At 39.4% G+C, this 72,089-nt stretch overlaps 3 protein-coding genes and 1 pseudogene across 3 annotated transcripts; 2 read left to right on the forward strand and 2 right to left on the reverse strand.

Moving 5' to 3' along the window:
• The first annotated feature begins 1,879 nt into the window (after nt 1-1,879).
• On the forward strand, nt 1,880-2,814 carry LOC139705639 (olfactory receptor 2L2-like; annotated as a pseudogene).
• Nucleotides 2,815-15,676: 12,862 nt separating this feature from the next.
• LOC139705863 (olfactory receptor 2L13-like) lies at nt 15,677-16,615 on the reverse strand. Its single transcript, XM_071612762.1, has one exon. The coding sequence runs from the start codon at nt 16,613-16,615 to the stop codon at nt 15,677-15,679; it is 939 nt and encodes a 312-aa protein (XP_071468863.1).
• A 14,134-nt stretch (nt 16,616-30,749) lies between these two features.
• Nucleotides 30,750-31,793, forward strand: LOC139705640 (olfactory receptor 2W3). The gene has a single exon (XM_071611793.1). It carries the CDS (start codon nt 30,750-30,752, stop codon nt 31,692-31,694), a length of 945 nt encoding a protein of 314 aa, XP_071467894.1. The 3' UTR covers nt 31,695-31,793.
• A 31,788-nt stretch (nt 31,794-63,581) lies between these two features.
• On the reverse strand, nt 63,582-64,457 carry LOC139705864 (olfactory receptor 2L13-like). The gene has a single exon (XM_071612763.1). The coding sequence runs from the start codon at nt 64,455-64,457 to the stop codon at nt 63,582-63,584; it is 876 nt and encodes a 291-aa protein (XP_071468864.1).
• Between the last annotated feature and the right edge of the window lie 7,632 nt (nt 64,458-72,089).

Below are 72,089 nucleotides of genomic sequence, written 5' to 3' on the forward strand. Positions count from 1 at the left end.
ATCTCAAATTCCCATACTTATTTTGAAATAAAAATAGACATAAATACAAGAAATAGAAGAGCAAACAAAGAAGGAGCAAGGAAAGGCATTGGAAGGCAAGGTGTAATATCATGTGAGCTGTAGGGAAGGGGAGACAGCATAACCACCAGCAGATGATTGTGGTGTTCAGATGTTCAGGGAAGGGGTCTACCACAGCGTTCTGAGTGTGGGTGAGAAAGCGAGGAGAAGGACCTTTGGTAATTTACACTGGGCCATAAGAATACATCATAGATTTTTGAAGACATGAACTAAAAGATGGCACCTGATTTGAAGGGAATCTGATTCTGCATTATTGAAAGAAAAGTGGTGCAGGGCTGATCAAACACACACGTGGGATAAGAAGTGGGTTTATTGTCAGGAGCCTGACAAGGCTGATCTGCAGAGAGAGGGACAGCAGCAGCAAGGAGGAAATGTTGGAATGACTTTCAGTTTACAGCTAGCAGCTAGCAGCTGTAAGCAGCTCGGAGTGCTTGAAGAATCTACACTTGTTCAGGCCTGATAGGAGCACTGCAGGATGGGATGCTCTGCTCTAGTGAGCCATTAGTGAAACCACATCCTTAGCACTTGTTGCCAAGCTGCCAGGTCAGGAAACTGAGGACCAGGAGCTTCAGGAATGGAACTTCTAACTTAGAAATCCCCTCCCCTAGGGACCTAGACCCTTCCTGATGATAGCAATATTTAGAACATCCTCATAGTGTGGTTACATTAGGAAGAAGATGATTGGCTTATGGACACTATCTTGCTCATGTATGATTGACGGGCATGCCCACTCGAACCCTATAACAGTTGTATGCATTCCAAAAATAAACTGAGCTACTGGACGACAACCTGAGGTGGGTCTCCAGCCAGTTCTCTCACCAGCTCCCGGAGTCTCTGTGTTGATTCTACCCCCCGCGACAAGGTAGCCGAGCAACTAGTTGACCAGAACCACAGCAAGGGAGGGCAGCAGCGACCCCCTTGAATGTCACCTTTGACAATCTAGAATCATGGCCACAGGCTAGGGGAGGGTTTAGTCTTGATTGACACAGAAAACACCCTCTGATCTTGTGGAAGGCAAGTTTGTTTCTCAGGAACAAAACAGGCAGTTTTTCTATCTCTCAGGAGGAACAGGGAAACTGGCATGTCCCTTTATCTTCACAAGGAGAGAACAGGGAAGCCAGTATGTACCCATCTCAGGGGCTGGTAAGCTGTGTCTATCTCTCAATGAGAGAACAGGGAGACACTGGCACCTCTCCAGACCAGTACGTTTTATCTCAGGCTAGTTTCTATTTCTAGTTTCTATTTCTTGGGAATAAGAACAGTATTCGTAAAGTGGGGGTGGGGAAAGGAAGATGGCTGCAATCATGCCAACAGTCTTGTGTAATGATCGCTCACAAAATGAACTAACTGTTTAAACTTGAATTGGTAAATGAGTTCATTTTTGGAGGTAAAGCTAAGACTGAAATATGGAAGAAAAGTCACCCCCGCCCCTGGGATGAGAAAAATGTATCCAAATATGAGCTATACTTTAGACATTTACATTGATTTCTATGCACTTACCCATAAGAGCTCATCTTGATGACAGCTGATTCTGTAGGGGAATAAATACCCATATTCTAATAAAATCATTGCAGAAATATGCTATTTTCATGACTGCACAGGTTTTATAAAAATGTCGGCCATGTTTGCTACCTTAAGATATATTTATGAAGAAGGAAAATGAGATTCCATTTTCAGAATAGTTTATTCTTTATCTAAGAACTTTAATAATTCACAGTCAAAATAAATGAATGATTCTAAAATACCTTACTGTCTATGTAACTTTTTGTTTCATGTGTTTGTAGGAAAACCTAAATGAATGATGGAAAATTATAATCAAACGTCAACTGATTTCATCTTGCTGGGATTGTTCCCACCATCGAGAACTGGCCTTGTCCTCTTGGCACTCACTATGCTTATCTTCCTACTGGCTTCCATTGGCAACCTGTCCATGATCCTGCTTATCCTCATGGATGCCCATCTCCACACCCCCATGTACCTCCTCCTCAGTCAGCTCTCCCTCATGGACCTCACTTACATCTCCACCATTGTCCCGAAGATGGCTTCCACTTTCATCCTGGGAAACAAGTCTATCTCCTTCACTGGATGTGGGGTTCAGAACTTCCTCTTCCTCACTCTAGCAGGTGCAGAGGGACTGCTGCTGGCATCTATGGCCTATGACCGTTATGTGGCGATTTGCTTTCCTCTCCACTATCCCATCCGCATGAACAAAACAGTGTGTACGTCCATGATATTGGGGTCTTGGATGATGGGCTCTGTCAACTCCTGTGCTCACACTGTATATACTCTGCATATCCCTATTGCAGATCCAGAGCCATCAATCATTTCTTCTGTGATGTCCCCGCCATGCTGCGTCTGGCCTGCATGGACACTTGGGTCTATGAGTACACAGTGTTTGTGAGCACCACCTTCTTTCTCATGGTTCCATTCAAGGGTATTGCATGTTCTTATGGCCGGGTTCTCCTTGCAGTCTGCCGCATGCACTCAGGGGAAGGGAAGAAGGCCTACTCCACCTGCAGCACCCACCTCACTGTGGTGACCTTCTACTACATACCCTTTGCTTACACTTATTTACACCCAACATCCCTCCGCTCCCCAGCAGAGGACAAGGTTCTGGCTGTCTTCTACACCATCCTCACCCCAATGCTCAACCCCATCATCTACAGCCTGAGGAACAAGGAGGTGTTCGGAGCCCTGAGAAGAGTCCTTCACAGAATTTGGTCCATGAAAATGTAGTCAAAGTTTTCTGCTTTAATCCTTATAACCCAGATAACGTTTATTCAACAGTGTAAAACGGCAAGAATAACCTTATCCAGTGACTACAGCCAAGGAACTAAAATTAATCTACAAGATGTGGAAACACTAAGATTAGACAGAATAATTGTATTTTTTCTCATCAAAATAATGGACATGTATTATCCAATAACATGAAGGCACTAGGATCTGGTTGATTTGCTGAAATGAAAAAGTAAAAAGTAGAAACTATTGAAATTATTCCACCTAATGGTTGTACCATATTTTATTTTTTTCCTGTGTTTAGTAAATTATCACAAAATTACATTGAAATTTTAATGTCCATAAGTAACTGAAAATAATTTCTTTTTAATTTTTAAATAATTTACATGTAAGGCAGACTACACAGTTTACAAAACTTTTGCTTGGTATATAAAAATTTACTTCAAATAAATGCTTCAAACTTTTTCTTACACTAATGGTAATTTATAGTTGTATGAAGTATAAATAAATTTTCTTGAGATTTAGTAGTTCTTTTATCACTAATTGGGACATGGGGTAAGTTCATATTTTCCATGAGAGAGGCCCTGCATTTATCTGATTGAATTACATGTTTGTAGTGTATTTAAAGATCTAAGGATCAGTAATTATATCTGGAAAAATATAAATTTGAATTAGAAGATTCAGATGCATTTTTAAATATTAATAAAAAAATTGTCTCTAACAGATGAACAAAGGTTAGACCGTTGGAGCAATTATGCAATTTCTACAATCACACTACTACAACTTTGCATCCTGAGTATCAATCAGTAACCTTGGATCCATATTCTCTTTTATGGACAACATAATTTTTTACTTCCTGTTCTCATACATTTACAATACCAGTTTGTGTTGAGAGAGTCATCTTCTCTGTACCAGTGCTTTTTTATCAAGATTATAGTTTTTGTTCTTTTAACAACTGTTGATGGAACTGCCACCATGACATTAAGACCAGCTTTGCAAAATAACTGCTAAACCCTCCTTTCAGAGCTTGCCTGCTTGCTGAATGACCTGTGCAGATTTCTCTTTGTAATGAACTCAACCTTCACTGCATTCTTGGCATGCCCAATTCTGCACCAGCCTGTGTGCGGGCATCCTGCAGTGAAGCCCTTTAATGTATTGCCAGATAAATTTTTTTATTGGTGCTTCATCTCCCTATTTTTGTTTTTTTAATTGGTTTTTCCAGTGACATTCTTACAAAGAATGTCAGAGACAATCTAATATTTCGTGCCAGTTATCTCTTTACTACCAGCATATATGGAGAACTCAAAGTCGATTAGAAATGATTTTGTGAAATCCTCCTAGATCCTCTGGCTCAGGGGAATTATAAAGTTTGCCTACTATCATGGGACTGCACCCAGGGGCTCTCCTTCCTCTGACATCACAAGGTGTGCAGTAGAGAGAAGCAGCATTGCTCAAGTTTGTGCCATCTGCTCTCGGGGAGACTGACCTAATCCCTCTCTTCCTACAGGGTCCCTCGATCCATGTTCATTGTGCACTTTTTGGCCATGTTTCACACAGTTTTAAATCTATAGTCATTATTTCCACTTCTTCACATTCATTATTTTCCCTCCAACTGTGAGGTGCACATTTATAACACATGGTATCTCCTTGAGTAGATTTATAAGGCATAGGTTGCACACTTACAGTTATCTTAAATAACATTTTAGGCAAGTTTGCTTTAGGGAAAGGGAAATGAATATTTTATCCTTTTAGTCTTTTTGTTTGTTTGCTTTTTGTATCAGGGATTGAATCCAGGTGTGCTTTACAATCAAGCCAAATCCCCAGCCTGTTTTAAACTATTATTGTTTTTTTTTTATTTTGAGAAAGGTTCTCACCAAGTTACTTAGGGCCTCACTAAGGTGCTGAATTTGGCTTTGAATGTGCAATCCTCCTGCCCCAGCCTCCCAAGCCACTTGGAGTAGAGGCATGTGCCACCACTCCTGCTTTTACCTCATATTTTGAAGAATGAGTGTATTTCTCATCACAGTTGTGGTTCACTAGTGTGATAATGTGCAAATTATAAAGGATTAACTTTCTGTTGTAATATTTACCTCAACCCCACTATTAATTTTTTTAATAGTCTTAACATTGTGAGCAAGTATTACTTGTTGTTGTTTGTTTTGGTACTGGGGATTGAACTCAGGGCACTAGACCACTGAGCCACGTCCCCAGCACTATTCTTGATTTTATTTAGAGAGAGGGTCTCATTGAATTGCTTAGGGCCTCACCATTGCTGAGGCTGGCTTTGAACTTGCAATTTTCCTGTCTCAGCCTCCAGAGCTGCTGGGATTACAAAAGTGCTGAGCAAACATTTTATCAGTCCCTAAACACTGTGAACTTACAGAAATTCAGTGGATATAGAGGTGCACAGAAACCTCCAACAAATTGGAAGACCCATTTGGTATTGGGTCCTTAAACACAACCCTTTCATCCCATTGCCACACTCTAAACACTCATAAAATATTCTTGTTTCTTGCTCTAAATATTTAAAAATATATAACCCATCAATAAATGGGCCAAGAACTGAACAAACACTTCTCAGAAGATGATATAAAATCAACAAATGTATGAAAAAATGTTCATCATCTCTAGCAATTAGAGAAATGCAAATCAAAACCACTTTAAGATATCATCTAACTCCAGTCAGAATGGCAGCTACTATGAAGACAAACAACCAATAAGTGTTGGAGAGGGTGTGGGGGAAAAGGCACACTCATGCATTGCTGGTGGGTCTGCAAATTGGTGTAGCTAATATGGAGAGCAGTATGGAGATTCCTTGGAAATCTGAGAATGGAACCACCATTTGACCCTGCTATCCCTCTCCTTGCTCTATACCCAAAAGACTTAAAAACAGCATACTACAGGGACACAGCCACATCAATGTTTATAGCAGCACAATTCACAATAGCTAAACTATGGAACCAATCTAGATGCCTTTCAGTGGATGAAAGGAAAAAATGTGGCATATATATATATATATATATATATATATATATATATATATATATATATAGAATTTTACTCAGCAATAAAAGAGAACAAAATCATGGCATTTGCAGGTAAATGGATGGCATTGGAGAAGATAATGGTAAGTGAAGTTAGCAAATCCCAAAAAATCAAATGCCGAATGTTTTCTCTGATATAAGGAGACTGACTCATAGTGGGGTAAGGAGGGGAAACATGGGAGGAATAGATGAATTCTAGGTAGGGCAGAGGGGTCAAGGGAAAGGGAGGGTGCAGGGGATTAGCAAGGATGGTGGAATGTGATAGACATCATCATCCAAAGTACATGTATGAAGACACAAATTGGTATGAACATAGTTTATATGCAACCAGAGATTTGAAAATTGCACTGTATATGTGTAATAAGAATTGTAATGCATTCTGCTGTCATTTATTTTTTAAAATAAAATCAATAAAAAAATAAAATCCACCCTAATTATAATTATGTTCTTTGGATATTGTGTCCTTCCTAAAGAGGTTTTTATTTTCTGAAGTCCTACAAACTCAAACTCAAACACATAGATTTTTTATATCCTTTTTTTGTGTGTGTAAGCAAATAACAACATTAAAACAATATGCAAGAACTTCATTCTATTTTTACATTTCACTGCATTTCAGGAGGGTGAAAGTATTTTCTGTGCTCATGCTGTTAGGTTTGACACCTCTTGGTTGTTCATATCTACAAGAAAAGTTTACTCATGTAAATAACATGATAATAATATAAGGGTATCATGCAATTACAACATCAGAGGAAATCATAAACAAAGAAAGTACTGCCAGATTAAAAACCTATGAAATTGTAAAAAGTTGGTTTGAATTAAAAATTTAACAATATGATTGTTTGTATTCCTATTGCGAGTCAGTTCTACTTGTAAACTTTTTATGTAATTAATATTTTCTAAGTAATTTTTTTATTTCTTATTACATAAATGATAGAAGAATTTGTAGATTAGTATTCAAAAATACTTTTCTTTATAAATTGATTGAACTCGGAATTTTAAGTTTGAAAGAAAAATATAAACTATTGAAAAATGAGAGAAAACATACAATATGTTTTCAACATTTACAATATAAAGATTTTATAATAACTGAATTTGCAGAGTGAAATTTGCATAAATTCAAATATAAAATACATGGAAGAGCCCTACAATTATGAGGTAAATAATGGATTATTCATTCATTATTAAAATATAAAAAACAGTTAAATGTGTAAAAAATTATGACTATCAGTGCAAATATGTAGACAAGAAATGTTACTAATAAATAAAATATTAGTAAAATAAGCATGCTAAACAGCACAGAGATGTGAGAAATGACCTTCCTATTGACTGCCATCAAATATTGGTTACAAAACCAAAGAATCTCTTGTTTTACTCACTAATCTATATGTAAATGATGTTAATTTAAGAAATAAGTGAAGATAATAAAATTCTCTTAATCCCAATATTTTGCTTTTGACAACTTGTCAAGAAAAAAAAATCATAGAAAAGGTAGTGCTACTAAAAGCATAAAGTGGATGGATCAATAAGATAATATTTAAATAGATAATTAGGGTTAATTAGGTCAAACTTGTATAGATAATATTGTAAATATTTATCAAAGTTTAAATTTATGTTTAAAGCAATCAGTTAAAAGCATATTATCTATAAATAAATAATTTAAAAGAAAAAAACATGCACTTGTGTTTATATGTTCAAATATTTTGTCTTAAGAAGCAGAAAATGAATTTTGGGCAATGTATTCAAGTGTTTACTTTTCAAAATGTTGCTGTAATATTCTACTATTAAAAATAGTATAAAATTCTGTATACTGTCAACATTGAATATGTTCACATTTAAAATTAAACAAAAGAGTTGTGGTTTATTTTGATCAAATATGCTGGTATATTTCTTATTTTCAGTATTATGCTTAGTAGAAGCTCACAAGAAGCAGGGCTCTGCCCCATCAGCAGTCTGCTTGGGCAGGTGGAATGGTTTGTCTGCAGAGAAGTGCCCTTTGCCTGCTGAGTATTGGCATCTCTGTTCTGATAATTCCCTTCTGCAGCAGAGGTCCATCCTTCCCCAACATGTTCACAATAAAAGCCAACTTCTGGTAATTCATCATGCCAGAACTTTCCTGCAGCCACCTCCTTGTTCCTCAAGCTGTAGATGAGTGTGTTGAGCATGGGTGAGAGGATGGTGTAGAAGATGAAGACCCTTCATCCTGCTCAGTTGTGTGATAGGCTCTGGGCAGGAAGTACTTGCTGATGGCTGATCCATAGAGGAGGGACACCACAATCACATGAGAAGAGCAGGTTGCCAGAGCCATGTTGATCTCCATGTTGGATCCTGACTTCAAAATAGTGGAGAGGAGGCCACTCTTGGATACACACACACTAGGACATTGTGATAGTTTGGCTTACTTCTAATTGACTGTTCACCAAATGCATGGTATGTGATTATCTAGAAACCCATCTTTACAGGACTGAGCATTTGTTTCTCTGGGTCCTTTACAAAGATCAAATATATAAATAAGAGAGACAGCATCAGATAGACATTTTAGAATTATTATATAATTTTAACTTATGTTGTTAAATGATTTGCACCTATAATGTCTCCCATATGAGTCCATTAGGGCAGATATTGGAATGAGCAGGAACACAATGCTACTGACACAGAGACTGTTTTCATAAAGAGAGGTGTCAGAACAGATGAGTTTCAGCAGAGCGCAGATCTCATAAAAGAAGTGGTGAATTTCCCTGGATGCACAGAGGGGAGAGCCATGGTGTAAACAACCTAGACGAAGGCATTGAGGAACACCCCCAGCCAGGTTCCAGCCACAAGGACAATACAGATAATGGGGCACATGAGGACCAAATAGTGCAGTGGGTGGCAGATAGCCATGTAGCAGTCGTAAGTAAGCCATGACCGCCAGGAGGAGGCACTCAGCACCCACTAGAGTCATGAAAAAGAAGATCTGAAATCCACAGGTAGCAGAGGAGATGCTGCTTCTTCCAGCCAAAAAGTCAATGCCTATCTTGGGGGTAAAGGTGGAGCTGTCCAAGAGGAACAGATGGCCGAGAAGGAAGTACATAGGGGTGTGGAGGTACATGTCCAGCCCAATTAGAGTCAACATCATGCCATAGCCCCCAGGGGCCACAAGGAAAGCCAGGAAGAAAGGGCAAAGAGAAGCCTGGGGGCTTGGGTGTGGTAGAACAGGTCCAGGAGAACAAAGTCAGCTCCCATGGTCCCTTTTGTTCCTCTCCATACCACTCTGCAGCTCTGCCCTGGAGAGGGTTACAGGAACTTCATTGCCACTCTCCACCCAGAATCCCGCTGCACTCTGAAATGGGCCGGTTTCATCTTCTCCATCAACACTGTGTGTTCTTGCTATTGCATGACAGAGTCACCATTCTAAAGCACTGGTCTGTGTCAAACAGGAGTACAGATGTCACCTAGGTGGGATATGTGGTAAACAGGCTCAATAAAAGTTCTATTTCTACAGCCTCAGTCATCTGCTGGAACAATGTTCTCCCTCCAACAAACAGTAGTGTTAGTGAGACATTAAGACTTTAGACACACTAGGACATTGTGACAGTTTGGTTTACTTCTAGTTGGCTGTTCACCAAATACATGGTATGTGATTATCTAGAAATCCATAATTCCAGGGCTGAGCATTTCGTTTTCAACCTATAAATAAGAGGGACATAGCATCAAACAGTTATTTTAGAATTATTATATAATTTTAACTTCTGTTGTTAAATGACTTGCACCTATAATGCTTAACATACTGCCCCATAATGTGGCAGTTCTTTCGTGCTCAACAGTTTTATGCAGAAGGAACAGTTTGTACACAGAGAGAGATATGGCAGACCCTTCTCTAGACTCTCTGGGTTGTGATTACTCAAGTTATTCTATTAAAATATTCTTCAGTATCTGAGAATCTGAAGTGCTCCCATTCCTTTTTTTTAATTGCAACTTCTTACCTAACTTTGGTTTTACTTTTCTGTTTTGGGTCCTGGGGATGATGAACACAGGGCCTTGTTCATGCTTGGCAGGTGTTCTAACACTGAGCTGGATCCCCAGCATTTAATTTTTTTTGAGATGGCATCTCCCTAAGTTGCCTGGCCTTGACTGGAACTTGCCAATTCTCCTGCCTCAGCCTCTGAGTCACTGGGATTCTAGTGCACATTACCATGTCTGGCAGTTTTTACATTTTTGAGTACTATTTACAATAAGCTATTTCATCTGCATTAATTTATGTTTTAATACACCTGGTAGAAAAAGATCTTTTTTTCCCCGTAAAACAACTATTTTCAGAGTAACTATTTTAGACTATAATGTAATATTTGGATAAAATTCAAATTCTTGTATTGAAATCTTAATTTTAATCTTATTTGAGCCATCAGAATTGTATAAATAAGTCAATCTCTTCAACAATCCATGTTACAACATTCAATAATTATATGTTCAGGATATGTTTTTTATAACTCAAAAACATTGTGAGTCTAATATGCCCTCCCTAGCTATTGAAATGCCTCTAAAGGTTGTATAACCTCAGAAACATTTTGGTAAGTACATAAAAACGGTTTCAGAGCATTTCTCAATTTTTCTTATATTTATCCAGAACTAAAGACTTGATGGGTTACTTTATAACTTTATTTTCAGTTGTATATTAGAAGCAACATGAAGGATGTTGGATTAAGTAATGACTCACCCAAGCAGAACAACACATTGGTCATCATAATGCCTGAAACTTGATTAATTTCTTTTGGTGTAAAATAAATCCTATTTTTTTTAGAAATGCTAGATGTAAATTGTTATCTTTTATATTTTCTTTGCAATGTCCCATAAGTGTACTTAGGTGGAATGAAGGTTGCCCAGGAAAGTGTCCAGAACAATCATCTTTTCTTGATGTTGGAGTCATACTCTGCCAGCGAGTAAGGAGATTCAAGGCCCACAGGACTCTCCCACAGAGACTCATGTCACAGAGTGCCCCTACCTACACTGTCCTCTGAGGAACTCTTCTTGTTTTCTCTGCCTACCCTCAGGTAGGATGCTGCCTAATTAAAAACTGTCCTTCAAATACTGAGCTCAGTCAAGTTTGTTTCCTTGGAAAAACATAAATAAAATTATCAATGAGTCACACAGTCACCAGCACCAGAAGCCTCCGTCTGAAGAAGACCAAGAGGCAATCTCAGCTCAGAATTTCACATTTTCCCTTTGGATCTAGATAATGTCTGTTTCTTGGCTTCATGATTTTTTATTGCTCTCAGCTATATTACTTATAGTGTAAGCAATTGGTTCTTTGTTTCTTCACCTATAAAACTGGATAATATCAGGGTACATGGTATATATGGTCTGTGGGTATAAAGTTAATTTGTTATTGAAAATTTCTTGGAAGAGTGCCAGGTACACACAGGATATTTAGAGCTACACCTCTTAGGTTGACTTTGAATTTTATAAAGGAGTATAAATTAGTTCACAAAGTAGAGTTTTATTCACCTACTGACATCCTCAAACACACAGATTATGGAATTATGCAAGAATTAACTTTAAAAATATTATTTTTAACAATTTTATTTCTTGCTGGTGTACCTCATGGTCCTTTGATAGACATGTGTTTTGCAATGGTCAGCTTTGACTAGTTAGCAGATGCAGTACCTTGTGCACTTGGGGATTTTTTTTGTCCTGACAGCACTTAATCTCTATCTTCTCAGCTGTTTTCAACATGTGGTTCATGATTATAGCTGAGGTCACCATACTGCATGGTAAATCTCTTGAATGCTTCCTTTGAATTCCTGCCAGGCCACATCACTTTCCCAGAAGCTTTGTTGACTACAGTGCCACTCTGCTTCTAAGAGTATCATTTTTTCTGACTCCAGGGTCAAGGTCATGTTTTGCTTGTTCTGCTGAGCCTGGCTTGTTTCACACAATGTCCTCTAGGTCACCCATTGTCACTAGTGAGAGACTGTCCCTCCTCTCTAATGCTAAGTGGTACGATGTCTCTTGCACACACGTGTTTTCTCATTCCATTTATTTGCTGATGCATACCTGGGTTAATTCTGTGCCTTGGCACTGGGAATGATGCTGCCATAGCTAGAGACATGGACTTTCTTTGACACACTGACTCCTGTGGTTTGAGGACACACCCTGCTGAGGACTGCTGCATCCTATGGTAGTTCTACCTTAGGTTTTCCAGGAGCCACTAGACCTTTTCCCAAAGTGACTGCACCAATTGTCATTCCCATTAGCAAAGTGTGTGAATGTTCCGTTTTCTCTGAATTCTCACAAACATGTAGCTTTTGTTTTTTTGAAAATAGCCATTCAAATATGTATGAAGTGAACAAATAAATAGGTATGAAGTGGAATCTCTGTGGCTTTTGTTTGAATTTCACTTATGATTGGTGATGTTAAACATTCTTCAAACATCTGTTGATCCTTTGTACATTTTTTAGTGGAATACCTATCAGATCACTTGACCATTTAACCATCAGATTATTTTCTTGCTATTGAGTTGTTTGAGTAATATAAATAATGAATCTCCAGTTCCCCTGATCTTGTCCAACTCTTTACAGCCATACAGCATGTATTATCACAGAAAAAAAACTGTTTAATATTTTTTCATTCTGCTAAGAAATACTGAAAATAAGGTAATCAAATAAAAATGCAAATCAACACCAGGAGGCACCTCACACAATCCAAAATCATTACAGTCAACATGCCATTAGATCCAACCAAACTCCCTGCAAAAGAGTCACCAAATTCTTAGAAGAAACAAAATACAATGATTTGCATTACAGTTACTAAAAAGAATTAATAAAAAATTAATATAATGTTAATATTAATCTTGTATAATTTTTAGAATTTCAGTTGGATTTTAAAATTTCTACAGTAATATTTCAGTAACCTATGGCTTTATTTATTTATTTTTATTTGCTATTATTATTTTTTCAATCAAAAAAAATGGAAAGACAAGGTTTTTAAAAATTCTCCTATTCATTAAAGAAGCATGACTTTCTTACTAGGTCACAGTATTTTGAACATGTGTCTGTATTTTTATGTTGATGGAATTATTGTCAGAGTGTTGGCCACTCCATCAAGTGTGAGATCTCAGCTGCTTGGTAGAGGAGAGTGGGAAACCATCACCCAGGAGTGTATTCCCTATGTAACCTCTACTGTCACCTGCCAGTAACAGGGTTTCCTTGGAGAGGAGAAGAGAATGAAAGCAGTCCTCTCTGAGGCAGGCAGGCATGTAGGCAGCCAGGATTATGATCAGCTTCTAGACATCGTTCAGTGGATGCACCACATTGGTGCCAGAGACCCAGACCATCAGGGGGGCACCACATACCTTCTGAGATCTGTGGCAGCTCCCAGGTGTTTTTCAAGAGCACCCCAGGGTGGCCTTCACTGTCCCCACCATTCCAGAAATCAAACAAGCCTCTGATTGCCAGTGGTACAGTCATATACACTCTGAAAAGGTTGAGTGACTTCTGCCTTTCAGGGAATGCTGCCTTCCACACGGGATGCTTCTGGAAGGCATTGTCAGGAAACAAAGGTCAAAGGTGGGACTTGGTTTCCTATCAGTTCAGATGAACACACAGTGATTACATGGTTGCGAGTGGAAAAAAACCAAGCAGTGTTATTCTACAATGAGAAAAGATGGATTTCCCTGGTGACTTGGTGAAAGTGTTGGAGGAGAAACTTACTCCACGTGGGGGAAGGTGGAGTAGAGGAAGGGTCAGGTACCAGCTGCCCCTGAGCTGGGATCCCAGCAGCAGGAGGATTGCTTCCTAACAGGGTGATGGAGGGTGAGGGAGGAAATTCAATTCACTGGAATTCCCATTGGACAGTAAAATAACCATAGAGAGACATTTACAGGTTTTGAAGATAGAACAAAAAGTACTGCATTAGAGATGAGCCAGTTTTGCTGGAGGTGGTGTCTGCTCCCCCTCCCCTTCCCTCCTTCCCTTCAGGCAGCCAGGGAGGGAAGCCCTGGCATTGAACCTGGCACCTGTGAACCTGTGGAAGAGAGGGAGATGGATCTCAACAGACCCAGAAAGGCAGCACGTTGGTGATGGAAAGATGCTGAGTTTCTCTGCACAAGCTGGGGATACCCAGGCCTGAGGGCGCCCTTGGCTGCTGGCAGCTGGTGCAAGTGACTGGGAGGAGAACAGACAGTGTCGAGACCCCGCATCTGCACTCCAGGCCTGACCTGGGGAATGTGCATGTGGTGGAGTTTGTGCAACCTGTGCAGGGACTAGCGAGGTTTCTGAGCCTGGGCTCCAGTGGAGTGTGCCGTGTGTGTGTGTGTGTGTGTGTGTGTGTGTTTGTGTGTGTGTGTGTGTGTGGTGTGTTTGATGTTTCATTTTTTATCATTTTTGTTCCACTCATCTGTTGTTTTTCCCTGCTCTGGATTTGGAATGGAGGTTTTTGTGAATCTGTAGCATCCCAATCACTTCCTAGCTGCACTTAGGAAAAAGGGGGGGCGAGAAATAATTATGGTGGTGACCAATATACGGCCTTAAAATAAATATCTGGCACATGTAATGACCTGAATATTACTAATGGCCACACAAAGCAGAATAGTGGGTCAACATTTAATGCAAGCAACAGCAATACACAGCCACAAACTAGATCTGGCACTGAACACCAGGTGTCGCCTGGGTCACTCATCATGTCAATAACACAACATCATGAATGTTGGGGGCAGGAGTTACATTCACTGAACAGTTCTCACAGAGCAGGGTTAAGTACTTTAAAACATTTTTAAAAACCCAGTTTGGTGAAATGGGATAGCACGTGGATGGAGAGTTACCTCCAGGATGGAGCTGGGCATGTGGCCGATGGCTCATGGAACTGACCAGGCAGGCAGATTAGAAAGCACGAGACCCAGTGATACCTGCAGACACAGGCTGCCTGTGAGGCTGGGGAGGGCACAGCCATGCACATGAGAGAGGCACACTGTGTTGACTGCCCAGGTGGTGGGAAAGAAGACCCCAAAGAGCCGCTCAGAGGAGGCACTAGTGATAGGAGCCAAGGAGAACCTCCTAGTGGAGTCAAGGATCATGGATGCTGCTGGTCAAATAATTTGAAAAGGGAAGTGAAGGAAAAGTGCAGCATCTGCCCAGGGAAGAGAATGCTCTTTACATAGCACATGCCAGGAGAATTATCAGAGATGTGGGTGACGGTGGATTCCAGGAGCTGCTTAGGGTACTATACTGCTACAAGAGTTACAACTGAAATTTAAAGGAAGTGAATGGCTATTTTTAAGGGTTGAGAGTACAATTCTTTGTCCGAAGACCAGGATCATAGTCAGAAAATGAAGCCACATGTTTCTCTGAAGGAGAGGATATTAGCCACCTAGAAGCCCTATAACTTCGTAGACACTGGGTCACATATGTTTGTGGGACACTTGATGGATCTATAGTCCAATTAGCTGTAGGTTGTAAGTATAAATTACACACAAGATTTGACAAAATAGAATGAAAACAAAGTATATAAGCAATAATAATTTCATGTGATGCATGTAGACATAACATTGACTAATATATGTAAGAACATGTACAGTATTGTATGAAATAATTCATAATAGTATAAAATAAAATGCAATTAATATTTGCATTGTAAATTTTAGCATGTTTTGTTTTAAATTAAAATATTAATCATTATATTAGTTTATAATGATCAATATATTATTTCAATTAATTTTACTTATAAATGTCACTAGAGACACATAGTGACATGCATCATTTGCACTATAGTACTGTTGGTCAGTGCTGCATGAGGGTGTTCCAGTCTGCATGAAGAGAAGCCATACAGAGGAGTAGGGACAGCCATGCTCACTTCTTCCTGGGGGAGAACATCCCACACACTCTTCCCATGGCCCCCAGCACCTCCTTGTTCCTCAGGCTGTAGATGATGGGATTGAGCATGGGGGTGAGTATGGTGTAGAAGACAGCCAGGTTCTTATCCTCTGCCGGGGATCGGAGATTCTTTGGTCGGAAATAAGTGTAGGCAAAAGGTGTGTAGTAAAATATCACCACGGTTAAATGTGTGGCGCACGCGGTGAAGGCCTTTCTTCTTCCCTCTTTTGAGTGCATGTGGAAGACAGCAAAAAGGACCCGTCCATAGGACACAGTGATGCCAAGGAAAGGAACAATGAGAAACAGGCCTGTGCTCACAAACACCATGTACTCATAGACCCAGGTGTCCATACAGGCCAGAGGAACCATGGCTGGGATGTCACAAAAAAAGTGATTGATGGCCCTAGACCTGCAGTAAGGAAGATGAAAGATGTAAAATGTGTGTACCACGGAGTTGACGAAGCCCAGTGTCCAGGGCCCCAGGATCATCTTCAAACACATGCTTTTACTCATGCAGGTGGGGTAGTGGAGGGGGTGGCATATGGCCACAAAGTGGTCATAGGCCATGGAGGCAAGGATTAAACCTTCTGAGCCGGCCATGGTCAGGAAGAAGAACATTTGTACACCACAGCCCAGGAAGGAGATGCTCTTCTGGCCAGAGAGGAAGTTGATGGCCATCTTGGGGACAGTGGAGGAGATGTACATCAGGTCCATGAGGGAGAGCTGGCTGAGGAGAAAGTACATGGGGGTGTGGAGCCGTGGGTCCAAGAAGATGAGGGCAGTCATCCCTGAGTTCCCCACTGAGGCAAGAACAAACACAAAGATGATCAGGAGCAAGAGAAGTAGGCCAGTTTGGTTTTGAGGAAACAATCCCAACAAAATAAAATCACTTGAAGTTTGGTTCCATTTCTCCATGAAAAGGCACTGCTTTAATTTTCTTAAAAGAAAAATAAAAACAAAACTAAGCAATAAACATGATCAAATAGAAAAAGAGAATAAAAGAAATTAAGTTTATTAGTGTTTGTTTTGAATGAATTGTCATCCATACAACACCACAGATTCTGTTCAATAGATTTTTTTATATAAGTAAATTTATGCTTCAGATAACGAGTGTGTAGTAGTTGCTAATATGTGTCTGTCTTTTTCCCCATTTCTTATTGGTGCATTACAGTTGGACATAATGATGACATTTGCTGTTACATGTTTGTACAGGCTGAAATACAATATGGCTGAAATCTCTCCCTAGAATGTTCCCCATCTCTCCCTCCCTCCAACTTCCCAGTCCCTTTCCTTACTGATCTCTGATTTTCATGAGATTTCCACTTCCCCTAAGTTTCTTTTCCTTTTCTCTCTCTAGCTTCTACTTATGAAGGAAAACATGACTCTCAATATTTAGAGTTTGGCTTCTTTCCCATAACATAATGAACTCCAGTTCTATCCATTTTTCTTTAAATAAAGTTATTTTTTTTCTTTATGGCTGGATAAATAGCTGGTTCCATAGTTTGGCTATTTTGAATTGTGCTGCTATAAACATGGGTATGCATATATCACTGCAGTATGATGACTTTAATTCTTCAGTATAAATACTGAGGAGTGGTAGAGCTGGGTCATATGGTTGTTCAGTGCTTAGTCTTTTGAGGAACCTCCATACTGTTTTCTGTTTTGTTGTACTAATTAACAATCCCCAAACTGTAAAAGTGTTTCCTTTTCCCCATATCCTCTCTATCATTTATTATTTTTGTATTCTTGATGATTGCCATTCTGAGTGGTGTGAAGTAAAATCTTAGTGTAGTTTAAATTTACATGATCCTAATTGCTAATGGCGCACTAGAAGACATAGGGAAAAGCCCACACATCTCTATTCATCTGATCTCTGATGCAGTGCCAATAACATATGTTGGAGAAAAGATGGTCTTTTCTACAAATGGTGCTGGAAAAACTGGTTATCCAATATGGAAAAAAAGATACAAAACCTTATCTTTCACTCTGTACAAAATTCAACTCATATTGTGTCAAAGATCTAGGAATCAAACCAGAAACTTTACTAGAAGAAAACATGGGGTCAACACTCCAGCATACAGGCAGAGGCAACAATTTTCTGAATAGGACCTCAAAGCTCAGGAGATAACACTCAGAGTTCATAAGTGGTGTGCCATCAAATTAAAAACTTTCTGCACAAAAAAAGGAAATGATAAGAAATGTGAAGAAAGAAAGAGAGAATAGAAGAAAATCTTTGCTAGGTATTCTTCTAACATTATTATCTGGAATACATAAAGAACTCACAAAACAGTAGCAAAAGTAGCTCAATTAATAAATGGACAAATGAATTAAACAGACACTTCTCAATAGTGGAAATACATCGGCCAATGGATATGTGAAAAAATACTGTTCAATAGATTTTGATATCGGAATTAAAAATTGCTTTCCCAGTTCTTTCTGGTAACCATCTCAAATTGAAATACAAACTCTACTCCCATATGCAACAAATACAAATGAAAGAACTGAGGAAGTCCTTCCTAGATAATGCTGGGCAGGAGCATACCCAGGACTATGCACCAGGCTCAGCCCCGAGGAAGCCAGGATTCTGCTTTCCCAGCTCCCCAACTCAGCACTCAGGTTCACCACAGACATGGCCTGTGGGGCACAGAAGTGCCCTGTGTGCTTGAGTCTGCATCTTCAGTGACCTCGCCTCCTCCACACCTTTAGTGCTTGCTCTCCCCTCCCCACTCGCACTGCTGCAGCTGAGTAAGCCAGGGTCTTCTCCCAGAGCTGTGCTGCTCACCTCCTAAACAGAAGCTGTTTGGCTGGTCCTAGAAGTGGGTCATCATTCAAAAGCATCTTTCTTAAGTTGTAAAGGTATCATGAGTCCTATATTATCAACCTTAGTGTGGCATGTTCTTTGGATACTGTCTCTTCCCTAATGTGGTTTTCATTGTGAAAACCTTACAAACTAATATCAAATATTAAGGTTTTTATATACATTTTCCCTTTCTTTTTGGAAGCAAATTACATAACATGAAGTTGACAGATTAAATCATGTGCAATCTTTTAATTCTATATTCACAATGGCAAGCTAGAACTAGAACAGTAACAGAAATACAATGCGGGTATGGATAATGGAAGCACATACAGGGACAGACTTTTTGTGTATACAAGAAACCTGGACGTGTAACATAACTTACATGAAAGATTCTTCTCATTACTTCATTTATTTTAATGTGATTTAGACACTAAGTTTTTTTTTTTTTTTTATTTCCTGATAATAAGAAGAATTCATGGATGTGAAGAATACCATTCTCAAATACAGTTATGCCTTGGAAGAGATTTGGTATCATATTACTAATCATTTCACAATAGCACATTTAGTAACTGGTGAGTGATTTACTGTGTGGGCAGTAAAGCATTCAAAGTAATTGGTGTAATGATTACTGTCCTCCATAGGATCAGGCCTAATTCTAGGTCAGGCACATGGGCCATGGAGAGAATGTTTCTTCCTGTCCTGCAGTTTAGTTTCCCAAGTTACAAGCAGGAGCTGGCTCTGCTGCTGAAATCTTCACCTAGGAAGGAACGTGAGCCGAGGCAGTGTCCTGACTGTAGCTTACATATGTGTGCACTTGCCTTGTTCAGACTTAATTATGTAGGGAAAGTAAAACCATAATTAGTTATTAATCATTTAGAGTAAAGAAACCAAAATGAGAGGAAAATGAGTGAGTTCCTCTCCTAAGTGATATTGTTGCTTAGGCTGTTCTTTGGGAATGTGCATCTGCCTCTCAGCCATTCACAGCCTCCCTTCTTCTCCTTGTGCCATGTCAGATCTGCCAATTTTGTTTTCATTGTTTTTATTCTCACAAATATTCATAAAATGAGAACGTCACATTTCTTATATCGCTGGTATGTGTTTGACTTCTCCCTATGTCTAGTCTTAGAAAGATTTGCAATTTATGTTTGAGCTCTTCCATCAGGATGCTGCCACAGGCTACTGTGGATGTTAATTTGGATTAATTATTTTCTGACAGGAAAGAAAAGCAACCAATAGTTTGTTGCCATAATTCATCTCAGTAAGTAAAAAGCAGTGATTTCTTGATATACCGTTAGTAAACAGGAATACAATTGCCAAGGAGAGCTTTTCACATAAGAGGGGACACATTTTGAAAGCTGTCAGTTTGACAAGCACTGAGAGTAAAAAAGTGGTGGTCAGGAAGCCAACAGGAGCACAGCATCACTTTACCTGCAGAGCAGTGAGATGTCAGGCTTCCTGTGCCTCCAGCAGGTCTAGAGACAGAGCTCTGACCTCACAGAGAAGGAAAACACAATGTGCCCAGCCCTGAGATCCATTCATCCCGTCAAAATGTGCTCACTGCTTCTGTGTGTGGCAGTGCTGCTGGCCATCAACAGGATTTAGTGGTTAAAATACACAAGATTCCACACTCTGGAGCTCGTATTCAGTGGGTGACACAGAAAATAGAGCAGCAGCCCAAACACATGCTGCAAGGTGTGTGCAAATTAGTGACAGCAAGAACAACAGAGCAGGGAGGAAGGACAGAGGGACAGCTGGGCAACAACACTGAGGAAGACACTCCAAGGAGGTGCTGCTGGGGCCCTCAGGCTCTGGACCACTCTGCACAAACTAAGAGCAGGACCAGTCCTGGAGGGTCATCAGGGCAGCAGAGACAAGAGAGTTCTGGAAGCTCAGGCCCCAGGTCAAGGGTGTAGGGAGGGGAGGACTCAGACTGTGCTCTGGACCAGGTGAGAGGCCAGTGGGTGTGGCATGGGGTCAGGACCCCTTCTGGAGCTCACACAGGAGACTCTGGTTGAGCAGAGAGCTGAGAGGAGGAGCCCAGGGCAGAGACAAGGCAGTGGGCAATGAGGACAGCTTGGGCTACCCTAGTTTAACAAAGGAAGCCACCTATGCCAGGGATCCTGAGGCCTGGGCACATCAGCACAACTGGGTGCTGCTTAGGGACAGTGTGGGACCCATTGAATCCTCTGTCTCTGCCTCCGGCTCAGAGGCTCTCAGTAGATCTGCTCATCAACTGAATGAAATATTAGTTTCAGAAGTAAATTAGTAACATCGACCAAACTAACAAGGTGTAACTAGATCATTTCATAAATCAATCCTTAATACACAGCCCGGGCTTGGAGGGCACAGAGCCACTCGTGGTGCTTTCCGCCTTTCATTGTTTAGTCCAGGTTTAATTTCAGTCTGCTGTTTATGCCACCCTTGGGCCATTTTTGGAGGTAGTCTATATTTATATTTAGATTATGTGATGTATACTTTACAAATTAAATAGTTTTGATGGTAGTTACTACAATAACTAATTTTGCAACATTAAAAATTTTCATGTGATCAGAGAATGGGCCTGAATCATTACTTTCAGGATACTATACAACTTGTAATTGAGCTCTTATGATCTGGAACCTTTGGGTGGTACTATTTTCATTGATTACCAGCAACTTTGTTTTTTAAATTAGGTATGGAATCTTATTTCTTACAACAGAATCATTCAAACACCACATTTTTTGCTGTATTATACTTTGGAGAGAACTACTCCTGTGGCTGCAAGGTGAGTCATCCTGCAAAGCCCATTGCTCAAATATATAGAATTTTTTAAATAGAAAAAAATGAAAATCCAATTTGACAGAGCCTGATACATGTAAACATAGCTAGTGTTGGACCCTGAGTTTACCTTGCAATTGTTATGAATATTGCACAGTTTTGAAATGTTAGAGAATCAGCCCAAGACAACCAGCAACTTGTCTGAGCCTCAAATAACTCAATATCAGCATTTTCCTATGAGAATTCTGAGGACAGAAGTAAGTGAGCTCTGTGTGTTCAGCACATAGAAGGTCCTGAATGTGAGTCCATCTCCTCTCTTCCTTCTATATGCTCAACATTGAGAAGACTCAGGCTCAGAGACATTTGTTGTCCCAGCAAAGCTCCAAATCCTTGAGAGCAGCATGTTGTATAATTTTAACAGGTTCACATGGCCTCATTTTACCTTTAAATTCACCCTTAGCTTTTCCAGTTGATTAAGGAAACACCATAACAAACCACTTTTCTGTTCTTTGTACAACAAAAAGTGTGTGAACTCATCTCCAAACTATTTCCCTCATTTAAATTTCACCCAAATCAACTGAGTTCAATAATATCATCTTGACTTACCCTGTGTGAAGTGCTTGATTTTGTATTTTAAGAGAAGTAGCTTTATCATTAAAAGAATCCCCGCTGACAGTGTATTGAACTCAAAATGTTTAAACAGCAATGTTCCCACATAGTTAACCAGGCTAAGGAGCTAGGTCCTGCCACTGAGCAGTAGCCCTGGTTCTCACCAAATTCTCCTGACACAAGACGTCAAGGGCACCAGGAAGGAATCCTCAGAACACATTCAGTGCTCTCTGCTCCCACCTCTACCATCATCTTTATGCTGAAATCACAAAGCTCTTCACCTTGTGAGTGTTCCCTATGTTGTTGCTCACACATCTTCCTTTGTTATTGCCTTGTTAAAGCCCAAACAAACTAGGATATGCCACACTTACTTCGTCAGGTTCTACAAAGGGCAACGAAGGTTGAGCTGCTGCATTTGGTGTTCACAACCTTCCTCCAGCAAACCTCACATGTCCTCCCTTTGACCCTAATTGATCCCCGTTGTCCAAGCCCACAGGGACAGGAGCCTAAGCCATTACACCTGACTTTGCTGATGTAGAAATGGACTCAATTCAAGCTGAGAGCAAATTCTCCAACACACTCAGCTCTGCAGCTCTGGCCTGCTGCCCAGAATTAGTCTCAGGAGAAGATGGAGTGCTGTAGGAGATATTTGGTAATGTTCACCAGAATCCTCTGATTTCCTAGGTTAGAGATCTAAGGATCAACATGATGAAGGGAATACTTAGGAGTGTTCATTTGAGTAAGTCACAATGGAAATATTAGAAAATGTAAAAAATGATATATTTCTTATCATCATATCATATAGGAATGAAATTACAATGAACAGCAAGAAAAATTATAGAAATGATATACACATGGAGGTTAACAATATATTTAAATAATGAATGGATCATAGAAGAAAAAATAGAAACAAATTAGAACATATATGCAATATATTAAATTCTCTGGGACAGCATGAGTGTCATAATAAGAAAGTTTAGAGCATTGGATGCTTACATAAAAAAAGAAGAAGAAGATAGAAAGATCATAGATGAATAATCATGTTACACATCAAATACCCAGAGAAAAAAGAGCAAGCTAGTTCCAAAACCAGTGGAAGGCAAGAAATAATTAAGAAGATAACCATAATTCAAAAAATTGAGAATAAAAATGCAAAGGATGAATGCAACAGAATTGGTTCTTTGAAAAGCTAAAGAAGATGGATAAACCTTAGACTTACTAACTCAAAGAGACAGAAAGGACACAAATAACCAAATTTGAGCTACAAAGGGAGATATTACCACAGGCATTGCTGAAATCCACAGGATAATTAGAAATTCTTTTGAAAATTTGTACTCCAATAAATGATAAAATCTAAAAATATTCTGATAAATTTTTAGCACTCTCAGCTACCCAAATTGAGCGATAATGATATGGTAAATGTGAAAAGACCAATATCAAGCCATGAGACAGAAATAGCAATTAAAAACATTCCAATGAAGAACTGCCCTCGTTCAGATGGATTCTCAGTCATGTTCTACTAGACCTTTAAAGAAAACCCAATGCCAATCTTCCTCAAGTTATTCCATTAAATATAAAAAGTGGGAAGACTCGAAAAATTCATTCTATAAACTCTGTGTCATTTTGATATCTAAACCAGACAAAGATACATCAAGAAAAGTATAGATAAATGTACCCAGAGAACATAGAAACTAAAATCCTTAAAAATATCAGCAGACTGCCTTCAAAATCACATTAGGAGATATTGCACCACGATCAAGTGGGTTTCATCTCAAGAATGCAAGTTTGGTTCAATATACACAGTCAATATATTTAATTCATAACATCAACTGAATTAATGACAACAATCACATGATCATCTAAATAGATATAGGCAAAGCCTTTGACAAAATGTAGCACCCATAAAGGTTAAAACACTGGAGAAACTAGGGATAGAAGAAACTGACTGTAATTTTAAGAGCTCTATATGACATATTCAAAGCCATTATCATCTAGAACGGAGAAAAAACAAACACATCTCCTCTAAAATAAAGAATGGGACAAGGATGTCCACTGTCACTCTTATTCAATATAGTTTTTAAAACTCTAGCTGAGGCAAGAGAAGGTCATTAAAGAGATATAACTAGGTAAGGAAGAAGGGAATGTAACTCTCTTTGCTGAGGACATCTTCTTACACTTAGAAGACACAAGAAACTCTACCAGAAGAAATCCATAGTAATCAGGGAAATGCAAATCAAGACTATATAACAATCACCCAAAATATGAACAACAATAATTTTTGGTGAGAAGGTGGGGAAAAAAGTAAATTCATACATTTTGGAGGGACTGTAAATTAGTACAACCACTTTTGGAAAAAGCATGGAGATTCCTCAAAAGTATAGGAATGAAACCATCGTATTACCCAGTTGTCCCACTTCTCGGTATTTATGCAAAAGAACTAAAATGACCATGTGGTGATACATGCCTATCAATGTGCAAGGCAGCACAATTCACAAAAGTCTAGTTTGGGAACCCTATACAGGGGCCCATGAACAAACAACTGCATAGAGAAAATGTGGCTTTGTTCAGCATAAAGAAGAATGAAATTATTTTACTTGGTAAATGCATATACCTGAAACTACCATGCAAACTGAAATAAGGCAGACTCTGATACTTGAGGGTGGGTGTTTTCTCTCATATGCTGAAGTCAGAGTGAAGTAAAAAAAAAATAGAGAGATGACTCCCTGAAAAGAGAGAGGAAATCAGTGGGAGACAAAGGGGATGAAGGTTAGGGAAGTGGAATGGGAAAGGGAGGAACTAGGAAATAAAACTGACCAAATTGTGGGAGGTGGATGTACGAACACATCTCCATGAATAATGCCTTTATGTATGTATAAAGCACAATCAACCAGTCAACCAATCAATAAATGAAAGGAAGACCAGTAGACTAGAGGAAGGGGAAGAGGACAAGCAGGAGGGGAGGAAAAGAAGATGTACTGGGACTGAAATGTAGCAAATTATATTCTGTACATGTATGAAAATTTCAGCCTGCCCCTCACTATTCTGTATATCTATTATACAGTAAAAAAATATTAAAATGAAACTGTTGCGACAACATTTTACATGATCATCTAATATTTGTGGATTATGTAAGTTCTCTGTTTGCACTAAATAAAATGTGGGGAGAAATCCAATAAGAGAATTGTTTAAATCCCCAGTTCAAAGCTATTGGAGAATCTGACAGTTTCAATAACTGTCCTTACAAATTCTTTCTCTTTTTCTGGAGGCAAAAAACCTGAGGAGAACATAATATTTGGTGCGGAACATGACCCAATTTATGTATGTGCGCAAGTTTATAGAGAGAAGAAAAGTGTTAGTGCCATTTTTACTGTCTTATCAAGGAGAGATAGACTAGAAGCTAGGGGATTAGAGCTACAGAAAAATTTACAGCACAACTCTGGTAACTTTGATTTTATCCCTTTATAGAAACTCAGTTTTTTGCTAAAGACGGGTGGACTATGTAAGTATAAGGTTGATGTTGGCCAAAAGTGGATTTCACCCAGGATATCCTCAAGTCCTACCCAGTCATTCCAAAGTACAGTCCAAATTCCAGTAATTCAAGGAGTCTCCGCTCAGCTTTGTCCCCTTCCACACTGCTCCCTTGACCCCTCATCCTCATCCTCACTCTCATTTTCCATCTGCCGGCCTTGGCAGGTGGGGGTCCTTCAGCATGGACACCATCTACCCCACAGTACTGCAAATTCACTCTGTGGAATGGGGCTATGCCCTGTGCCTGTCCGTCCTCTGTGGTCTTTGGAGGGAGGAACAGCAAGCACTTCTCCATATTTAGGGGCTTCGCTTGGTCCCTGGAGCTTACTCAACATCAGTGGGTGTTGTGAATGAGTGAAAGCGAGAATGAGAGAGAACTGACTTGCAAGGCCAAGGTTGAGGGTGACCAGACTCTGGAACATCGGGGTTGAAATCCCACTTGGTCTCACATCATGCTCAGGCTGTGTTGTTTGCTTTTGAATTTCACTTTGAAGCAATACTACTCCTTAAATTATCCTTGATTAAGGAACAGAGGTGCCTGTGACATCTCAGGAGGCCTGACAGGAAGCTCTGTGACCCTGATAATCAGAATCCATTCTCCTAACTTGGTGTAAATTCTTTATTAAACTTGATCAAAAGTAACAGAATTTGAAAGATATATGGAAGACAGTCTTGGGCTCTCTTCCAGGCCTCTATGAGGGCTTGTGCCCCTATGTGTGGGCCCAGAGGCTGCCCAGGGAGGGAAATGGGTGGGTGCCAGGTGAGGGACAAAGAGCCACGGCCAGGGCCATCTTCCAACTGGGAGGAGTGTCGCCATGACACTGACCAGGTGGGAATGCTGGGCGGGGAGTGGCTATGTCTGAAGATGGGTTTTGAATCTTTAGAGGAACTGGGTCAAGCTGGGATAAGGGATAAGTTTGAAGGGCTTGAGGCCACCTGGGAGGAATGCAGAGGGCAGCCTCCAGCCCTGTACACGCCTTGGGGCTCCTTTCCTGCTAGACTGTGAGTCATCTGCCTCTGTGCCTACCAGCTGAGGGGTAGGTGCTGTCACCAGGCACAGGGGAAAGGAAGGAAGAAATGTGTAGTGAGGCAGCAGGGACAGAGGACTCCCACCCAGGGGGGGGGGACATTGTCCAGCTCTGGCACTCACACCCAGCTCCCTCCAAGATCCACAGGTGGAAAGCAGCTCTCCTATCACAAGCAGTGCTTCAAGGTAATGTTCTCATAACCCTCCTAATTAGGGTGCTTCTGTTTGTATGTTGTTACCTTGAAATCTTTTTCCCACACAGTGTCAGTGGGGAAGCAGAAGAAGAAAATGCTCAACACAGCAAAAATGTGTGGCATAGAAAGCCAGAAGCAGATGGGGACGCAGAGCTCAAACCAGGGCACCTGGCATCTCCAAGCCTCCCAAGCCATATCTTTTTTTCCCCTTTTCTTAAGGACAATACCACACCCCAAATATGCCTCAGCTTCTCAAAATGTTGGTTTGTCCTTTAACCTTATCAAAAATGTCCCCATTGGTGATTTACCTGTGAAACTTACACTGGTACTGTCTGAGAACAGTTTTCTTTCTGCTGACACTATTAAAAATGCTGTACAGAACACTGAGAGGTGACATTTGAAGCTACAGAACCTCTGCTAGTGTAGGGGAAGTGACATGAGAGGCACACAGTCACCTGGGGAGCATGCAGGCCTGATCTGCAGAGGAGCATAAACCCCTCTCACTGCAGCCCACCTCAGCCTGCCCCTGGGATCCCTGCACATTCTGGTTGTCACTCTTGAGCAGAACGTGTCTTCCATCCTCTCATGGAATGAGGTCGGAGCCTGACTGTGGACATTTAACCTCACATTATAGTTCCTGGATGGGATAAACCTTCTGCACCCAGCAAGGTTGTTTGAGCACAGTGAAGTGTCCTAGGGCTGCCCCGTGAACTTGGACAGAGAGAGTCAGTGGCAACCACCTTGCCTTGCACCTGTGCCCTTTAGACCTCAGAGTCTCCAACTGTGAATGGTCACTGCAATCTTTTTAAAGATTCTTTGGGGTATAAATGTTGTAGTATGTGACACAGACCATACCCTGTGTTATGTACATCCTTGCTACATCATAATTGTGTGGTTTGCAAAGATTATACACCATCAGTTAAACATTGAGTCAATCTATGTGCAAATCTTAAGTGTGCAATAGCATAAGAATTTTTTTTTAAGTTGTCAGTTAAAAAATTCTACTTTTCCTTGGAACAAGTATATTTTACTCATTCATTTTGAATGAAACTGAATTTGACCATATTTTTTGAAGTGCAGACAGTGGTTGCTAGTGAAGTGTCACTTTTTGTGTGTACTGGGTGTTTCATTGTGGACTACAGAGACCATGTTTTCCCAAGAGTGCAGGAGAAGGAGCCCAGTGAGGCTCAGCCTTCACCAGGAAGCCATCCCATTGAAACTGAGGCACCAGAGTCTTTAAATGGCCCAGAAAAATCACACTCTTTTGTTTGAATTCCATTTTGCACTGATTGTTTTAAGGCTAAGTGATTAAGAGGTTACTGTCTGGAGCCCAAAAGCAATGATCTTATAAAGTCACAGTGTGGAAAATGCTACTAAAAAGTGTTCAACTCAGAGATTTTTTTTTAGGTTGTCTGTTTCAGGAGTTCCTGAGAAATAGCTTGATGGCTTAGAGAGTGTTTCTTCTTTCATATCTTTTTAACATGCATGATTGACAAATTGTATAATTTTAATTAAAAGCTTTTCAAAGAAGTTCTGGGACTTTATAACCACCACCTCCATGTGAGGTGGCAGGGAATCCTTGTGCATTTCTGCAAACCAATCTCCAATATCTTAAATGTTCCATTTCTACAAAAAATTTTGGAAGAGTTTTTGAAAGCACTTATATAAATCTATTGCTGTGATTTTTAAATTGAGCATTTTATAAAGTGAAAGACAACCGGTATGCCACTTGTCTGGAAGAAGAGATCTTTCCAGACCTCATCTTCTTGTCCAAAGTTGTGGCTTGGTGCAGGCAGGGAGGTATATGCCCTCAATCAGCCACTGAGCTGCTAGGCAGTGTCTGCCCAGCCAAGTGAACCCAATGTCAAGCTGAGAAGAGGATGTGAGCACACCTCATCTGTTCTTTCCAGGTAGGTGTGTGATGTGAGTGCTTACCTAGTGTACATCTTTTTGCCTGTGTGCTTACCTCTTTGCCTGGATTCTGACTCTAATGAGCTGTGCTCATTACCCAGGTATCTAGTGACATCTGCAGAAAGGACATCAAGGCAAGAATCTTATATTTATTTGGTGCCACATAGAGTTAATTTTGCTCAGTGGGCACAGGCTCCACAGTGTGACAGATCAGGGCTTGTTAGACAGTGTGGCCTCCACCTGAGGTGGCATGCCCTGAGGGCCATTGCATTCTCATCTGTGTGTCAAGCATGCCTTTTTCCTCTGAATTTGACCTCAAATTTCACAAGTGCACTTTATGTTTCAATACATTCAGCAATGCTCTTGGAAAAAGGCAATGTTGTAGTATAGGTCAACATTCTCAAAATAGCCAACACCATGGGATTTTTACCCAGTTTTGCTAAAATAAATTATTTTGTGTGTTTTTCTGCTCCCTGGCAGGTCTAGGAATTGTGCACTGTACCATTGTCCCAGCTACTTTCAACCGACTGGTGACATCAGGGAGGCAGAAGACACCACAGTGAGTGCTGGCTCTGTCCACTGTACCAGCACCCTGGCTGCAACCAATTACCTAAGGGCCTAAATCAATAGGAAAGGGATTTCTAGGAAAAGCAGAATTCGGAGCTTGGGAGGTCAGCATACACAATGTGTGTGATAGTAGGAGCATCAGCCGCGGCTCTCTTTAGACCCTTCACTACAATGCCAATCACTTATTAGCTGTCAGTTTGTGAGGTCTTCAGTGCTCAGCTTGTCCAACTCTACCGTGGCCTGCTGAAGTATTAAAATTGTGTCTTACTCCCTGTCCAAGCTCTGCGGTGCTGGTCACAGGCTTTAAGTGGGTGTCATTTTAATTTGTTCCACTCAGACTGAGAGTCTGAGCCATGACCTAATGGAGCAGAATGGTGACTACTGTTCACTTCCGTGTTGGAGGTACTGTGTCTGACCTAGGATGATGGTGAATGTGAAACCATAGAATCTGTGTCAGTTTTGGTTTCCTTTCATGGGAGCTATGGTTTAGAATTTCACCTAAAAAGGAAGCAATATGTGCACTGGGTGAAGAGGGTGAGGGGCTCCCTAGAATTGAGGACCCAGGAAGCTCCTCTCAGCACATCATTACCTCCTCCAGGTAAGGTTCCATGTGCAGGGTGCCCTTTCTCTGGGGGTCTATAGGTGAGTTCCACTGCCCGGTGGGGAGAGGGTCACAGGAGTCAGGACTGCTGGTGCTCCTAGGGGTCTGTTTTTCCTGGTGGGAGTCAGAACCTAACCAGGTAACCACCACACATGTTCCAGGGCTTTGAATTCTGTCCCCATTTATTAAGGGAGGAGAAGGACACATTTTTTTCCCCACACCAGGGGTGGCTGAGATCATTGCCCAGAGTCAGGCTCCCTGAGTTCCTCTCCTGCAGTGATGATGCCTGATACAGTTTGCTTTGGTTTCCATTTCTCTCCTTTGCAAGTGGCAGGTTGTATGGTCTCTGTTTGTGAAAATATTGATACATTTTAATTTTATATAATATTTATGTATAATTTATGTCAGTAAATGATAAAAATGTAGTATTACCAGCATGTATTTCATGCATTTATGACATTCTAAATGTTTCTTAAATTTGGGGGGTATTTGTAGTCACATGCTTTTTCTTCAAGTTTTATCAAATGCTTGCAAATCTACAAACATGTTTCCAATGCATTTACTAAAAAAAAAAAAAAAAAAAAGATTTTTGTAGAAGTTTATCCATGTAGTTCAAACCCGTGATGTTCAAGGATGAGCTGCCTTTGCTATTTCCTAAATCTTGACAGGGGGTTCTTTGGAGTGTTCTTTTGTGCCTCTGAGCTCAGAAACTTGTGACTCTGGAAGAAGCAGAGGTTGGAGCTCGGCAGGTGTGTGCCTTTCCTCTCTGGAATGACAGAGCACAGGGGTGGATACAGATGATGTCAGGCACGTTCCCTGGGGCAGACCAGCTCTGCCTCTCCACATGTGACATTTACTTATCACACCGGTGCCTCAGTTTCCTTTTCTATAATTTGGAGACAATAATCATAGCACAGCCTCCACACCAGTGTTTAGGGCTTAGGTGAGTAAAAAAAAACCTGCTCTGTGCTCCTCTAAGCCTGGCTAGGAGTCCATATTCCAGCATCAGCAGGTGCCACTACTGGTGTTGACACCTCTCCTCAGGTGCAGTAGAGATGGATGGGACCAATGGTAGCACCCAGAGCCACTTCATCCTCCTGGGTTTCTCGGACCGCCCCCACCTGGAGAGGGTCCTCTTTGTGGTCATCCTGGTAGCCTACCTGCTGACCCTGGTGGGCAACAGCACCATCATCCTGGTGTCTCGGCTGGACTCCCGGCTCCACATGCCCATGTACTTCTTCCTCACCCACCTGTCCTTCCTGGACCTCAGCTTCACCACCAGCTCCATCCCCCAGCTGCTCCACAACCTGAGTGGCCGTGACAAGACCATCAGCTATGTGGGCTGTGTGGTCCAGCTCTTCCTGTTCCTGGGCCTGGGTGGAGTGGAGTGTCTGCTGCTGGCCGTCATGGCCTATGACAGGTTCGTAGCCATCTGCAAGCCCCTGCACTACATGACTATTATGCATCCACAACTCTGCTTGGGCTTGGTGTCAGTGGCCTGGAGCTGTGGAATGGCCAACTCCTTGGTTATGTCTCCAGTGACCCTACGATTACCCCGCTGTGGGCACAACAAGGTGGACCACTTCCTGTGTGAGATGCCAGCCCTGATCCGCATGGCCTGCGTCAACACAGTGGCCATAGAAGGCACTGTCTTTGTCCTGGCCGTGGGCATCGTGCTGTCTCCCCTGGTCTTCATCTTGGTGTCCTATGGCCACATCGTCAGGGCGGTGTTCAGAATCCAGTCGTCCTCAGGAAGACACAGAATCTTCAACACCTGTGGCTCCCACCTCACTGTGGTCTCCCTGTTCTATGGGAACATCATCTACATGTACATGCAGCCAGGAAGCAGGTCCTCCCAGGACCAGGGCAAGTTCCTCACCCTCTTCTACAACATCGTCACCCCCCTCCTGAACCCCCTGATCTACACCCTCAGAAACAAGGAGGTGAAGGGGGCACTGAGAAGGCTGCTGCTGGGGAACAGAAAGGGGGGCAAGGAGTGAGGCCCTGGACTGCCCAGCATCCAGCCTCAGGGTCAGCTGCAGTGGGGCCACTGCTGGCCTCTGAGCTGTGGAGCAGAACTGGTCTCAGCCTGGAGGTCTCAGCATCCTAGCAGGGCTGGCCTTCTGAAACCTGTTTATGAGAGAACAACACAGGGCCTGTCACCCACACCCAGGTGTGCAGACATCACCCACCAGCTCGAACCAGGGCCTCACTGGAAGAAGCCCCTCTCTGAGTTCTGCTTCTGTAGCTTGTTGTTAGTTCACATAGTGCTATCAGCATTTTATCTAGAATCCCCCAGCTCTCTCTGGGCTCTTGGTGTGAACCACTGTCTCTTCCTGGATGGCATCAAAGGCTGAGTTCAGTGTGGTTTGGTATTTTCTCTCCCATATTGCACCACAGGCTTACATGGGATCATGTTGTCTTTTTCTGTCCTTTATTAGGGAACAGATAGATGAGTAGGGTCGGAACACAAGTTTAAGAGAATAAGTATAAAATAGGCCCACTGTGCTCACTGCACAAGCATTCTTTACCAAAAAGCAATTTCCCTGCAGCCCTGCCAGGCCTAAGTGGACAGAAAGTGTGGATTCCTCAGCAAACTACCTCTTATCTGCATGGAAATGCAGGTAGGAATTAGCATTAATGAGAGGAACCCAAGACACTTTGAAGGGAGTGACTTTTGTGACCCTTTTTCCATACCAGATTCTGAAAGATAAGGAAAATGTCTCCTAACCATAAACCTGTAAGAATGTGTAGTGAAGACTGCAATTAGACCTGGTCAGCATGGGCCAAGGTAACATAGGGTTGCCATGACAGTGGGAACCTGAAAGTCTGAGGTCACCCTGTTTTCAATCTAAAGTCAAGAGGCAGACCTGGGCTGGACTTTCTGGAAACTTCTCTGGGACCCCAATAAAACTGGAGTGCAGGAATGGTACACTGTCTCTCTCCTCTGAGTGGACAAAGTCTCTCACTTGAGAGTTTCCCCTTCCTTGTTTTCCTAACCCTTCAGTGAACTCATGCCTGTTACTCTGACTGACATGTCTGAAACCTTTCTGACATGATCACAGAGTCAGGTTTTGAAGGGAGTCTTTCCTGTGCCTCAGTTTCCCTGAAGGCCCTATACCTGTAATATCTTCATCCCCAAATTTGGTCATTGTCCCTGATTCATTGTCCTTGGTAATTTTCTTGATTCATTTCTGGATTAATACTCTGGATTCATGAAGATTTTCACAATGACATTGAATTTTGGCTCATTTACATCTTGAACCATGATGATTTTGTAGTTGTGTTTTAATTTTGCTTGTGAGAAGCACTTGGTGTTTGCCAGGTTCCTACCTGGTGCTCAGTTCATCTCACCTCTGTGCTTGTGAGAGGCCAGTGTGACTGGCATCCTTTCCAGTGTACCCACTTGGTGTTTGAGATGTGGAGGTTGCATCAGGAGATTTGTTCAGGAGAAGAGAACCAGGATTTACCCAGGGCCTCTCTGACTCCAATTTCTGAGGTTCCTACTGCACAGCAAATTTTCAAATAAAAAGGTCCTCAGCCTTTGACAGGTAGAGACTCTCCCCAGGGCTCCTCCACTTGCTGTGCACCCACATCCCCTGAGCTGGGAGGCACACTCTGATTCAGGGGGTCCTGGGAGGGCTGAGGGTCTGCACTTCCCTCATCCCCCAGTTGACACTCACTCCTGGGACTCAGGTTGCATTTTGAGGACCTAGGGGCAGGTCACCTTTGCCCTGAGGGCAGATACCTTTAGGGAAGAGCCAGGACAACATCACAGACCTGGGAAAGGAGGTGGGAGAAGGTGACACAGGCTCCTCTGCCACCATAGCCCTTCTCAGCCCTGTGCCTCCCAGACCTCCTTGGCCTGTGCAGTCCCCACCCCACCTCTCATTTCCTCCTTTCCACCCCACAAGTCACCAGCCCCAGGGTGGGAGTAGTGGAAGCAAACCAGAGCTCCCTGAATGGGATTGCAAGGCTTCAGGGGAACCCAGGTGTGAATATGCAAAGGATTAAGGGTGTGGCCAGGCTGAGGGTGAATGGGCAACTGGGGCTCCCTGTGAGACCCTCCCCAGAATGAAACCCAGGAATCCTGCTGGAGCTGAGCCAGCCCTGGGAGGGGTTACTGGGAACCGGGAAGAGCTCCCTGGACCCCTGGGGAACTCTCCTCTTTTTGGAAGGAGCTCACTGGTGCTCTGAGTGGACTCCATGCTCCTTGTTCCCAGGCATCTGGGAATGTCCAAACTTTCTGCTTCCAAAGTATGTTCCTGAAAGAACAATCATCACCAATTTTTGACCTTATAGACTGTATTGTTTTTCCTTCTTGGAATTTTGGAAGCAGAAACAAGACTAAGTTCCAATTGAGCAGCCAAAGACGCTTTTACTCTTTCTCCAAGAGATGAAGAGGTGCTCACTGAGGACAGTATGTCCCTGAATATGCCTCAATTTTCTGCCCCCTCTTTTTGTTTATCACCCTTTGACATCTTCATCAAGCTTTCTTTGGGTGGTCTTGGTGTTTGGTTGCCAGGGTGACTGGGTTGTGGCAGCTTCTGTGATAAGTGAGGGTCCAGTCCACCAGGCAGGAAAGGGTCTGAACTTGAAAAGCTGGTTTTTCTCAGGGTTGTGACTCTGGGCTGTGGAAGGTGTGACTCACCAGGCCCCACCCTCTCCCTCCCTGAAGGAGAAGACTTTGAGTCTCCCAGAAACCCTGTGATTATTTGGACAGTGGCCTCCTGTGTTTGTGGGTCACTAGAAGAGTTTATAGTCCATGTTGCTGGGACTTGGGGGCTAGTATGAATTACACACAGAATTGACAAAATAGAAGCAAAACAAAGTCTACAACAATAATAATTTTATGTGAAGCATGTAGATGCGGTAACATATCAACATCAGTATGAATATTAGAACATTAACTAATATATAAGCACATATCATATATATGATAACTTATAATGACATAAATTATGGTTAATATCTATATCATTCATATTAACATGGATTTTAATGTATTCCATTAAACTCATTAATTATTTTTATATTTGTTTATAATGATCACTATATTAAATTAAATTTACTAATAAACATCTTACTAGAAATTAATTACATATGTGAAATCACATCATAATTCTCTTGGTCATCTCTGCTCCAGAGTGTGCTAGTCAGCATGGAGCAACACAACAGAGAGAAGCAGGTGATGAACCCAGCCTAATTCCACCTTAAGATTGGGAGCTGTCTTGTCACAAAGTCATGAAAATTTAATTTCTGTTTTACTATAAATTATTGCAATTTCTAAACTTGTTTGGAATTCCTGCCCATGACTTGAACTCTCCCATGCCTGGCTTTCCCTGCCCATATAACAACCCTCTCTGAAACCTTAGTGGCAATTGATAAATCCTGGCTCCCCTTGACCAGATAACAACCCTTCTGAAACCTCAGCAGCACCTCATAAATTCTGATGTTGGGATCTGAGTTTATTCCCCACTTTGAAATATCATGCCGTGCAGATCACTAACCTGCTATCTGCTTTTGTATTATGCTTGTCAAAATCTTGTTAACTATAAGTTCTCAAGATACCTCCCCTTTGCAATTTTTTGTGCTATAAAACCTGTTTCCTGAAGAGCTGGGGGCTGCTCTCTAGCCCACGTTAAGAGAGACAGCCACTGATCAGCTCTCTTTGTGTACACAAATACAAGTTTGCTTTAATTGATTTAAAATTGGAGTCGGTGGTCTTTTCTTTGCATCAGCGTTCAACACAGGGACAGTCATGCTCACTTCTTCCTGGGGTTGAACACTTCACATACTCTTCCTGTGGCCCCCAGGACCTCCTTGTCCCTCAGGCTGTAGGTGATGTGATTGCACATTGGGAGTGATAATGGTGTAGAAGACAGCTAGATTCTCATGCTCTGCTGATAAGCCAAGACTCCTGGGCCTGAAGAAGCCAGAATTAGATAGGCAGATAAGCAAGGATCAGATCCAGAGAATGGAGAGATTGAAATGTTAATTCCTTCAGAGCCCTTCCTCCTCCTCTTATCAATAACCTGCCTCTGCTCCAACCTATTGCTAAGGTAACCTGTCCAAGGGATTGTCACTCCATACAGGGAGTTGTTAATTACACCCCTTTCCTGACTGAATCACTCCTCCCTGGCCCCACCAACCCACCTGTTTCCCACTTTAGAATTATAGCTATCTCAAGGAACCTGCAAGCTAGGACAGGAAAGAGTAACCCCACAGGAAAATACCCTCTACCCCAGACCACAAGGCAACTCAGAGGATACCTAGGGATACTGGATACTACAGGCTTTAGATTTCTGGGAATGGGGAAATGGCTAAGCCTTTTTACAGCCTCATTAAAGGAATTCTACACCAAGTAACAATTGCCCTGATATGGGAACCAAAACATTGTAAAAGTTTCCAGACATTGAAAAGGGGACTTACTTCAAGACCCTGTGCTCAACTTACCTATAAAGCAAAATTTAACCTGTTTGTCACTGAGAGAGGAGGAATAGCCCTAGGAATGTCACACAAGAGAATGGACCCACTCAACAGACAGTAGCTTATCTCAGTAAGCAGCTTAACATAGTAGCTTTGGTCTCAAAAATAATGGAAAATAAGGTATCATCATTTTTGACATCCAGACCTGTGGGTTACCAACTAGCAAAAATGGTTAAAATGCCTTGGACATGAGGTTTCTGCTCAGAACAGTGGTTTTCCTGAGCTCTTTCCAGGTCTTAGCCAGGACTTACATTGAAATGTAAATGGAAGAAGACTGCAGGTTTAGTAGGAGCCTAATCTGAGGCCCAAGGGGGGAAAAAGGAAAAAGTGTCTTTTACCTGAACTTTTACTAGACTAAACCAAAAGGTTAATTGTACAGTAATTTACTAAAATAGTTACCAGCCGTGTCTTTTTTTTTTTTTTTTTTTTTGGTAGGAGTCTTAATTTTTCTTAGATTCTGTATTTTTTAGCTCATAATTTTGATTCTACAAACCTAAAATAGAGTTTTTGTGATCAGTCCTATTTTTTATTCAACCAAAGAGGTTTTTAAAAATTTATGTATTTATTTATTTAAACATCTATAACATCACAAGGGAGATTCACCTGGGGAAAGCTACAAGGCTTTCACTTTTTTGTGTGTGAATACTGCGTTTTGTGTTGTCTGTCCACATGTATGTGCATCCATACATTATGAATAGATAGATAAGGAGTGCTCATAAATTTTAAAAAAAGGATCCAAATACCTTAATTCACATGATTTAAGAAGGTTCAGTTTAGATTGGGTAAACAAATAAAAGTAAAGATATCTTTGAAATTACTTAACCCACAAGTCTCTCTAGTTGTTCAAGGAACTAATAAAATTTTGATATTTATAAAAGTTAAATATCCATTGTTTCTGGGACTTTTCTTCAACAAGGGAGAGATGGCTAATACTGATCAATACACTTGTCTGATGTTTTGGTAAAAATAAGTAAGTTAATTTTGAGTTAGGATTTCTCATAAATGTGTTTGTTAGACATCTGATTAATTTACAAGGTTAAAATGTCAACTGTTGAATTATAACATCAAGTACTCTTAACTCCTTAAATTCCCCTGAGTAGCATTATTGATGTTTTTGCAAATTGAACAATAAAAAAAGAGTTTAAAATTGCTTTGTCATCACTGAAAACAAGATTACTAACAGTTCAAAGTCCCAACAGATATAATTCTATTTAAGGGAATTGCGTATATTTTCATAACATGGTAAACAGTTGTGATTCTGTATACAAAAGGGACCCTAAAATTTCAACTGTGTTTTTAATTAGAGTACTGTAAATAACATAAAGTATTTCTTCTCATTAAAATGGAGTCTAAATTCAGAAATTTACAAAGAATTTTTCAAATTGTGAACAGAAAAGGAGGTTAACAGATGGGAAAGAGAAATTAAAAGGTTCTAGATATGAAAACTATATTCAATAGAAGGAAAAGTAGGTGTTTGGGGGTAAGAAAGTCATCATTTGATGAAATAAACAAAAAGAGTCTAAGTAAGTGATAAAGAACATCTTGTAAATAAAGAGCAAATTTCAACAAGTTTGTATGATACTAAGTTGGTTATTTACATATATGGAACAATCATTCAAACCTATTTAAGTTTTTTCCCTAAGGTCAAATGTTGATATATTGATACAAACTAAAGATTAATCTATATGTTAAAGTGACAAGAAATTTCTTTTTTTTTTTTTCCTTTCCTTGGAAGGGATTTTAGTTTTTATTTAAGGATCCTGCAAAGTCTTTGATGCTTTAAAGGGCTCCACCCATCAATGTGGAATTGGGTGTGGACAGGTAGGAGATGGATTCACTTATTTGATTAGTCAGTCAACAAACATGAAATGAGTTCCTGTGTGAGCCAGGCCATCAGATGGAGATGAACTCCCAGTCCAAGATGCCCTAGTTCTGAAATATACAATGGAACAGAGACTTGCACAGTCCAGGAAATGATAATATTGCTATGTGTTTGTAGAAAACTGAGCAATCATTTTAAAACCTTGCTTTCACAGTGTTGAGCCAGGTCATTACGTGCATGGCTATTTCCCAGGCAGATTAGTGGTGGAATCCTTTATAAAAGCCAAATTGGTTCTCCTCACAAGAAATTTCTTAAAACATTAATTTACTAGCATGGTGTCTGTTAAGTTTTATTTTTTAGAACATATACTTTTAAAGAAATTAAGATTCATACAACTCTGGTTAAACAATTGTTATTTTGGAATATTGCACTTTTACAAAGTCTAGATTTTTTTAAAAAAGTTAACTTGGTTAATATAAAAACATCAATGTAATTGTAGTGCTATTACTCCTCTTTGTATATTAACTGTGTTCATATCTTCCAGATATACAAGTGTTTAATGTAGAAGAATTAAATATATATATAATCAAGCTGGTGTTCTCCAAATTAAAGTTGTATGGTAATTTTAGACTTATAAGGATTACAAATTTTATTGGGGATTTATTTATATGGCTTACTGATCTATAACTGGACTTGTTATCAATAAGATGCATAAAGTTTTATGTTAACTCTTACACTGGTGTAAAATTTCAATATATTTTGAAGCAAATTAGAGCCTAATCAATTTAAAGGTTAATATTGTTAAACATAAAAGCATTTTGCTACTTCTCTACAAAAAAGGTTAAAAGCTCTCAGCTTTTCTTTAATTTACCTTTTAAATGTAATATAGTTTTCGGCTAAAATTCATGCAGACTCAAAAAACAATATATGTAAACTTTATAAAATGATATTTAAGAAGCAAAAATCAGCTTCAAAACTACAACACTTAAGATTTATGAAGAGCCCACCTTACCTGAGATAAGGCTCTGCCCACCCACCTTATTACACAGCAGAATGACTCCAAAGTCGGCCACACTTCAGTTAATTGAAATTGTGTTAAAAGGATTGATTTTTGTTGTAAGAATTACTGTGGTCTCAAACAGGGGATTGTAAGGTCAGGCACTGGTGATCAAAATGAAGCAGATTAAAGGCATCTGAACAAGGTTTTATTGATATTCACTCCTGGGCAAGACCCTCCAGTCCAACAGAGCAGGTCTGGGGGACTCATGCCCAGGCTCAGCCAGATTGGAATTTTATTGAGTGTAGGGCAGGAAGGGAGGAATTGGGACAGGAAAGGGAGGTTGTTCAAGTCCCTTGTCCTCCTGGAGTTGGTTAAGGAATCTTGCTGAAATCTGTGTCCTTCCAGGATTGATCAGGAGACCCCGCTGATTGACAGATGGTTATATGAGGCATGATCACTGCGTGTCTATTGGCACCTGATTGCTTGTTCTTTCACACACACAGTTTGCCTGATGCTTTTGTTCCCTTAGCCACCTCAAATTGACCTAAAAAGGATATAATGTATAACTCAGCAAAAATTCAAGATAGCTATTATATGATCTAAATATGTTTTTACATTTGTTAATTTCATTTTGCATTCTCTTTATAAATGATGTAACTGTTGCCTTTTAATATTTTGCAGAGGTATTGCTTCAAGAACACACAACCTGGATTAATTTAAGATAATAAACCACACCTTCAGGACACATAGGAAAATACAGACCCCAATTAATAAAAGGGGTCAATGACTGTAAGATTATAGACATTGAAGTTAAAGCCCAGTACTCTTACTTTAAGATGGGTGAAACTGACTTGCTGGATCTTTAAGATGAGGACTTAAAAATTAGAGTTAAATTAAAAGGGCCAAGAAATCCAATATTTGGCTCTTGCACTCTAAATCAGTCTGAATCCAGGGAACAAGGGAACTTCTCTGAAGAGCTTTGCAACTCTGGGCCACACAACCTCCTGATCAGGGAGATTAATGTGACCACTGGAGAACAAAAAGCCAATTGGTGCACTTGCTATGAAGAGGAGGAGGGTCATTGGAGAAGGTAGACATCTATGATACTTCCAAGAGAACTCACATGGTCAGCAAGAATGTGAACCATTCTAGCACAAATGGCACTAACAGAGATAAGAAGCTGCTCTCAAGATTCACAATAGTGATTCCCATGGAAACTCACCTGACTCTTAACAGTAGGTAGGAAGTCAATTTTGACCAGCATGATTTTAAATACCTAGCAAAAACAGTTAAACCAAAACACAGCCATTTCTTGGCATTAAAAAAAAGAAAGAAAGAAAGTTAAATGTAACTTAAGATATATACACTTGTGTTACCCCCAAGAATAAGTAAAACTGGAAGCTACAAAAGATTACAAGAGATTCTTAGGAAGAATGCCTGATAACTATCAAGAGAAATTACCAGAGTCAGAAGTTTTTAGTTAGTTTAAGGCCTATAGATATTCCTAACCTACACAGGTAAGCTTAATAGATCCCTTTATTTCTGTTACTTAGGGATAGTATGATTATCTAGCCCTAAGTAACAGAAATAAAGGGATCTCTACTAAACATAGAAGTCATACAAGTAGAAAGACTTTACAAAATTAAATGACATTGAGTAACTTAACTACATCTTAAAGGGTAAACCTCTGTGACATTAAAAGTTAAATGTTGTGCTTTAATTCCTGATAACACACAATGTTAAAGATTTACATTCCCAAATAAAGGCCTTGTCCTCTCCAGTCTAGTTATGGAGAAAACCTAACCCTCAAACCTCTGGGTGAAAGACCTTCTATTATTTTCATGATATTCATTGACATGTTCCAGATGTTGCAACATTTATTTTGTATTAATCTCATTTTAGTACTCATGTCTTTTTGTTTATCTCTTATAGAAGCACCTGCCCTGAAATAACTTTACAAACTGTTCTTCCCCAAACAGACTTCAATTCAACCTGACTTCTAAAAGGAAACTTCAAACTGCTTGCGGCATTTCACATCGTCCCTCTCAGCTCAAAGCAGCCAGATGATCATTGTCCCTTTTCCTCACAGCAGTAAGGAGTTTCTAAAATTAGAGGGGAAAATGAAGCCAGAATTTGGTATATAGGCAAGAGTCAGATTCTACAGGATGGAGGAATTGAAATGTTAATTCCTACAGAGCCCTTTATCCAACCTTATCAAGAACCTGCCCCTGCTCCAACCTATTGCTAAGGTAACCTATCCCAGGAATTGTCACTCCCTACAGGGAGTTACTAATTACATGTCCTTCTTGCCCAGATCACTCTTCCATGGCCCCTCCAGACTGGCTTCCCACCTTTTGGCCATCCCACCAAGCATTTCCTGGGCCTAGTCACATACACAAGAAGGAAAAGGGGGAAGAGGGTAGAACAAAGGAAGCCTAGGACACATAAAAAGGAAAAACACCCTTACTTCTTGCCATACCAGGATACCAGCTATAGCCCCCTTCTCCCTCCTGGAGAAGTCTGTTACCCCCTTTTTAAGTAAACCCTGCTTTATATTCTTGTCTTGGCGCACTTCTCTAATGCTATAGTTCAACATCTGAAGGAGCAGAACTCATCACTTATAACTGGCAGTATCACTGAGATAAGTGTAAACAAAAGGTGTATGGTAAAGTGCCACCAGAGTTAAATGTGTGGCACACGTGGTGAAGGCCTTTCTTATTCTGTCTTTTGAGTGCATATGGGAGACAGCAAAAAGGACCCATCCACAGGACACAGTGATGCCAAGGAAAGGAACAAGGAGAAACAGGCTTGTGCTCACAAACACCATGTGTCATAGACCCAGGTGTCCCCACAGGCCAAGGGCAACATGGCAGGAACTTCACAGAAGAAATGATTGATGGCCGTGGACCTGAAGTAAGGAAGATGAAGGGCATAAAATCATCTTCCCACACATCATCTTACTCACATGTATAGGATGGTGGAGGGGAAAACAGATGGCCACAAAGTGGTCATAGGCCATGGAAGCCAGGATTAAATCTTCTGAGCTGGCCATGGTCAGGAATAAGAAGCTTTGCACACCAGAGCCCAGGAAGGAGATGCTCTTCTGTCCAGACAGGAAGTTGATGGCCATCTTGGGGACCGTGGAGGAGATGTACATCAGGTCTCTGAGGGAGAGCTGGCTGAGGAGAAAGTACATGGGGGTCAGGAGCCGTGGGTACAAGAAGATGAGGGCAGTCATTCCTGAGTTCCCCAAACACGCGAGAACAAACACAAAGATGATCAGGAGCAAGAGAAGTAGGCCAGTTTGGTTTTGGGGTAACAACCCCAACAAAATGAAATCATTTGAAGTTTGGTTCTGTTTCTCCATAAAAACCCACTGCTTGAATAAAAATGAATTTAAAAAACTAAGTAAAAAATATGACAAAATAAGAGGAGAATAAAGGAAATTTAGTATATTAGCATTTGTTTAGAACAAATGGTTAATCCTACAGAGCTTTTGTTAAATGAATTTTTATGTAAGTATATGTATGACTCAGATAACAAATGTGTAATAGTAGCTTATATGATTTTATCTCTTTCTCCATTTTAATTGGTGTGTTACAGTTGTACAGAATGTACAGTTGTACATTTGTTGTTAAATATTTGTATAAGCACAAAGTATAACCATAGGATATGGCTGACATCACTCCTTAGAACTTCCCTGCCTTCTCTTCCTCTCTCCCCTTGATCCCTTTCTTCTACAGATCTCCCTATGATTTTTATGAGATTCCCATCACTCTGTCTTTCATTTACTTTTCCTTCTATACCTTTCACATATGAGAGAAAACATATGACTTTTGAACTTCTCAGTTTTTTTTTTCACTTCACAAAATGGTCTCCAGAGCTATCCATTTTCCTTCAATTGACATAGGTTATTTATTCTAAGGATGAATAAAAGTATATTTGTATATTTTATTTGCTTATTTTTATTTGTATATGTACCACATTTTCTTTATCCATTCACCCACTGAGGGAAACCAAGGCTGGTTCTATAGTTTGAGAATTGTGAATTGTGCTGCCATAAACTTGGGTATGCATGTGTCATAGTAGTATAATGACTTTAATTTTTCAAGCTAAATACCAAGGAGTGGCACAGCTGAGTCATATGGTGTAGTTCCATGCCTATCCTTTTGAGGAACCTCCATACTGATTTCCATTGTGTTTTACTAATTTATAATCCCCCAAATATGAACATTTTCCTTTTCTGCCACACCTTCTCTATCATTCATTATTATTTATATTCTTGATGACTGTAATTCTGAGTGGCATGATGTAAAAGATCTCAGTGTAGTTTTGATTTGCATTTTTCTAATTGTTAATGATACAGAATAGAGGACACAGAGACAAAGACAGACACCTATAGTCATTCAATCCCTGACAAAGGTGCCAAAAACATACATTGGAAATAAGACAGGTTTTTCAAAAATTGGTGATAGAAAAACTTATTATTCATATGTAGAAAAATGAAAATGTATTCCTCACAGTTCTTGAAAGTGAACCCCAAATGGATCTAAGACCTAGGAATCAGACCCAAAACTGAAGCTTCTAGGAGAAAACATGGGGTCAACATTCTAGCATACAGGCACAGGCAATGACTTCTCAATAGGACCACTAAGGCTCAGAAAATAGTGCCCAGAGTCCATAAATGACATGCGATCAAATCAAAACCTTTCTACACAGAAAAGGAAACAATAAGGAATGTGAAGACAGAGCCTACAGAATGGGAGAAAATCTTTGCTAGGTACTCTTCTGAAAGAAGCTTAATATCTAGAATACATAAATAACTCACAAAAATTTTTTGGCAAAAAGTAAAATAGCTCAATTAATAAATGAGCAAATGAATAAAACAGACACTTTTGAAAAGAAGAAACACAAATGTCCAACAAATATGGGGAAAACTATCAATTGATTTTAATATTTGAATTGAGTATTACTTTCCTAGTTCTCTCTGGTCCCCATCTCAACTTCAAATATAATGAAATAACTGGGGGAGTCCTTCCTCAACACTGCTGGGCAGGAGCATTCCTCAGGACTATGAAGGAGTCTTTGCACCTGAGGAAACAAGGATCCCTGCATTCCCACCACCTCAACTTAACACTGCATTTTTACCACAGATATGGCCTGTTTGGCTCAGAAAATTTCTTGTCCTTGACACTATGTACTTCATGACCTTACCTTTCACATCTTTGGTTTCTCATTTTCCCACCCCACTGGTACTACTGCAGCTGAGTAAGCCAAAGTCTTCTCCCAGGTGCTGTGCTGCTCACCTCCTAAACAGAAGCTTCTCTGCTGGTCCTAAAGGTGGTTCACCATCCAAAGCATTGTTCTTGAACTGAAAAGGTATCATGTGACCTATAAGCTTCACCCTAATTATAACATTTTCTTTGGACATCGTCTTCTAATGAGGTTTCCATTTATGGATAACTTATAATATTTTTTTTTATCAAACATAGGTTTTCAGTACATTTTCATTTTCTTTTTATAAGTAAATTACATATGATAAAGTTGACCAACTAAATCATTTACAAGGTTTTTATTCTATTTTCACAATGGCAAGCTAGAACTAGAACATGGGTGTTGATAATGGAAACACAGATACACTTTCTTATGTGTATAGGTGAAATTTGAAGATAACATAACTTAAATGAAGTTTTCTTCACATTACCACATTTACTTTAATATGAATTTAGTCATTAAGGTTTTTATTTCCCATGTTTTAAGTAGAATTCGTGGATGTAAAGAATAAATTTTCAAATACAGGCATATCTGGGAACACACTTTGACATCACATTTCTAATCATTCCATGATATCACATTTCATAACTGGTGAATGATTTACTGTGTATGCTGTAAGTTATCCAATGCAATTTGTGTAATTTTTACTGTTCTCTAAGAGATCGTGCCTAATTACAAGCTTCAGACCTGGTCAAGGTGCATGGATCATAGGATGCTTGTTTCCCTCCCTGTCCTGCAGTTTAGTTTACAAGCTGCAGGCAGGAGCTGACTCTGCTGCTGAGCTGTTCACCTAGGAAGGAACCTGAGCAGAGGTGGCTTCCTGAATGTAGCTTACACAGGTGTTTCCTTTCTGGCTATTGTTTTTTTTCTCTCATTTATTCTCTCATCTATGCACATATTCTGATTCTGACATTTATTATATTTCCAAAATATGTGTTTGACTTCTTCAGTGTCAGTATGATTATCTGGTTTATACATTTGTGCCCTTCTATCCTAAAGAAATACTGAGGCCACATTCTATCCCACATATTAGTTTGAGTAGTTAACCTGGATTATTGATTTTTAACAGAAATAAACAACAATTAAGATTGCATTTTTATTATTCATATTTAGTAACTTGAAATCAACTCCTACTTTCTACTACTGTGAGTAACATGAATAAGTTTGTGATGGAGAGCTTATGATAAAAAAAATGGGAATGTATTTTGGAGTTGTCTGGTAGAAACATACTAAGCATGACAAGTGTGTGACCAGGAACCCAGCTGAGCACAGACAGAGCTGCTGGGCAGAAAGACAGAGAAGATCCAGGCTCCTCTGCTTCCACCACTGACAGCAACAAACACTCATGACTCACAGAGAAGATGAACACAAGATCACCAGCACTGAGATCCACTCATCCATTCAGTAAGTGCTCAGGGTTCCTGCCTAATGGCCATGCTGCCAGCGGTGGACTGGCTTCTGTGGCTACAACACATGAGATTCCATGACCTGGAGTTAAAATTTAGAGTGTGGATACACAGTAGTTCATATGGGAAAGAGGAATCGAGCAGGAAAAAAGGACAGAGGGAGATGTGGGCAGCAGCATTGAAGAAGCCACTCCGAGGTGGTGCTGTTGGGGCCCTCAGGCTCTGGACCACTCTGCACAGACCAAAGAGCAGGACCAGCCCTGGAGGGAGCCCGTCTGGATCATCAGGGCAGCAGCAGAGACAAGAGGGCTCTGGAAGCTTCAGACTTCAGGGCAATTGTGAAGGGAGGGATGAGGACTCAGACTCTGCCCTGGACCAGGTGAGAGGCCAATGGGTGTGGCATGGGGTCATGTCATCTTCTGGAGCTCACACATCAGGCTTTGGTTGAGGAGAGAGGTGTGAGGAGGAGTCCAGGGCAGAGACTGGGCAGTGGGCAATGAGGACAGCTGTGCCTACCCTGGGTTTAGCATAGGAACCCAAGTATGCTAGGGACCCCTGAGGCCTGGGCACCTCAGTACAGCTGGGTGTATTTTAGGGACAAGGTGGGACCCATTGAATTCTGTCTCTGTTCACTGGCTCAGGAGCTATTAAATAATAGGCTTTCAGCAGATCTGATGATTAACTGAACCAAGTATTAGCCTCCAAAGTAAATTAGTAATATAGACCAAACTAACAAAATCTGACTAGAACATTTTATAAATTAGTGTTTACCATGCATAGCCCAGAAACTAGGGTACTTTCTCCTTTATTTAGTCCAGTTTTAATTTCAGAGTAAGAAAGGAGCCAGCAGGCCTGGAAGTGCCACTCCCTGAACACACAGTCTCCTATAAGTTTATGACTTCCACAAAGCAGCCATTTTGAAGAGAGCCTCTGTTGACAATTATATTCTCTGCTATGAGATTATAATTCAGTGTTATAAAATTGTTTAATGATAATTACTGCAATAATTATTTTTCTGTTGAACCAGTGACACAAAGAAAAGGCCACTGACTCCAATTTTAAACAAAATTAAAGCAAGCATACATTGTGTACACAAGAGAGCTGGCTGGCCGGCAACTGTCTCACACAAAAGTCCTAGGCCAATCTAAGGGCGTAGGGTTTTTTATAACCAAAATTTACAAAGACAACTGTCTTGGGAAATTTACAGCTAACTTGTTTCTGGCAAGTGTAATACAAGGGAAGATAGCAGGTTAAAGCTCTACATGGCTTAACATTTCAAGGTAGGGAGTGAATTGAGATTCCAACATCAGAATTTATGAGGGGCCACTAAGATTTTAGGGAGGGTTGTTATCTGCTCAAGAAGAGCCAGGCATGGGAGAGTTCAGAGCATAGGCAGGATTTCCAAAAAAGTTTAAAAATCAGATTATGATCAGGACAAATAGAAATCCTAGTATTTTATGGTAAAACAGAAATGAACTTTTTATGACTTTGTGATGAGATGGATCTCAATCTGAAGATGGAATTAGGATGGGTTTATCATTTTCCAAAATTGAAAACTTTTCTCTTTTCAGGTAATGGATAAAAAAAAAAACATTTACTTTGAGCGTCCTAATATCTTGGATTTGAAGGTGGTATAATCTGGGACAATGGAATTTGTCCTGAGGGTCTGTTTTTTTTGATGATAAGCAAGTTTTTTTAATCAGAGATGAGACTTATTTTCATGCCCCAGAATTACATAAAACACCGCCCTTTAGTTACATTATAACTTGGAGAATATTGTTTCTGTGGCTACATGTTGTGTCAAAGATTAATGTCTCCTTTAATCGTCCTAAAAAACAATGTTCAATGATGTAGTAAAAAAAAAAAAAAAAAAAAAAAAAAAACCCAAACAGACAAACAAAACCTCATTTGACAGGTCCTAGCACATGTAAGTGAAGCAACAGTAGAAACACAAGTTTATGTTACAATGTTTACAAGTAATGCACACTTTTAAAAGTATTACAGACAGTCATCTCAAAAACAATGAGCAAATAGTTGAGCCTCTGCTAACTCAGTCTCAGCAACCTCAGGTGAGAGCTGTGGAGAAGGAGTAAGAGAGCTGTGTGTGTCCAGCACATAGCAGGGCCTGAAGGGGTGTCCATCTTCCCTCTTCCTCCCATACCTCAAGCATGGAGGAGACTCAAACCCAGGGAACTGCATTATCCCAATTAAGATTAATTACTAGTTTGTTAAAAACTAGTAAGGGGGTGTCCAGCACCTGGAGTGCCAATTTCTTCCAGGGTAGTGGCCAAGTAAAATAGGGCACAACAAAAATAGGAAGTTTATCTACATTGAACTCTTTTGTAGACAGTCCTATAATCCTATAATCCTGGAGAGCATCACACTGTGGGATTTTAAAGTTCACATCACTTCATTTAACTTTTTTTTTTTTTTTTTTTTTTTTTTTTTTTTTGGTATTGGGGATGAACCCAGAGGTGCTTAAACATTGAGTACATTCCCAGAACTTTTTATTTATTTATTTTTTTTATTTTGAGACAATATCTGGCTGAGTTGCTGAGGGCCTCACTAAATTGCCTAGGTTGGCTTTGAATTTGCAATCCTCTAGCCTCAGGCTCCAGAGGCAATGGGTTTACAGGCAGGCACCACCATACCCAGCACTTCATTTTACTTTCATGTTTACTCTTAGGTTTTCCAATCTGTCATGTAATGACTTAGTCTTTGTGCAGTTGTTGTAGGGATAGATGAGGCAAGGCAGCAAAGATAGCAGGAAACATTTTTATTTGGCTGAAGCCAGGTTCAGAGGGCATAGCTTTTGCTCTACTCAATCAATCAATCCCCTGAACCCTGAGTTCAGGTAGTTTCAGAGTTTTATACCCAGCATGTAAGGGGAGGGTCTCAGAAGTTCACAGTCTGCAGAAGTTCACATAAAGCAGCTTTTTCTTTTACTGTTCTGGGCAAGTTAACCCTTCAAGAACAACACCTGAGAAGGGAAGAGCTGCTTCTCCCCTTTCTTTCCTCCCCTGCCAGCTGTTACCTTGGAACCCAATTGGTAACTTTCTTAGAAATGTAGCAATCTCTGTGAAGCCCAGCTCAAGGTTAAAGGCCTTGTTTACACTTTTCAACAAACTACTGTACTGGATAAATGTTTGTGAAAAACTAGTAAGGGGGTGTCCAGCATCTGGAGTGCCAATTTCTTCCAGGGTAGTGGCCAAGTAAAATAGGGCACAACAAAAATAGGAAGTTTATCTACATTGAATTCTTTTGTAGAGACTCTTTTGTTGACAATCAGCCATGGTGATGATTTCTGGAGAAACCCAGTTAAAATTTTCTATGAAGAAAGGGGATGCCACTACACAGTAGAAAGTATTTTCTTTGGAGAGAAAAAAACAGATCTCCAAAAGATCTCCATTAGTTAAAGCCAACACAAATCAACACTCCAGCATAAAAATATCTTTTTGTATCACCCCATTTGGAGCTCTTGAGTTTGTATTTTTTTTAGTTGTAGATGGACACAATGCCTTTATTTTATTTATTTATTTTTAGGTGGTGCTGAGGATCAAAACCAGTGCATAATATGTGTGAGGGAAGCACTCTGCCACTGACCCACAATCTCAGACTTTGAGTTTGTATTTTGAGAGAAGTGAGTTTGTAATTACATATTTCTGCTTACAGTTTATTTAATTCTTCAAAATGTTTAAACACCAATCTTTATTCAGTCTGCCATGATTGGTAAACTAGGTTTGCTGATGAGCAGAAAGGAATCCTTTGTGATTTCAGCATAAACATGATGGCTAAAGAAGGGAGCAGTGAGGCTGAATGAGCATTCACTGCTCCCTCCTTTAGCCATCATGTTTATGCTGAAATCACAAAGCCTTTCTTTCACCTTGTGCATTGTCCCCTAGTTTATTGTTTTGTTCATATGTCTTCCTTTGCTGTTACCTTGTTCAAGTGGAAACAGTAAAACATTCCTCACTTCCTTGGGGCCAGGCCTACAAGAGGAACAGAAAGATGAGCTGTTGCACCTGGTGTAGATACTTCCTGCAGCAAGCCTTGCATGTCCTCTTTCTCCTCTAATTTATCCCCAATGTCCAAGCCCAAGGGACAGAATCCTTGGCCATTTCACCTGTATTTGCTGACTTGGAGATAAACTCAGTTCAAATTTAGAGCAAATTCACCAACCTGCTCAGCTCTGCAGCTCTGGCCTGATGTCCAGAATTAGTCTCAGGAGGGAGATACCCAGCTATTCCAGAACAGGATGGAGAGCTTTAAGTGTTAGGTAATGGTGATTTGAATCCCTTTGAGACAGAAGTTTCAACCACACGTAGGAATCACTTATTAGTCTTCTGCTTGATGATAGCTACACTAGTAGCAGGAACAAATACCTTCTATAGTCTGCTTAGTTTTCAGAGGAAATTGTTGAAGATTGTGACTAAGTTAATTTATGCTAAGACAAATAAATTGTTCTATTTGAACAAAGGTAGATCATGGTTTTGTGATAATAATAACACAGCCAGAAATTCTACTAACATGAAAATTTTGATTTAAATAAATTATGATAAAAATAAAGTTTAAGATTCAGGTAAATAAATCTATACTACAAGATCCACTGCTGACTAGGAGACTGAGTTGTGATAAACATTTAAAATATTAGTTTATTGACAAATCACTAAAACAAAACTAATTTTAAGGACATTCTGAGAACTAAGTGGAATTATGCATGCCAAATATTTGCAGAGTATCAGCTGCAGAGGTGAGCTGGAGAGACGTGAGGGTCTATTACTATCTTATTAACTCCAGAGACTGATAAAACAGAGAGGTGTGCATTCAAGATATCTTGGGTACTTGATTTGTCCCATAGTCTATTACTATATCATATGATGGCAATATTTATTTATGACATTGTACTTAATAAATAAGGAGTGCATCTTATACAGATTTTTTAATATTATTTTTGCTCATCTTTTGCAAGTACCTTCTGCCTCCTCATGTGCAGAGTGGTGCCCCCTGCCCCTGCTGAAGAACTCCAGTTCACCTTAACCCCACCCCCACCCCCTGCTTCAGCCTGTTTCCCCAGCTGCACAATTCACACAGAACAACAAAACATGGCTGGAGAAAGGTGCAAGCTATGACAACAAATCTTAGTTTGAATTTATGAACACAAATATCATACTGGTCATTTTGGAATGTCCCAAAATATTCTCACTATAAAATCTAGTAGTTCATGCCTTTTCCAAACTCCAACACCCATCCACATTCCCTTGCCATAACGTGGAAAGGAATGAATTTGGTAAGAAAATATGGTCAGAGTTCAAATCTACTGCCATTAAATGGATTGGCTTCCTTCTCTTTGGACCCACAAGCTCAGCCTTCTCTCCAGTGACAGTGCGGGAAGTGGCCCTTTTCTAGCCTAAGTGCACCATCATCTTCTCCAAGGGCATCATTTCTTCTGTTGTCTTCCCTTTCCATTTTCTTTTTTTCTCAGCTAGACCAGCCTTATAAGCATGTATACAATTTTGTTAAAAGAAAAGTGTGGTTGTATGAAATTTAATCATACTTTTTAAACCAATATAAAATTAAAAAAAAAAAAACCCTGATGTGTGATTGAGAGTCTTTTTCTGTTGGTAGAGATGGTAGCTGCTCATTATTAAGGTGGTTGATGTGGGTATTATGGATAAAGGGTATACCAGCTCTCCCTCCAGCCCCTTGCTCATCGCTTCATGGGCCCTTTAAAAGTGGCTGTGGGAGCTTAGACAGAGTCAGTTCAGGAGCTCATCAGCATAAGCTTGGTCTTGCTGGGGATAACTTTTTAAAATTATTATTATTAATAATATCGTCATTATTATAATTGAGACATAATGTCAATATGCTTCTGGGATCCTATAGGATAATCTGATACATTTACATAAGACATAATGAGCAAATCAGGGCAATAAACTCTTTCAACCACTCAAACATTAATCTGTCCAGAGTGTTAGGAAGCTTCATTCTCTTCTAGACATTTTTAAACATGCCATCTGTCACTGTAGCCAGCACTTACCCTACTGAGTAGAGAAAACCAGAAACTATTCATCCTCCTCCTGTGGTTGTGCCCTTCTCTCACTTCTCCTTCTCTCTACTCCCCACTGTTCTTCCCAGTCTATTTTTACCAATTTACCCTGTTTATCTACAAGATCAACTTTTTAATTTCCACAAATGTGTGATAATATATCATATCTGTCCTTCAGCCAGTTTATTTCACTTAATGACTAGCAGTACAAAACAGAGTGGGGCAAAAGACAAAATTCCATTCCTTTTGTATCTTAATAATGTTCCATTGTTAATATATATTATTTTTTTTAATGTTGAAAGTTTTTTTTTTTTTTAATTAGTGTTTCTAATGGCTAATCTGAATTGTCAGCTGGATTGGATTAAGAGATGCCTAAGTTTAAAAGGATTCTGGGTGTCTCCCTGAGACTGTTCCTAGCAATAATTGGCTCTGTGGGACAGCAAACTGAATTGGAGACCCATACTAAGAAGTTGGAGCCTTGAGTGGAACAACCCCGTAAGCTGGAGTCTTAGATGGAACACAAGTGGGAAGCACAGCAAAGCACAGTCGACGCAAGCTTGCTACTTCTTGGATGGACTGGTGATTGCTACTGTGATGGCCTGAGGACACCAGACTCCAGGTCCTTCATGCTTACAAAGCAGTTTCTGCCTAGTGACACTTCAGGGAGTTTCCAGGCCTTTGGTTCTGGACTGGGAAATAACCACAGGGTGAATAAAGGGGCCCACTGGATCCACTGTGAGATGGACCTTGGCCAAAACTCCATTGGTCAGCTGACATTCACAAGTCCCCCCCTTTTTTTACAGGACAGCTAAAATAACAAGTTTGATCTCCCAGAATCAATATCAAGTAAGAGACTGTATCTAGCTGTCCCATAAAGGTCTTTATCACTGACTTTTCACCCATGCACAGTTACCCTGGTCAAGACGTTTGGTGTCTTTGGGGAAGAATGGGAGAAAAATTAACAGTAAAGCCTGGAATCTCAGAAGAGATTTTGGACTTGGACTTCTGGTAATGCTTGAACTGTTGAGACTATGGGGACTCTTGGAAATGGACTAAATGTATTTTGCAGCATGAGATGAGAATGAGCTTTGGAAGGCCAGAGACAGATTGTTATGATTTCAATATTAGTTGTACCCCAGAAAACTCATTTGTGACAAAATTTATGAGAATGTAGAAGAGATGTGATTGGGTTATGACAGCCCTAACATAACATGTGAATTAATCCCCTGATAAGATTTACTGATTAGTAAGTGAAGACAAGCAGGGTAAAATGGAGTCTGTTGGTCATTGCCCATATAGACTGGCCCATAACATTTCCCCCTTTTCTAGAAACAATGAAGCCCTCGATTTATTTTTGAAATTAGGTAAGGAGTTATAATGGCCATGCATATACATTAACTCAACTGATAAAATGTGTTGCTTTAACAGCTCAGTCCTTATAACATAGTCTAAGCAAGAGAAAAAATGGGATTAACTTTTTTTTAACTCAAACTAGCCTCCATTTTGCAATTCAACCCAATTATCTATCTATCTCTTATTTTTTCCTCTAATTTTCGGGACTTCCTATTGCTATAAGGAAAAGGGCGTTGACCACTCTTGCTGCTTAAAGCTGAAAGGGGGTGACATGGAGTGAAGCAAGCAGTTTGGAGTCCCTTTTTGGAAATTGATTTAGTTGAGGGGTCCATGGTAAAAGTCTGGTACAGGAGGAACAGGTCGTAAATTCACCTGGGGGTAGGTGTTTCTATGAGAGAAACAAAAAGACATGATCACTGAAATGAGATTAATTGTTGAAGCATCTGAAACATGCTAATGGATATCATGAAGATAATAGAAATCAATAAGCTCTCACTAGGAGGTGGGAGAACTGAGAGGTTGTCTCCTTAATAAGACCTAATGAAGTCTAATGAGGCCTTTATTTGGGAATGTAAACCTTTAACATTGTCAGAGTTATTAGGAGTGTAAAGACAACATTTAGCTAAGTTACTTAGGGATACATAATCATACTAGCAAACATTGATTAAGCTATGTAGGATGTTAGGAAGATCTTTAGGCCTTAAAATGACTAAAAACTTCTGACTCTAGAAGTTTCTCTTGATAGTTATCATGCACTCCTCTCTAAGAATTTCTTTTTTTTTTTTTTTTTGCCTCCAGTCTTACATATTTCTGGGGGGCTAACACACATGTACATCTTAAGTTACATTAAAATAAATATATATATTTTTTTAATGCCCAGAAAAGGCTGTGTTTGGTTTAACTGTTTTTGCTAGGTGTTTAAGATGGTCAAATTGGCTTTGTTCTCATTTGTTGTTAAGAGTCAACTGAATCCCCTTGGGTACACTTTTGGGAAACTTGTGAGCAGTCTTTTAGCCCCACCAGTGTCATCTGCTTTAATACGGCTCTAGGTCTTGCTGACCACATGGCTTCATTGGAAGCATCAGGAATGTCTCCCCTTTATGATGACCCTCCTATTTTTCAGTATGTACACTTATTGGCTTTCTTTTTTAGAGTCCCAGTAGACTCCCTGATTCAGAGGTCTTGTGACCCAGAGTTCCAAAGCTCTTCCCCTTGTTCCCTGGGTTTAAGCTTACTCAGAGGGTAAGAGCCACATATTGGTTTTCTTGGACCCTTTATTTTTATTTTTAAGCTTTGGTCTTAAACATCTTGCAAAGCACTATTACTAGTCTTAAACTAAGAGTATTGGGCTTTAAGTTTAATGTATAACTTCATAGTTATTTTCGCCCCCTTTATTTACTATTTATTTATACTTGATGGCTTAATATCTAAAATTAATTGTTTGTGCTTTTTTTTTTGAGAGAGAGAGAGAGAGAGAGAGAGAGAGAGAAAGAATTTTTAATATATTTTTTTTTTTTTTTAGTTTTCTGCGGACACAACATTTTTGTTTGTATGTGGTGCTGAGGATAGAACCTGGGCCGCACGCATGCCAGGCGAGTGTGGTACCGCTTGAGCCACATCCCCAGCCCCTAATTGTGTGTTCTTGAAGCAGTATCTCTGCAAAACATTAACAGGCAACAGTTGTATGGAAAATACAATGTGAAATTAACAAGAGTAAAAACATATATAGTTTGTGTAGTAGCTATCTTGAATTTGGCTGAGTTATACATTATACCTCCTGTTTGAGATCATAGTAATATTTATAACAAAAATATGGCCTACTTTGGAGTCATTCTAACATGTAGTAAGGTGAAAGGTAGAGTCTTATCTCAGGTAAGGCATGACATCCTACAAATCCTAGATTAAGTGTCATAGATCTGAAGCTGACTTTTGTGTCTTTTTTTGATATCATTTAATAAAGTTTACATATATTTTTCTTGAGTGTATATGGATGTTAGCTAACAAAACACAACATTAAATCTAAAACATGAACCAAATAAAGACTGAGCCCCCAACTCTTCTCTCTTGTGTGGAAAAGGTGGCAAAATGTTTTTATAATATTAACCTTTAAATAGATCAAGCTCTCATTATCTTTTATAAATACATTTACATTTTTATCATCAGTGTAACATAAGGTTTAGGTTTGGTTAGAAAACATCAAGTAATATAAGTGAATCCCCAATAAAATTTGCCATCTTTATAAGTCTAAAATTACCATTGCAGACAACTCTAGTTTGGAGAAGACCAGCTTGATTAAAATGCTCCTTTAAACTTTTTACTTTTAAATATTTGTATACCTGAAAGATATGAACATATTTAATATATAAAGAAGAGTAATAATACCATAATTACATTGATTTTTTTTTTTTTGGTGTATATGTGTGTGTGTGTGTGTGTGTGTGTGTGTGTGTGTGTTGCTAGAGATTAAATCCAGGTCCTTGTGCATGAAAGGTAAGCATTCTACCAACTGAGCTGCATCCCCAGCCCCCTATATTGATATCTTTATATTAAACAGGTTTAGATTTTAAAGAAAAATGTAGACTCTGTAATGTAGTACAATACTCAGAAATAACAGTTGCTGTTTAACCAGAATTGTACAAACCTGAATTTCTTTAAGACTAGTTGTTCTAGAGCATAAAACTTACCAAACAAAATGTTAGAAGTGAATTAATGTTTTAAGATATCCTTGTCATTTTAACATAGAGATAAAAATTTTGGTTTATATCATTATATTAATATTTACATTAGGGAAAAACCTTAAATAGCTTTAACTGCTTGTGTTTCTTATTTGTAACCAATTTAGTTACATTCAAATCTTTTAAAATAGACCCTTTATTTATATAGACCTTTATATTACTGAATTAGACACATTTGTTGTTTACACTCTGAGATAACACTTATGAATTTTCAAATTTAGAGAATTTTTTTATTTTAATAAAATAAACTATTTTATGCTATTTATAGTAATTTAATTGAAATGTACTTGAAACCTTTGGTTTCTTTGTACATAGAATTATGCCTGTTGGTACTTTTAACTCTTAGTAACACTGCTTTTAGTAAGGACACAAAGTAATCTTAAACCCTTTTTTAAATAAAAGCGCCGGGCTGGGGATGTGGCTCAAGCGGTAGCGTGCTCGCCTGGCATGCGTGCGGCCTGGGTTCGATCCTCAGCACCACATATAAACAAAGATGTTGTGTCTGCCAAAAAACTAAAAAATAAATATTAAAAAAATTCTCTCTCTCTCTCTTAAAAAAATAAAAGGACCAATTATGTTTAAATATATTACCATATGGATTTAAGAAGTTAAGAGTACTTTGTTATATTTAATAACATTTTAACTCTGTAGATTTATTATATTTATGATCAGTCCCATATATGTCAAATATAATTTACTTATTTTTAAAAACTAAGGTATCAGATGAGTGCATTTAACAGCATTAGTCATTTTTTCCTGTTGAAGAGAAAAATCCTAGAAACAATGGATATTAAACATTTCATAGACATTAATATTTTATTAACAACTGTTTAACCACCTAGTAAATCTTGTGAGTTAGTAAGCTTTAAGAACATCTTTATTTTATTTGTTTACCCAATTTAAATTGAATTTTTAAATCATGTGAACCAAAGGTATTTGTATCTATTTTTTAAATTTTAATTTATGAGCTCATATGCCAATTTTGGTACCAAACATATGTAGACATGACAGTACACGTTGACTGACAATACATGGTGTATATACACAAAACAAACACAAAATTATGTTCTTTTTTTTAAAAAAAAACTATTCGATTGAGAGCTAACCCTTGTAAATTGGCCTTTGAATAAATCAGAGTGTAAAAAAAAAACTTTATAATTGGATAAAATAGGTCTTAATTGTCTCTTTGGGACAACCCCTCAGGTTGGGGTCCTGATCTACATTGGTTTTTCTGGTCTCTTGGATAGTGTCCACTAAAATCTTAGCCTGGCATTTTGAAAAATCTTTATCAGTTGGACTGTCACAATTAAAAATCTTTAGGGTTACCTCTAATAGGTGGAAGTTACACATGCAAAACTGTAAATTTTTTGACTATCTGGGTTTGAGAGACAAAAGACAAATTTTGTAGACAAAATTACACTTTTACATATTTTAGAAATGATAATCCTATACAATTCTCTAATTCTAATCTGCCCTTTATAGGAACTGACATTACTCTGCTGGCTACCTGGCCAACTTCCTAAATGAAGTCCTAAGGATCAATAAGATTCAGGAAACATATACAATTGTTCAGTTGGACAATAGATATTTTAGATCAGGAACAACTTCTTTGTATAATCTGGTCAGCTTCCAGAGGAAGTTGTTGGTGTTTCTGAGTATGCTAATTTATGCTATGACAAGATACTTTCTTCAATTTGAAGGAGGTAGAAAATTGATTCATGAAAATATAATGCAGTCATCAGTTCTACTAAAGTGGAAAGTAGACTCAGAGGTCTTTTTATAAAGTGAGGACTTAGAGAGAGGCATCCAGACTTCCAGATCCCCCATGACTGGGACACTGAATTGGCATAATTATAAGTCATTAGTTTGTTGCCAGATTGGCGAAACAAGACTCATTGAAGGGTCATTCTGGGAACTAACTGGAGGTGTGCATGACCAAGGTCTGCAAAATATCTGTTGAAGGAGTAGAAATGAATAGACAATGCAATCTCTTATTGTCTTACTAAACTACAGATGGGCAAACCAGAGAAGTGATGTTACATGTCAAGTTGTTTTGGATATTTAGCTGTGAACTGGAGACTCTTATCATAGGAGATAAGAATCAGGACACTGTACCCATACATATTAATGACCCATTAGATAAAAATATGATGAAGCACAAAACTTAACCAATGAGGTTCATTGCTTTAAATTTCAGAGGTAAATCAATTATAAATCCACAGAGATTTGTTTTTTTAATTACCATTGTTCATCTTTGTGAATACCCCCTATCTCCTGTTTATGCAGAGTTGTACTCATTGTGTTGAAACCAGCTAATCTCCACTTCCAGTCTATTACCAGAACTATAAAATCTACATGGAATAATAAAATTGCCAGAAGAAGAGGGCAAGTCATGATGATGGATCTAAATTCAAATTTAGGAACAAAAATCTCATATTTGTGTTTTTGGCCTGTCACAGGCCAAAATCTAGCCTTGTCCAAACTCCAGCCCCTTTTCAATAGCTGGAAAGTGCTGGAAGTGAACCTGCTCTTGTGGAAATCCACACTTCTGCTTTGGCAAGGTGCCCATCTCTCATCTCTTCATCTCTTTCCATTTTCTCTCAGCTAGATCATTCTCAGAGGCATGTAAACATATATTTTTTTTGATAGAAAAAGTATGGATATATGTAATTGAATATTATTGTTTGAGCCAATGTAAAAATGAAGACTCTGGAATTAAGTTGAGCTTCCTTTGCTGTGGAGATGGAAGTTTTCATCATAAGGTGGCGGTATAGTAGTTGATACCCATTTTCTTGGAGGACTTGGTACAGGTTATTCCAAGGGTTTCTGGCTTCCAAGATCTGGACTAGGAAATCAGTTGAAATCCTAACTGACTCACCTCAGAAACGTGACCTGCTGCTTTTTTTTTTTTTTTTTTTTTTTTTTGCAGCTTTAAAATATCTATTCATATTCTGTATATTAGGAATTTTAATCAAAATGTGCCTTGGAGAGGATGTTTTTTATATTGCCTATTTGGGTTCTAAATGTCTCTTGTGTTTGAATTTCTACCTCATTCTTAAGATTTATAAATTTTAAAATCTTATTTCATTAAGAAATTTATGCAATCATTTTGTTTGTATTTCGGAGTATCCTTCTTTATTTCTCAAATTTCATCTCTAATATTATCTTAATGTTGAACATTTTGTCCCTGGTCTCTTAACATATTTCCTTCATTTTCAACTTTATTTTCAAGTTTATTTGCTTTGTCTTAAAGGCCTGAGAATCTGTCTTCAGTGTGGTTTAATCTACTAGTGATGCTTTCAACAGAATTTGGTAATCCCAGCAACAGCCAGGATCCCTGCATCCTGAACTCCTACACACCACAGAATCAGGCAACAGACATCATCTGCAACTTCTGAGCAGCTACCTTTAGTGACAATTTAGAAGCAGCTGGTGGGAAGTTCATGGCAACCAGGGAAGTGGCCCATGTGTCCCAGCACCTCCTGGGATACCCAAAGCCAAAGAATGATGGACATCTCCTAAAGGTCCCAAATACTGAAAAAAGCCCAATCAAAACTCAAGAATTTTCTTCATCTGGGCATAGTTTATTATAAATAGCTCTAACAGTGATTGTGAATAGCTCAACTTTGATTATGTATATATCATTTTTCATTTTCATTTGGTGATTGTTAACTTGATAGCTAATATTGTGTCCTCAATCCTTTTGATTGTGTTTCTTCTATTTTTAATTTTGAGTTAGGGTTTGAATCAGTGGTTAGCAGGGTGCTAACCACTGAGCAACATCCTCACATCCCCAGCCCTGCTTAATTTTGTTTTGAGACTAGGACTTCTACATTGCTTATGGCTTCCCTAATTTGTTGACGCTGGCTTTGAACTTGCGATCCTCCTGCCTCAGCCTCCCAAGCTGCTGGGATTACAGATGTGCCCAGATCTCTTATAATATTTTCTATCTTTAATTGGAGTCATCCTCTCTCTGTGTGTTTTCCTACATCAGGTTCCTCTTTCCTTTCTTTTCCTCTTACATCACCTGCACTGTCTCAAATCCCCTTAATCATCTTTTTCTTCTTTTTACCTTGGTATGTACTATTCTTAAATACCTTTTGTTTCTTTTTCTTTCCTTCTTTTGACCTGTTTTTTTCTCTTCCCATTTTTAGTTCCTATATTAAATTATATCAATTTTACTAAATTTAATAACTAACTTTTTAACATATTCCATCACTATATCAAAAGTTCACATACTTGAATTGGAGAAACTGTGAAGAACAGTATCAACTTTTTCATTTTTCACGAGTTTGAATAGTAGCTGGCTATGCTTTGAAGAAATGGTAGTAAATAGGGTTTGTGGCTTTTGTCAAAGAGGTGCTGATACAGGGAACAGCAGAAGAGTTAAAACATGAATATTCAGATATTCACCAAGCACAGGACTTTGAAGAGAAAGAAGCTCATAAAATGGTCACTTACATAAAATAAACAGTGATAATCACCTCAAAAAATGGGTAGATGCACAAACAATTTTAAAAAGCAAGGGAATAACCACCCCATTATAGCCCATAACACTATGACTTCAACAACTGACTACAATGATACCACAGTGGATAAATTGTTAGGGAAAGAATTTAGAAAATTTATAGTTATAATGTGCGATGAGCTTGAAGAAGAAGTAACAAATGAAATTAGGGAGAAATTTCAGGAAATAAAGACCATTTCAATAAGGTGATAGAGATTCTGAAAAAGAGCCAAACATAAATCATAAAAATAAGATAAAATGAAGACAATTAAAACTTTTATGAAAAGCAGCACCAGTAGATTATACTAATTAAAGGTTGCTTTTCAGTATTTAAAGGCAAAGTTTAAAATCTGAAAGTAAAGTCAAATAGAAAGAAAAGACATTAAGAGATCATGAACAAAACCTGGGATAACATCAAGAGACCAAATTTAAGAATAACTGGAATCAATGAAGTCTCTGAAAAAAACTAAAGGAATAAACAATCTTTTTCTATGAAATTACATTAGAAAAACTTCCAAATTTTAGGAATGAGATGGAGATCCAAATACAAGAAGCACACAGGACTCCAAATAGGCAGGATTAATTAAGAAAATCCTCTCCAAGGCACATCATGGTAACATACCTAAGATACAAAGTTTTAAAAGGTGAAAGAGAAAAACAGGAGTTTGTTCACATATCAAATGATCTCTCAACTCAGACTTAAAAAACCAGGAGGGGTTGGAATAATATATAACAAGCCCTAAAAAAATAGGTACCAACAAAGATTACAACATTCAGTCAAATTATCCTTCAGAATATAAGAAAAAATAAAAATATTCCATGATAAGAAGAAACTGAAAGAGTTCATAATCAGTAAGCTTGTACTACAAAATATATTTAAAAATATATATCATGTAGAAGATATAAAAAATGGAAAATGAAAACCAGCATGGGGATAAATTGTAACAGAAGAATTGTCAGTTAAAGGAGAATAAAGTTTGAATTATGCATTTAAAAAAACTCTATAATAACATTAAATGTAAATGGTCTAAGCTGTTCAATCAAAAGACATACACTTGCTGATTGAATTAAAAGAAAACAAGACCAAACCATATGCTTTTTGTGAGAGACTCACAATTACAAATACATCAACAAATGAACTTGAAAATAGAGAAAATCTATAACATGCAAATGGTAACTTAAAGAAAGCAGAAGTTGGTACTCTTATCTCAGACAAAGTAGAAATCAGGTCAAACTAATCAGAAGACAAAAAGAAGTCACTTTTTACTGGTTACAGGAATCATCCAAAATGTATTGTTATTATGTATATTTATGACCCAAACATTGTTTTATCTACTTATATAAAACAAATGCTTTTCAGTATAAAGAAACAAGTAGCTTTCAAAAGTAATATTTGGTGATTTGAACACATCCCACTACACAGGTTATCCAGACATGATCTAAGCATAGATTCTTTAGAACCCGCCCCCCCCCCAAAAAAAAAAAAAGAAAAGAAGAGAAACAATAAAAACAACAACAACAAAACTATTAATCAAATGAACCTAACAGACACCTATAGAATATTTCATCCACTGACAACTGAATTCACTTACTTCTTATAAGTGCATAAAACATTCTCTAAAACAGATCATATTTTAGGGCAAAAAGTGAATCTTAGCAAACACAATAAAAACTAGATATTTACTTGCATTCTAGCAGATCAAAACAGAATACCATTTAAACATCAGAGAAAAAAACAACCATTCTAACATCTGAAGTATGAATAATACATTTCATCTTAAAGAATTGGTCACAGAAGAAATCAGGGTAGAAATAAAAAAATAGGAACAAAAATAGAGATACAACATATAAAAATATCTGGGACAGCATAAAGGTGGTTCTAAGAGGAAAGATAACAGTACTGAGTTCCTACATTTGAAAAAAATAGAAAGTCATCAAATAAATAATCCAACATTAAACCTCAGATTTGTAGAAAACAAAGAAAGTAGCATCAAAATCAGTAGAAGACAAGAAATAACTAAAATTCTAGCCAAAATCAATTAAATTGAGACTAACACAAACAATACAAAGAATCAATGAGACACAGAGTTGTTTCTTTAAAAAGGTAAAGAGACTGATAAATGTTTAGTCAAACAAACCCAAAGAAAGAACTAGATTAACAACATTAGAGATACAAAAGAAAACAAATATCACCACAGAAACTACTAAAGACCAGACTATCATCAGACACTATTTTGAATTTTATATTCCAATAAGCTACAAAATCTCAAACAAACTTGCAAATTCTTAGAGATATTTGACCTACCCAAATCACTCCATGAGGATATAGAAAACTTAATCAGAGCAATATAAAGAAATGAAATAGAAGCAACCATTAAAAGATTTCTAATAAAAATCCAGAACAGATGAATTCTTAGCCAAATTCTACCAGGCCTTTAAATTCTCCTCAAATTATTCTATGAAAGAGAAAGGAAGGGAAGACTGCAAAATTAAGTCTATGAAGTCAGTGTCACCCTGATACCAAACAAAGTCACAGCAAGGAAAGAAAAATTCAGGCCAATATACTTGATAAATACAGATGTAAAACTTTCTAATGAAATATTGACAAACTGCATTAAAAAACATTATAACAAGACAGCATTACCATGAAAGTGTTTCATGTCCCTGGGCTTTTATAAACACAGGCCCCATGTTTCTCTGGGACACTTGACAAGTATAGGGTGGACATTGTTATGTGCTATAAGCTCAAAATTCATACAAGACCTTGACAAATTAGAATGAAAAAAAAAAAAAACTAGAGAAGAACATCCATAATATCATCTCAAATATTTCAAAATGATAACAAGCTAATATCAGTATAAATATTGTTATGTATATTATAGTAATATAGGTGTAACATATAAAATATAAATAATGTATAATTAATATCCACATTACTAACATAACATAAATAATTATAATATTTCCTAACATAAATATCCTTAATGATTGTGGATCTATATAATAACCAACATATTATTTAAATTAATTTTACTTTTAAATGAGTCACTATAAAATTTAATTTGTGGCCTGGGGATGTGGCTCAAGTGGTAGCACGCTTGCCTGGTATGCATGTGGCCCGGGTTCGATCAGCACCACATACAAAACAAAGATGTTGTGTCTGCTGAAAACGAAAAAAATAAATATTAAAAAAATTCTCTCTTTCTCTCTCTAAAAACAATTTAATTTGCACAGGTGGCTTGCATTATCCTTCTATTAGTCAGCACTGCTCTGAAGTTTGCACGAAAAAAAGTGATGCAGAGAAGCAGGAACAGCCATGCTCACTTCTTCCTGGGGGAGAACATCCCACACACTCTTCCCATGGCCCCCAAGGACCTCCTTGTTCCTCAGGCTGTAGATGATGGGATTGAGCATGGGGGTGAGGATAGTGTAGAAGACAGCCAGGTTCTTATCCTCTGCTGGGGAGCAGAGACTCCTGGGACGGAGATAAATACAGACAAAAGGAGCATAGTAAAACATCACCACAGTTAAATGTGTGGAGCATGTGGTGAAGGCCTTTTTTCTTCCCTCTTTTGAGTGCATGTGGAAGACAGCAAAAAGAACCCGTCCATAAGAAGCAGTGATCCCAAGGAAAGGGACAAGGAGAAACACAACTGTTCTCACAAACACCATGTACTCATAGACCCAGGTGTCCACACAGGCTAGGGGCAACATGGCTGGAATGTCACAGTAGAAGTGATTGATGACCCTGGACCTGCAGTAAGGAAGATGAAGGGCATAGACAGTGTGTGCCAGGGAGTTGATGGAGCCCAGTATCCAAGTTCCTATGATCATCTTCACACCAGTCCTTTTACTCATGTGGATGGGGTAGTGGAGGGGGTGGCAGATGGCCACAAAGCAGTCATAGGCCATGGAGGCCAGGATTAAACCTTCTGAGCCCGCCATGGTCAGGAAGAAGAAGTTTTGCACACCATAGCCCAGGAAGGAGATGCTTTTCTGGCCAGAGAGGAAGTTGTACACCATTTTGGGGACCGTGGAGGAGATGTACATCAGGTCCATGTGGGAGAGCTGGCTGAAGAGAAAGTACATGGGGGTGTGGAGCCGTGGGTCCAAGAAGATGAGGGAAGTCATCCCTGACTTCAACAGGCAAGAACAAACACAGAGATGATCAGGAGCAAGAGAAGAAGGCCTTTGAAGGAAACAACCCCAACAAAATAAAGTCATTTGAAGTTTGGTTCAATGTTTCCATTAAAACCTTCTGCCTTAATTTCCTTGAAAAAAACACCAAAACTAAACAATAAATATGAAATGTAACAGAAAAAGATACGATTGAAATTGTTAGTCTTTGTTCATGAATTCTTCTTCCTTCAAATCTGTAGCCTTTGTGAAACTGATTTTAAAATCTGAATATTCCTGCTGCAATTCTCTCTGTATCTCAGCACATCCTGGACACATACGTGGTCTTGGAATACAAAGTCTTTACCAGGCACAGAAAAGGGTAGCTGGAGCCTTCCTGCCTGCTGACTCCCAGCAGGAGCATTCCTAGGACTATGCACCAGGCTCAGCCCCAGAGGAAGCCAGGATCCTGCTTTCCCAGCTCCCCAACTCAGCACTCAGGTTCACCACAGACATGGCCTGTGGGGCGCAGAAGTGCCCTGTGTGCTTGAGTCTACATCCTAAGTGACCTCGCCTCCTCCACACCTTTAGTTTCTGCTCTTCCCTCCCCACTGGCACTGCTGCAGCTGAGTAAGCCAGGGTCTTCTCCCAGAGCTGTGCTGTTCACCTCCTAAAAGGAAGCTGCTCTGCTGGCCCTAAAAGGGGGTCACCATCCAAAGCATTGTTCTAATCCTGTGATGGCATTGTGTGTCCCATAAGATCCACCCAACACTTCTCTTTGTTATCATGCCTAATTCTATATTTCAGGCAGGAGAAAGAACAAGGACCTTTGAGAGGATGTTTATTTCCTTGTCCTGACCTGTAGTTCAGTTTCCAGAAAGTACAGGCAGAGCATGAATCTGCTGCTGTGCAGCTCAACTAGGAAAGTATCTTAACTGTGGTACATTCATGATTTGGAAAAAAAATCTCTCTCTCTCTCTCTCTCTCTCTCTCTCTCTCTCTATATATATATATATATATATATATATATATATATATATATATATATATATATATTTAATTATTCTCTTTAGTATTAATTACGTAAATAAAATAACAAAAATGGGATTTTCATAACCAAAAACAGAGAAAAAGTAAAGAAATAAAAAAGAGGAAAAAAACAAGTAAAATTCTTCATCTAGATAATTTTTTATTACTATTTATGCCCATTTTTATTGGTATTTATACATTTTATGTAAGTATTTTATACTTATTAATTCATTTATTTGGGCATAACCCTAAGAGGTAAGTGTTAAACTATCACTATTTTATAGATGAAACAACAAAGGCACAGAAAGATTAATTTATGCAAGGTCATATTACTAATAATCAGCAGACCCGGGATGCTAACCAAGTAGTCTTAGGGTCAGCTAATCTAAATTCCACTAAACTGTATTTCGCCTAATGTTAAGGAAATGTTATTCATAGACAACCCAAATTTTTTATTTGTTTTAATTAGTGATACATGACAGTAGAATAAAAACTGGAAGAACAGGGAAGCAGCAGCAAATGCAAGCTCTATTTTTCTTGCATGTTTTCTAGATTGCTGCTTTGATCTCTGAGGATATCAGAATATCCCTTTTTCACTCTTCCAAAGCCATGCCCCAGAAGTTTTTGTTCTCAGACTAGGTTAACACTGTTGGTACCTCCTGTTCTAGGGCTCAGCCCCTTGGACTGCACAGCTTCTGGTTTTTCCAGCTCTGCAGCCTGCAGAAAGCCCTAATGGACTATCCAGCTTCTGGTTGCAAAGCCAACTTAATAAGTCCTCCTGTTATAACTATACTCCCTGCATATTCTGTTCTTCTAGAGAATTCTGACTAATACATTAATTGGCACTGGATGTATTGTAAAGATGAATTTTCTTAATTGGTTTTGTGGGTTCTGGAGAGGCTGTCTAAATTGGTTAGACCTAATATTAATAAAGTCTCTCCTACTGGTATTATAAAGAGCACTGATAATTCATGGTATGAACTGTTTAAAGAGATTTGTAAAGTAACTACATTTGATGCCACCAATCCACCACTTTTAAAAGCATGATGTTTAGTTACTCTGTACATGATAGTTTTGAACAATTCTGGAAAACTAAGAAATATGATGATGTTTGTTGGTGGCTTCTGGTTTCATTGGACAAAGTGACAAAGGAGAATGATGAGCTCAAAAATTTAGTTTCTAAGCTGCCGTCACATATAATTGATCTGAAAGCTGCTAAGTGTGTTCTGAAGTAGACTCTTCTCTCTTGTAGTCAAAGGGCTGAGTTTGATGAAAACCAAACACAAACTCTAATTGTGCAATTGGCTGAATTACATGGATGTTTAACTCTCAGCCTCAGAAGGTGTCTGCAGTTAAAGTGAGAGCTCTGCTTGGAAAAGGATGGGATCCTGCAAATTGGGATGGTGATGTATGGGAGGAGACTGAAGTGGCTGGGGTTATTAAACTTCCATATTATAATGAATTTATCTTGCCAGAAATCATTGAGTCCCCACCCTTTTCCACAACAGAGGAATCCCTATACACACCTTTGTGGCATTGGCTTCTTCACCCTGGCTGGAGGGAACTAATCCTGCTTTGCTTATGGAAACAGTAAAAACCTTCTGTGACTCAGTTGCTCAGCATGAAGATGTTCATACTCCTAGGACCCACCCTCACCACACACTTTTGCCTCCAGGACTATAACTAGGTCTAAATTCAAATTGACCTCTAGAAGTGACATGTCTTGAAAATAGATCAATACCTTGCTGAATCTCACTCCTCAACCTTGGCTCAGGGTTGTCTTGTGTCAATACTTACTTGGCCTCTATTTTCAGGTCTGAGAAACGCACTCATAAATAAAAGCAAATCATTGGCCTTAACCCCTAGGTGAAGGGAGACTGGACCCATGGCTTCTCTGTATCTCCATGGAGATCTCTAAGATGTGAAGATGAAGAGGTACATTTAGTTGAAAAAGAGTCAAGTAGTTTACCCAGAAAGTGACTCATTTATTGCTGCCCTCTGGACATGGGTTAGCAAGGCAGTGAGATTTGAATGTGAAACTCTCAATATGGCTGCTGTGTTTTATCATGTTTCCTGAGGATGATGTTCAAAATGACAGTTGTAAACCTTTGGTTTCTGATAATGGGGATGATTCCACAAAATGGCTGCCCTTGTCCTGGATTAGGACATGGTCCCCACAATGTTATTTTAACTTGCCTGTTTACCCAAGATTATTGATATGCTCTGTGAAAATACTTGGCACTTCTCAAGTCTGGGGAATCAGTGGCCTGTCTCCACCTGCTGCTCCTCTGACACAAAGGCTAACTTGGACACAAAGCTCTGCAGCCATGTGATCCTGCAGGAGCCAGGCAGGGGGCACCCTTCCCACACACTTCACATGACTTCTCCTGCAGTATTTCTTAATTCAAGGAGAAATGATGGAGTCTGAATCTCGCTTATGCTTTCACTGCAAGTGAAGTAATGAAGTGGAACCTCCTTTCTCCACAGAAAAGTCTTAACAGAGTTTCTCCAGAAATCTTCACCATGGCTGATTTTAGGTCTGTCAGAAAAAGTCTCTACAAAAGAGTTCAATGTAGATAAACTTCCTATTTTCATGTTGCCCTGTTTCCATGGCCACTGGATGGGAAGAAATCAGCACTCCAGGTGCTGGTTACCCCCTTACTAGTTTTTCACAAACCCATGTATACAGTATAGTAGTTTGTAGAAATGTGCAAACAAGGCCTCTGGTCTTGAGCTGGGCATCAAAGAGATGTCTATATTTTTAACATAAGTTACCAAATGGACTCCATGGTAACAGTGGAAGGGGGAGGAAAGAAAGGGGAGAAGCAGCTCTCCCCTTCTCAGATGTTGTTCTTGAAGGGTTAACTTGCCCAAAACAGTAAAAGAAAAAAAGCTGCTTTTATGTGAATTTCTGCAGACTGTGAACTTCTGAGTCCCTCTCCTTACATACTGGGTATAAAATTCTGGAACTACCTGAGCTCGTGGTTCAGGGGATTGATTGATTATAGCAAAAGCTGTGCCCTCTGAACCTGGTTGCAGCCAAATAAAACTGTTTCCTGCTATCTTCAGTGCCTTGTCTCATCTGTCCCTACAACAGTAACAGAACAACACCAAAGCTGTAGATGACAGAGTTAATACCATGTTGAACTCTAGCATTAACTAATCATAAAAACGAAATGCTTTTCTCCCTCACCATAATAATAGGAACTGGGGAAGTGCTGTCAGCAATGAGGGATACGGACATCAGCTGTTTTCATAACCTTCCTAGAATCCAAGCGGGAGGCTGGGTGAAAACTGGCCAGCCTGTCTCCTCAGAGCTGGGGGGCTGATTGGAACTCTGTGGGCCACAACTTCATCCTGCTCCTGAGGAAGAGGGTGCAACTGACCTTATGTGAGGAGGGGGTTCTTCCACTTACAGAGCTATGACATGAAGGCCAGGAGACTTCAAGGAAGGCTTGGTTTCCATGAGGCCTCCCTCAGAACCCTAGGCCAGCCTCCTCGCCCCCACTGTCTAGTGTGCGCCTGCTCTTACCACTCGCTGGTGCCCACATGTGTGCCTGTCATGTGGAAAACATCCCATGCATCCAACCCACACAAGTGAAAGAGGCCATAAATCATTTAGTTTGGGAAAACAGGAGGCATGGGACTGAAGCCAACCAGGTCATCTGACCTAGCCCAAGATATAAGACAGCCCTGGGAAGAATCTTGTCATTACTACTATTCTTTTTATTTTTAATATTTTACTTTTTAGTTGTAGTTGGACACAATATCTTTATTTTATTTATTTTTATGTGGTGCAGAGGATTGAACCCAGGGTCTCGCATGTGCTAGGCTAGCGCTCTACCACTGAGCCACAACCATAGCCCCAGTATTGTTCTTGTCTGCAGTGTGTGACACAGTGTCCGCCCACCAGTGACCCCAGATTTACCTAGACCAAGGCATCCTCCCCTAGGCACATTACTTTTCACTTTAAACCTGGGCAAAAGAGGATGCTGAAAGGATTTCCCTGGGTATTTGTCTAATCATGCATCCAGTATGGAAGGGATAGAACCTGAGTTGGACAGAAGATTTTCAATCCTCTCTTTCCATTTCAAATTCCGCTCTAAAGGAACTCTTGTTTCTAGGCTGTTGGGCCTTCCCTTGCTGCCAGAGGACAGGCAAACGTTACCCGCCAAGCCCTTTGTGGCTCTAATGACTGTGGAAAATATGGTCGCCCACTAGGGCTAACGCACACTTCTGTGGGTCTCAACTTCCTACTCAGACTCTCCTAGAGGGCCAGAGTCCCAACCTGCATGCACTCAAGCAGCCAGGAAGGAGATCTGGGGCATACCTGGGACCAAGTTCCTCATCACATTTCCTCTTCTGGGCCCCAGGTGCTGATGAAATGTGGGGGTGGGGGACTTACACCAGTCTGGGATTGTCACTGTCCTGGAAATGGGTCTTGCAGTGGTCTGGGTAGAGCCCCAGATTACATCTGCAACCTAGGTGGCCTGGGACCCTGTCCCCAAAGAAGCAGAAGCAGTCTCCAGAACTCAACCTTCTCATGGGAGTAAGATGTGGCATGTCTGCCATTCTGTCATCGCTTCCCCACCCATTGTTCTCATGGCATCCCATTCTTCTGTGTAGACATGAGGCCATATTTCCGGTCCCAAAGTCAGCTTGTGTTTTCAGTTGACCCTGGAATCATTCATCTTGGTAAAAATGTGAAAGGATGCTTCCATATCCAGGGGAGGCCATGAAGGCAGATCATCTAATATTCTGTGGACACTGCCAGCTTTTGAGTCTACAGGACTCTAGAATAATTTAATTCTAAACTCTAATTGAACTCAAACTAAGGACTTTTTTATTTTATTAGTAAAATATTTTGCTTTGTTCCAGGTGTGGTGGTGATGACTATAATCTCAGCCACTCAGGAGGCTGAGGCAGGAGAATCAAGAGTTCAAAGCCAGCCTCAGCAAAGATGAGGGGCTAAGCAATTCAGTGAGACCCTGTTTCTAAATAAAATGCAAAATAGGGCTGGAGATATGGCAAAGTTGTTGAATGTCCCTGAGTTCAGTCCCAGGCATTCCCCTTGCCAAAAAAAGCCCCCTGTTTCTTCTGATGATCAGAATCACAGCCTCTGGGACAGGAACTCATGTGCTGTTCCTTTGCTAGAAAAATTTTTTTAAATACATTTTCTCTCAAAGTCATGTTATTATTAGATTGGCATTGGGGCAGAGGATGAAACATTCAGTAACACCTTAACCGCATGTTTTCATGACTCATAGCTGTTATCTATCAGCAATTTTTTGGTTTTGAAACAGTTTGCCTGATGTTAGGAGAAGTACTATAGCACAGCTTAATCATGCTGTGTGCTTGCATGGTGTATGATTCATATCCTTCTGTTTTCAAAGTATATATTTGCATCCAGACAGTGACTCCTGTAGATAATATAGAATTGGACCTTGTTTTTATTCTGCCTGATGATCTTTAGCTTTGGATAGGATTCTTTAGTAATTTCACATTTCATTTTACTGTTGATGTAGTTAAAAAATTTATGTCTGCCTTTTTACATTCTTCTATTTTCTTATGTTGTTTTTATTCCTCTATTCCTCTTTACTGTGTGTGTTTGTGTTTTACTGGGGATTGAGCCCAGGGGTGCACTATAACTGAACTACATTTTCTGTCCCTTTTAAAGTTTTACTTTGAGAGAGGTGGAGGCCAAGATGCTGAGGCTGGCCTAGAATTTTTGATCCTACCAGCATGGTTTGTACCACCATATCAGGCTACAGCTCTATTTTGTTTTGTTTGCTAATGAAGAATGTCTTCAATGATTTGTTTTCAGTGTTTTTATGTATTTGTCTAGTGATAACTTATCATGTTTGAGAAATATGCTCACTTGTCCAAACCCAAATAATTGCCTTGTTATAGACCTGGGCCTTCTGAGAAACTGAGGCAGAATAAAGATCCCCTTCAAATCTCAATTCTTGCAATCAAGTCAGAAAAATTTCAGACATGTCACCTGGTAATAGGCATGAGCTTATTGAAGGGATAGGAAAAGGGGAAGGGAACACTTTCAAGGGAGAATGTGGTTTCTTTCAGAGAGGAGAAGGACACTGTGCTTCTCCTGCACTCCAGTTTTATTGTGTTATGGGCCAGGCTCTATGGGCAGTGACCAAATAGGCTCCACTTTACCTGAGACTCCATATCATCTAAGAAATGCTTCTCCCATGGAAAAGCCCCACCTCTGTACTCATTAATAGTTACCTAGCATAGCACACTTGGCAACACAACATAGCAATTCTTATACAATGTAAAATTGTTCTCTTTTGTTCCATTTTTCTTGGGTAAGATACCTTGTCAGATTGATTGTCTGGACATTAGTAAACATTTTCTAATGTGTACAGTACTAGGATCATTTTGACCCACTTCCTTCTGCTTGCTTGCTGCTATGCCAACCTGGAAAGCCCCGTGGGAAATGCCAATGTACCCATTGCATCGTCTTGCTAACTGCCCAATCCATCTTCTGTACCCCTGCTTGCAGCTATGTCAACCCAGATGTGATTTTTGCCTTTAAATATCCTAAAATGCTCAGGCTCGGGGCTGTTCTTTGCAGAGACAGTTATGGGTCCTGTGGGG

The sequence above is a fragment of the Marmota flaviventris genome, chromosome 5 (assembly GCF_047511675.1).
Source record: "Marmota flaviventris isolate mMarFla1 chromosome 5, mMarFla1.hap1, whole genome shotgun sequence".
NCBI lineage: Eukaryota > Metazoa > Chordata > Mammalia > Rodentia > Sciuridae > Marmota > Marmota flaviventris.

Coding starts and splice junctions, on each gene's coding strand:
- LOC139705863 (XM_071612762.1), bottom strand. CDS start 16,615: ATGGAGAAATGGAACCAAACTTCAAGTGATTTTATTTTGTTGGGATTG.
- LOC139705640 (XM_071611793.1), top strand. CDS start 30,750: ATGGATGGGACCAATGGTAGCACCCAGAGCCACTTCATCCTCCTGGGT.
- LOC139705864 (XM_071612763.1), bottom strand. CDS start 64,457: ATGACTTCCCTCATCTTCTTGGACCCACGGCTCCACACCCCCATGTAC.